The sequence below is a fragment of the Spermophilus citellus genome, assembly GCF_964194105.1.
Source record: "Spermophilus citellus genome assembly, chromosome: 1".
In the NCBI taxonomy this organism is placed as follows: domain Eukaryota; kingdom Metazoa; phylum Chordata; class Mammalia; order Rodentia; family Sciuridae; genus Spermophilus; species Spermophilus citellus.
Genome location: NC_138182.1, coordinates 33,682,211 through 33,753,959, shown reverse-complemented (window position 1 = coordinate 33,753,959; position 71,749 = coordinate 33,682,211). Strand labels below are relative to the sequence as shown.

The 71,749-nt window shown below is 33.4% G+C and overlaps 1 protein-coding gene and 1 pseudogene across 2 annotated transcripts; one reads left to right on the top strand and one right to left on the bottom strand.

The window, feature by feature from the left end:
- Nucleotides 1–11,537: 11,537 nt before the first annotated feature.
- On the top strand, nt 11,538–44,358 carry POSTN (periostin; the record flags this gene model as incomplete). The annotated part of the gene is given in 24 exon segments (XM_081307859.1): nt 11,538–11,615; nt 11,617–11,732; nt 13,021–13,119; nt 17,758–17,822; nt 19,630–19,787; nt 21,566–21,730; nt 22,606–22,752; nt 23,264–23,405; nt 24,560–24,772; nt 25,550–25,684; nt 27,010–27,158; nt 28,336–28,472; nt 29,265–29,395; nt 29,871–30,001; nt 30,109–30,211; nt 30,297–30,364; nt 31,072–31,117; nt 34,086–34,166; nt 37,138–37,227; nt 37,858–37,947; nt 38,607–38,684; nt 39,048–39,131; nt 42,414–42,455; nt 43,551–44,358. Coding segments are annotated over 24 exon segments (2,586 nt in total). The 3' UTR covers nt 43,589–44,358.
- Nucleotides 44,359–58,448: 14,090 nt separating this feature from the next.
- LOC308643012 (elongation factor 1-gamma-like) lies at nt 58,449–59,783 on the bottom strand (annotated as a pseudogene). Its single transcript has one exon. The product of its transcript is annotated as an elongation factor 1-gamma-like (transcript).
- Between the last annotated feature and the right edge of the window lie 11,966 nt (nt 59,784–71,749).

The following is a 71,749-nucleotide window of genomic DNA, read 5'->3' as shown; positions in this document are numbered from 1 at the left end:
CCATTCACCTGCCCTTTCTCCTCTACAACTGGCTCTTACTATCTCCCAGAGCTGATTTCTCATATAGTTTGAGCAGATACCTCTATGTGCTTTCTTCCTCTCTGAGGTGTCTTAATATAATAAAACCAATTTTTCCTTTATTTTATACACAGCCTACTTTGTCTTTCAATAAACAATAGCTCTGGATGCTTTCACTGTTATTTTTGGTGCCTTTACATGAAAGTTGCTTAGGGTCAACCACTGTGCCTGTCAGGGATGAAATAATGATATTATTTAATGACTGCTGAAGGGCTCACCAGACATTAATACAGAGTTGGAGATTTTGAGAGTGATTTTCACTTCTGTCAACTTCAACAAGATATGGGATTTATTACATTTGGAAATTTACTTAAATTTCTCTCCAACTTCAGAAATAACTCTTAAAATATCTCTGAGGAGTGGAAAGGACAGATATTATTAGCTGATTCTTCAGCTAAAAAAATTGAGGCACAGGGATGTTAAGCTATTTTCCAATGATCTCACAGCTGATAGCTGGAAATCAGAGGGTTCAGCCCAGGCCGTCTGACCTCCAAAGTAGCAGCCTTTTCAAAATATATAGTGTCATCTCTCTTGGTCTTAAGTTTTTCATTTTAGTTTATTTATTCTATCTTTATTCTTTTATTAATATTCAAATATCCCTTTAAATTTTAATAGAAATGTGTAACTTGTTGTGAATCATCTGACACAAGATTATAGAGGGAATGAAAGAAGAGAATGTTGAGACACTGACCTTTGCTAAAGGATGGATGTGGTGCCAATCTGACAGGTTGGCTTAACTTTTCCTAGCAGAATATGATCTCAAACAAAAATATCATGAATTCATTTTAGCCTTTAAAATTATATGAGGCCCTGGGTTCAACCCCCCAGCTATCTATATTTTTAGAAGCTGTTAGAAGAGGGAAAAAAAAGGAAAGAGCAGAAACAGCTGACACAGATTAAAGTGTTATTCCTGCTTCTCAGAGAAGGTGTGTGTATTAGTCAGCTTTTCATCACTATAACAAAACACTTGAGATATAAAGAAAAAAGGTTTATTTTGGCTCATGGCTTTAGAAGTTTCAGCCCATGATCAGTCAAATGAATTACTTTTAGGAATCTGGTGGGCTCTAGATAGCAAGGATAGGGAGCACATAGTGAAGCAATCTTCTCGTTGGATGGCCAGGGAACAAAAGGGGAAGAGGAAGGGGCTGGAGTTCCATAGTCCCCTTTGAGGGTGCACACCCCATCACCTAAGGACCTCATACTAGGCCTTACCTCTTGAAGGTTCCACCACATCCCAATAGCACCACCCTGAGGCCAAGCCTTTAAAACATGGGCCATTAGGGGACATTCTAATCTAAAGTAGTGTGCCTTAGATGAAATCATTTAGGAAAAAAAATTACTCCCATATAGTAGAATTCAAGCCATCAAAAAGTTGGATGATATTAGAAGGATGAGATTTGAATGAAGAAGGAAAAGTGAGAAGTTTCCTACCTAGCCTTGACTGTTTTCTGTGGTTTGAGACAGATGATTTGGTTCCTTATCATTCTACAGGCTGATCCCATACACAATCTGTCTCACTTTCAGACCTTTCAAGGGATTAAGTTATATAGCATTATACATGTCAAAAGCAATCTTAAGGCTAATCTAATCTAATTGCTTTCTTTGAACTAACTGTAAAGACACAATCTTCATCCTGAATTTCAAATATTGCTTCTAGTCAACAAATTTCTTTACAAGTTAAATAAATGAGTGATAAGGAAAAGACAACAGAATTCAACAGACATGCTTTTTGTCAGTTTTGCATTAGCCAGTGGTTCTGAATCCTGGTCACTTGTTATTGTGTCCTGGGAAAGTACTGATTTTTTTGTTTGTTTGGGTGGTGGCCTGGCTATCTGTATTTTTAGAAGCTGTTCATTTTATTCTTATGTAAAGCTAAGTTTGACAATCACTGATTTAGATATTTGTATAGCACTGTGTTAAAGCCCAAATTATTTGGATGATAGAAATGTCTTCTTCCCCACCCAAGTGTTTTATTCAGCTTTTTATCACTTTGACCCAAATACCCAGTAAGAACAACTTAGAAGAGGGACAGTTTATTTGGCTCACAGTTTCAGAGGTCTCAGTCCACGGTCAGCAGACTCCACTGCTCTGAGCCCGAGGTGAGTCAGGACATCATGGAGGAAGAGCCTCACAGAGGAAAGCTGCTCAGCTCATAGTGGCCAGAAAGCAGAGAGGGCGGGAATAAAGGGCTGCAGAGAAGAGGAACCCTCCCAGGACACACCCCAGGTGACTGACCTCCAAGAAAACCCTAACTTCCTACAGTTATTACCCAGTGAGTCCATTCAAACTAAAAATGGACTTATTAGATTTCTGTTCTCATAATTTAATCATTTCACCTCTGAACAAACCTGCCTTAACAGGAAATTTGGGGTAACATATACAGACCATAACAATAATTATAAAGTTCTCATACATTTTAAGGCTTAACACTGTTTTTAAAGAGGAAAGTCAACTTTTAGGGATTTAGTCTCTAAAACTTTTTTTTTCAAAACTATTTTCATATGCTATATCCTGTGTTTTTTATTTTGTCAATAAAAAAATCTCAAAGGAATTAGGTTAGCCACATGTGAATTTTATCTGAAGGAAACACATCTTCTTCAAGCTTTGAAAAGAAAAGCAAATCAATTATTTTGATTTGGTTTTACCAAGATTTACATTAATGAAGAACTATTAAATGAAGACAATAATTTGGAAGAATAGAAGTCAAGAACATCAAATGGCTGGGCTTAGTGACACAAAGACTATAATCCCAGCAAATCAGGAAGCTGAGGCAGGAGGATCACAAGTTCAAGGCCAGCCTTGACATCTTAGCAAGACTCTCTCTCTCAAAAAAGAAAAATCAAATGTTGTTAAAAGCAAATAAAAAACTAATTATTATTCTTTAATTTGGCAGATTTTTGCACTAGTCACATATAAAATAAAATATAGAAGTTCTGAATATATTCCTTATCACTAGTATGAAGTCAATAAAAGGTCAAAAAATTAGGATTGTAATGTTCAGAAAATATTGGCTTTCTATACGGCATAAATATATATTATGCAGTCCAAGATCTCATTTGTATCATAGGCTGGATAATCTCACAATGGTCAGAGAAACAAATAACTGCTCAGTCCAAGAAGCTGAAGCCTTGGAACAAGAGGAACCAATGACACAACCCCAGTTGAAAGTTGAAGACTGAACTCCTGGAAGCTCCCTGGAGAATTTTTGGTGTGAGTCCTCATTGAAAAACTCAAAAAGCTGTGGTCTGAGGTCCATGAGCAATGACAGCAGCAGAAGATGCACCTGCTGAAGAAAAATCAAGCTTGCATATGCTGGAAGGCATACTTCTGATTTCCTTCCATCTGGACCCCCAGCCTACTAGAGCGTGACACCCACATTCAGGGAAGGTCATCCCCCTTCAGTTTGCTGACCCACATACCAATCATCTCCATAAACATCTCCATCTCCTCACAGACACACATGGAAGTGTGTTTTACCAATTTCCTAGTTATTCCTCAATTTAATCAAGTTGACAGTCAAGATCAATCTTCACGTTCTGGCATGAAAATGATCTGGCAGACTGAAGTTTTGAGAAGACTTGGAGAAAGTGACATTTTTATCTTAAATTCTTTCATCCCTGTAAAAACAGTCAGACAATAATGCAAAATATTTTAAACTATATTTAGTAAATTTCAGAATAAAAGTCAACAATATTTTTCCTTGACCAATGACTTTGAAGGAACACAGTTCAAGTAAAGAACTCTCAACATATAATTTCAATGGTAAATTATATAATATTTCAATAAAGCAAAAAGGAAAAAACCATAAAGCAACTAGAATATTTCCTAGACAGCTCTTGATTTAGAGAATACAATTATGAAAAAAAAAAATTAGAAGGTATAAAGAAGGCCAAAATCCAACATGAATCAAGGATGGTGGAAAACTGCCTATATAGCCAAAGAAGGTTTTCTCTGTCACTGAAAGAAGAAAAGTGGGAAAGGAAAAGATCTGTCCCTAGTGACTGAAGGTTCCCATAGTTAAATATCTTCTCAGCAGCTTTGTTTCCATTTACTGTGGAGAAAAGAATTACCTTTAGTCCCCCTATAGGGAAACAAACTACATTTATTTTAAAAGATGAGCATATAAGCTAAGTGCCAAAAAATCAAGAGAGTACTTAATTGCTTTAAAAAAGTGTACAGCCATTCACCAGGGTGACTTCTATATCTTATTACTAAAGTGGATGCAAACAAGGCCACTGGATGAACAGTATTGATCTGAAATGATGAGTGAGAGACAGGCTGAACCATGGCACACAGACACATAAAATTCATATCTTAAAAAGACAGTAGTTTCTATAACTTGCTATTGACATTGATGCAACTCTAAAGCTCATGATTATTTTTAAAATAACGTTTGAGCTCATAAAGAAGGAAGCAATGATTATCAAGATCCAATGATTGCATACTCACAATAAATTCCTTATTAGACAATTATACCTGCCTCTGTGTGGGCTGATAAGAACAGATTTCAACACTCCTCTTTTAAGAAATAATTTTTCAAATAATTAATCACATAATTGATAAGGATATTGAGTATTTAAATAAAGTAATCCACCAATACAACTTCAGTGATATTTATATACATTTGACCCCCCAAAAAGCAGAATACACATTCTTTAACACACGGATAACACATAGGACCATAAAAAGCAAAATTTAAAAGTCACAATAATATCAAAGGACTTAAATATATACAGTATGTTCTATGACCAAAATGTAATTAGGTAGGAACCAATAACAATAAGGTTGATAGAAGATACCTAAAGCTGCACAATACAAGATAAACATACAACATCAATTTTATTGCTTTATGTTTGCATTTAAAATTGAAAATCAAATTTAAAATTTGCCATTTGTGATAGCATCAAGTAGCATAAACTATTTCCTGAACAAGCACCTCTGAAAAGAATATATTAATTTAGAGTTGCAAAAAATATTTGCAACCACTAGAGGTCAGACATTTAAATCTGCAATTTGATTCTCAAATTCCCCAAATCATGCAATTTACAATTCTGTCTCCCAATTTTCAAAATCTTTTCTAAATTTTCTTTCATTATTACAATTACTCTTCCTTTCAAAGAATCTTGCCTCAGTGGATAGCTTTTATTTGTTCGTTTTTACACTGTATTTAATTCAAACTTTAATATTCCAAAGAGAATCGTAATCCAGGAATAGAGAAAGTAGGAGCACCATCAGCAGGGTGATTTTCTGATAACTTTTTAAAAATAAAGTAAAAATAAGATGTGTTGCAGTTGGCAGATTTCAGTGTACTTGTACATTCTATTTGGTTATCCACCATGAAAGATGGGGGAAGAAACGTGGACAAATCTGCCACAGGGTAAAAATATGTCCTGATAAATGTTAAAATGCAATAGAAAAAACTGACAAGATCCACTTCAAAACTGAAGTTCCAAAATAATGTCTAGTGTTGAGCAATGATTAATTTACAACTTTAATGGTTCTTTATAGCTTGGCTATGGACGTCAGTTTTTTATTTTACCAGCACTACCATCAACTCTCATCCAAAATAAACATTTTCAACCATATTTTACTCTGTGTAAGAATTCCAGGGAATAATAACATATATTTAAGCCACTATAAATAGTTTATTGTTGTTAGTATTTTCACCAATCTCTACACACTTAGCTTATCTTACTTGAAGTAAAAATGATTTACTAAAGTCAAAAATATACAACTCTCTGCACATATATTTCTATGGAACTTAAAAACCGAATGTTAATGATCTTCTCTCTCATTTAAAATGTCAAAGTTACTACTCCAGGCCTTTTCTTTCAGTAAGAACCACTGGAATATTCTCTATGTCCACTTAAAGAGTTTTCTCTCCACCCTGAACTTTGTTTTTTGAGGTCACCTTCTTTTTTGATGTACATTGTCTAGGAGGAAGCTAAACATCTAATCCTCTGTGAGGTCATAGATACAAACAAGGCCTGAGGTCCTGTAAATGATCTAATTCCACTTTTTCTACAAGCCCTGTGTCTCTCTGAGAGGAGGAATGAAAATAACAGTGTTGCACATTTGTTCTCCTAAAAAGAAGAGCAAGTCCTTCCCACCCATAGTATTATCACAATACCCCAAGATTGGTTTGCCTATAAGATAATAGTAGTGAATAAAAACTTTAATCAGGGCAATACACCTTGGAGAAAAAGTAACATTTTTTGAGTAAGATTAAGTGAAGAAATAGAACCCTTCTGATATTAAAAACAAGAAAGAGGAATCTTGACTGGGGATGCCTCATCTCTGATTTGGAAATTCATCACTGAAGATCTGCATCTGGAGTAGTAGGGAAACAGTTTATTTAGAAAAGAATACATTTAAAAATTATTTTTAGGACAACAGATATATTATGACTGATAAGTGAAAAATAACATTGGCTGTCTCTTTTCTTATAATGAAGCATAAAAAAACTTCTCCAATGCAGAAAGAAAGCATATAGACCATGTACCACACCTCTAAAAATGGATGGAGAGATTTCTGAGGACAGTGTTGGACATGAACAGATCAGTTAAAAGAAAACATCAGCAAAGAGGTAGATGTCTAAGCATGGGCCTGAGAGTATTCCTATTTCAAAGGGAAAGAGTTTGGTGAAAATGATAAATTGATGATTGCAAATTATAGAATAATTCTATTTTCAGCAGACCAAATGTGCCAGATGGGACGTTGAAATTCTAGTACTATACAAGAGAGATGGATAACTACAGATTTCCTTAATTGCAGCAATTATCCATCCCTTCATCTTTCAGTCTGATCTGAAGAAATATTAGAAGTTATTTGTGGACGGCAGACAGATGATGACGAGGGTCTTAATCATTCTGAAACAAAGTTATCTAGATCCAAGAAAAAGAGAAGATGAAAGGCATACTGTCAACAGTATCCAGAGTGAGAGAGATGAGAAGCAGCGTGTATAAATGTGAGAGGAAACCAACGCCTGAAATAAGGCTGTGGAAGTGATTACGTCCAAATGTAAATTAAAAGTTTTTAAAAAAATCAGTTATAGTTTTTTATTCATGTGTCACTACTCCATGACAATATAGAAAAAAATATGTATATCAGGTTAAAAAGTGAAGCAGTTCATTTTTTGGCCACATACATGCATAAACAGGAATTGTCTTTTCAACTGTTATTCAGATTTGACATTACTTAATGTGGGCAATCTGCATCAGCATTAAAAGATTTCATGTAAGAGCCAGGTCCATGGGGCATGCCTGTAATCTCAGCAACTCAGGAGAGTGAGGCGGCGGAAGGACTGCAGGTCAAAGGTTGGTCTAGGCATCATGGTAGGGAACTTGATTTAAAAAAAAAAAAAAGATGTGGGGCTGGGGGTAGGAGGCGAGCTGGTGGGGGAGGGAGCCGGGGGTATAGCTCAGTGGTAGAGTGCCCCCAGATTCAATTCTCAGGACCAGAGACAGAGAGAGAGAGAGTTCATAAAAAAGAATGCTATTAATTTTCAGATGTTCAGCATTTTCAAATTAGTAAAATATTTAAAAGTTTTAGAATTCCAAATTAATTATGATTTTAATCAAGATGTAATAGGTGCTGTGCTTCAAGAAACATTGTAAACTGTGCTTTCTCCACTAGATGTCCCCAGAGAAATGCAAGTAAATACGGCTAATAGAAAATACTGCTAATAAGCTCCGGGTTTTAAAATTGCAAAAGTACCTCGCTCAGTTAGGGTCAAGTAGCTCTAACAATTTATTATTTAATATGGCAGTCTGTCACTTCATAGGCTTTTAAATGAAATGAGAGTCTAAAGATACACAGAGAGGATTGCATACCCAAAATGCTCTCCTGCTTCTAAATGAATTAACGTTCAAGAAACATCACTTAATGTTTATATTGGGATAAAGTTAATCATCTCTTTCTCTAATTAATATGATTTCACTACCTTAGATATATTAGGCTTGGAAGATTAATGAGAGTAGACAGAGGATATCCATTGCAAATATCATACTGGAAAATGCCCTGGGACATCTCACTTCTTGATCTTACAAGGCGTCAGCACAAATATCCAAACTTACACATTGCCTTTTGACCTCTTTAATTTGGTCATTCATGTTCAATTTTATTCTAGTTGTGTGCATATTAAAAAATGAAATAAAATTTACTTAATTTAAATTCTGTTCAACTTTTGAATTCCTTCAACCTAAAACGTTTTGTTGTTGTTGTTGGAATGGCCTTTATTTTACTGTCACAAGGGACATCAGCCTAAAACTTCTAAGAAAATATTTTCCCTCCCTCACAGAAGAACAAAGATCATTGGATCTTTTCCAGAATTTTAGTTTACAGCTTCTAACCCAGGTACTGGGGAAGATTGGGACCCTCAATGTCCAAGGAGCTTGAAAATAAGAATGCTCCCCACAAGAAGGTGTAGCAACAACATTAAGGCTTTATTGTATTTTATAAGCAAATTCTATTATGTGTAACTTACACATAAGGCAATTAGAATGAAAGTGATACTCAAGAAATGCTGTCAAGATCCCATAGATTTTATTAAGAAGCAGGGGTTCTTAAGAATATGGTGCAAATAACTACTCTGGATCATTCAAAACCAAAGAAGTACTGGTTTAAAAACATTCTGCTCTTGGTTTTTGAGTCTACAGGTTTGTTGAATCTATTGTTCACGTCTAATCCTAGACAGTTGCGGGCAAGTTTAAGGTTGGTTATGTGCTAGGGACAGTAAGCACAATGTTACGATGACTTTATAGGCTCCAGAGGCCACAAGATATGTTTCAAAATTCTAGTAGATAATTGGCCAATTGCCAGGAAATTAGCATCCTGGTATCCAGAGACAAATGGCTCTGTCTTTCAGACATATTATTATTCTTCAGTTACATAATAAGTCATTTCTTTTTTGTTAATGACTTATATTTCTGGGTCAGACTATGCAACCCTGGAAAGTCAGACTTAATTGTCATGATTTCAATCTTCCTCCCAACTGCTAGGAAAAATTGTGTGGCCAATCCAGGGTCAGGATCCTTTCATGAAGCAGAAGAGAAAGAGTCCTGTGTAGAGAGAAACAAAGACAGAAAGAGACAGTTGAGTTGTGATGGGTTCTTTGAAAGGGCAGAATTGTGTCCTTCCCTAGATTTTTCAATGTCTTTGCTGGAACTTGGACTGTCTTCTCTCCCCATTTCCTGAAACTGTTTCCATCCCTCACCCTCCTCAAACTGTCAGCTGTGGATTAGGATTTAATCATTAGCTTTGGACTTTCCTTGCTATTTGGCATATAATAGCTCACTTCTGGATTGGCCTCGGCTTTTTAAGTTTAGTACTATAATAAATTCATATTTACCTTAAAATTCTCCTTCTCTTGGATCTTTCTTCAGGCCTAAACTGCTCTAAATTTGTGAGTTTATGTGCGCAATCTGGCTCTCATTTTCAAGACCTCTTTGAAGTCATTACTAAACCTAAATGTAAATATTTGAGTCCTGGCATTTGTTGACTTCCATGAGACTTTTACAAGTTCCAAACAAAATGCTCAGAATGGATAGATTGAAGATCTTTATTGTTTGAAACTCTGAAAAGAAAAATTTAAAAGCCTCTTTTTGTTGGATGAGAGTGTCATGCTTTTTACAAAAAAAAAAAAAAAAAAAAAAGTAAACCTGTCAGAAAAGAACAGTAATCTTTTACATAACTATATTATCAAGAATTTCATAATAGTTGACTTACTGATAGTCAGTAGAAATTATTTTCGTAAAACAGTTCTTCTGTCCTACTCAATAATCAGTTACTGGCCACCTATCATTTGTACAACATAAGAATAATGGAAAACTATTCTATGAAGCAAACCAGAGAATTACAGATAAAGTTAGAATAACTCCATTCAAAGAAATATAAATGATAGACTAATATTATTTTTTCTATAATAGACTAGGGAAAGAATATAATTTAACTTCTACTCTTTCTTCTCTCCAATTGCCCTTTTGAAGTACTCCTTCACTTTCTATACTTTTATAACATGATTCTCAAATTGAAAAAGAGACCTCTGAAATATATTTCAGAATTTGGTTCATGCATGCTTTCTTTAATAAACTTGCAGCATATTGCAGTACTACTTTAATCCTCAAAGGCAAAATCTCATAGGAAGCTTAACTCTTCTGATATTTGGAAACCTTTCTGGCCTACTCCAGCCTCCCTAAAAACTTTTCTAAGTTTTGGACAATATCAAGAGTCCAGGCAAAATTTCTCTATCTCGCATGTGTGAGTGTGTGTGTGTGTGTGTGTGTGTGTGTGTGTGTGTGTGTGAGAGAGAGAGAGAGAGAGAGAGAGAGAGAGAGGTGAGGGGTCAATCAATGTGCTATTACAGAGGGACCATTTACTAACAAAATGTATAGAAATTATTCTTTTATTCTAGGATGCATGTATCTTGTTTGAAATGGTCATTTTCAGCCTAATGTTGACCTTTGATATTCATATTTCCTTTATCCAGAGCATTCTGAAGATTTGCCATATCATGTGTGCAGCCATAAAAATGCATGTTCCCTTGGCTGGGAATCACATAGTGTAATGTTAAGAGACTTTAGTGACTCTTGTTAAAATCAGAGGAAAAATAATCTTGGCAGTGTCCCTATTTCCTAATATGTATTTAATTATTCCATTACTTTTGGATTAGTAATACTTGTTTCCAAGAGGGGAAGCTTTTGTCCAGTAATTATCAGAAGATGTGCTGCCTGGAGATCTTCAACATCATGTGAGGCATATAATAAAAAAGCCATACAGTACAAATGTTTCTCCCCCTTTCTGTTCATTTCAAAAAGTTTAGGGAAACTTGCCAAAAGTAAATTTATATTAAGTCTATATATTCTTTGATATTTGAAAAAAAGAAAGGAAATGGGAATCACCTCCCTTGGTTAGTAAGACTGCAAAGAAAATGTGGCTTCTCCAAACATGCTTTGTCAGCAAGTTAGAATTCTGATTTCATATTTTATGTAAGTCATAAATCTATCCAGAATTTGTTTTTAATTCCACGCCCATTACCCCTCGGCAATGATCAAAATTACTATCATTTTTCTGATGAAAACTAATAACTTTATAGTTCTGATGTGGACTAAAGGTGACAACTGTGATAAGATCAAATAATCACTTCATTGAGTACATGGACATATGCTCTGAATGGGATAGATGGCAGAGTAGTCCTTAAAACTACAGACAAAATCATTTTCAATAAAAATCCCTCTAAAGTACAAAAGAACAAAACTGAAATATGAACATTCAATGAGTCAGTTCTTCATGTAATTAAAGTAAATATCTTCCTTATTATGAGAAGATAAAGGAGTTCACTGTACTCAGTAAATATAACTAACCCAAACAGATTTTTTTGCTGGCAACTTGAAGTTGCTGATGCTTCTTGGAGAGAGTTCAGATTCTCAGGTTGATACACTGCTCCCTCCCACAACCCTGACATGTATATAAACTCTGAGCTCTCCAAAGCCCACTGCCAGTTCTCTTCGTGGACTAACTGCAATGGAGAGACTAAAAATGATTCTTTCCTTACCCATATTTTCTCTCTTCCTGCTCTTTGTTGTTAACCCTGCAGACACCAACGGTTATTATGACAAAGTTTTGGCTCACAGCCGAATCAGGGGCCGGGATCAGGGGTAAGTCAGTGGTTTGGTTTTATGAACTTTTTTTTTTTCCTTTAGCTTGTTATATGTGCAAGTATACATAAAGTGTGCATATATGTTTAAACTTTGGAGTGTTTTCTTTCTATTTATAAAGTGATAAGAAAAGGGAAATTTGAGTATTCTGTGATTTATGTATGCATTCTAAACTTTTAAAAGAATTACTGTCAAAATAAGAATGTAATTACTTCTTAAGAGACATTATGTAATTTGAGTCTAATGAACAAAGTTTAACAGGACATTCCTTTAGTATTTCATTTGTGTTTTTATTTCCTTTCAAAATTAAAGTCTCTGTTTGTAGAGGCTACCATTATGTGAAGAGCTTTGAAATATCGCATGCGATGTTAGAGCAAATTTCATTTAAATTATGTATGAAAATTAAGTACTGAGTAATGTAACTAGTTCTCTGAACTCCTTGAAGTATTTTTATTTGATAGGATGGATGCAACTATAAAATAGGATTTTAAAACTTATTAACTTATTAAACATAATAGTAGACATAATTTAGTAACTTAACTGTTTATCTTTTTTTTTCTTATTTTAATGTGGATCTTGGCCCTGCTTCCTGTGCATCACAGGGATTTTTTTTCATAATGTTCCAAAGCTTCCTTGCCTTACAGTGGAATACAAATTACATTTCTATGAGAGGTTAAACAAATAAAATAAAATTGTGGCTGAGAAGATTTAAATCTATTACTTCCACACAAAATAAATACATTTTCCTTTACTCAACCACATTGTTTAAAAGTTATTTTTTAGTACTAATTTACTTCTGTAATTACCTAGAAAATTACAGAGTAAAATGTCTTTGTACAAAGGAAAACTTAGCCCCTTTTATTCTCTGATCTCTCATTGTCCCAGAGAGTCTTAAACATACCCTCATCCCCCAAATCAACACTTTGGGTCTAAAGCTGTCAGTGGATTATCCATTGTTGAAAATAATAAGACACATAATAACAGAATTATGTTACACTTAATTCTGTTTGAGTATCCTATTAGGTTGACTTTTTAAAATAGTGGTATTTTACTCTGAGACTCTGAGATGTCTCTCTCTCTCTCTCTCTCTCTCTCTCTCTCCCCGCCCCCCTACTGGCTTCAGTTTTTCCAGTGATTTGGTAGAATTGGATCAAGAGTTGGACTTGCACAAGGCTTAAGTCATATCTTTGACTATCAAATCCATGTCTTGACCTTTTTTTTAAACCATCTGACCTACATGTAACTATGAAATACCATTAAACTCTTTTTCCTTTTCTCTATCTTCCAGCCCAAATGTCTGCGCCCTTCAACAGATTTTAGGCACAAAAAAGAAATATTTCAGCTCTTGTAAGAACTGGTATCAAGGTGCCATCTGTGGAAAGAAAACGTGAGTCTCTTCTTTTTCACCATTTGCCCCTTTTAAAGACAACATGGCAGTGAGCATACCTTCTCTTGGGTATGCACACCATTCTTGAAAAAAACTATCCAAATTTTGAGTTTTTTAAAGACATGGCAAGATATATATATATATATATATATATATATATATATATATATATATATATATAAACTTTTTCTGCATCCATCTCCACTATTACACATGGAACTCAGATTTCTCCCTGAATTCACGTGTCCTAGAGGCCAAGAGGAGGAGAAAAGCACAGCAATGTCATTTGTTATAGAAATCAGCATGAGAAACTAACCATTGTTTCTACTCCTTTTTAATTCTCTTTGTTATTTTGACCTCTTTTATCTTAGGCAAGTAAGTTAGTCTCCATGCCTCAGTTTCCATATCTTATCAAAGTAAGTAGATCATAGCCAGGTGTGACAGTGCACACTTGTAATCCCTCAGGAGGCTAAGGCAGGAGAATACCATCTCAAGGTCAGTCGCTGCAACCAGGAGAGACCTTGTCTCAAAATAAAAAATGAAAAAAAAAAAAGATTAGAACCATTCGGTATGTATCTCACTGGTAGAGCACCCCTGGGTTCAATCCTCATTACTGCAAAATAAATCAATAAATAAAATACAAGAACAAAGTGATTGAAATCATAAGAGTTTTGAAGCAAAAAATTAATGTATGTCTCCAGTTATTTATAAATTATCTAAAGAGCTCCAGTTTACCTGAGTTTTTAATGAAGGCTTAAAGTTGGAAAGGACTTAAGTCTAATTTCTTCATTTAATCTATGGATTCCTAGCTCAAGCTGCCAGATCCTCAAGGTCTACAAAGCTGTGAGGGAAGTGCATTACTACATTTAATCCTTCAACAGTAAAAGATTACTCTCTTATGTATATATTTCACTGATTAAGTTAATTAAAAAAACATTATTTATCGCTTAGTAGACATGTTTCTTGGTTTATTATATCATAAATAGTGATAGGAAGAAAATTCTTGATGTATAAAGTTTAAGAACTACTTGTGTGGTCCCAAGTCATCATTTTACAATTAAGAAGCAGGTTAATGGGTAGGATAAATTACTAAGTTAAAAAAAAAAAAACGGCTTTGATGCTGTCCTTAGTCAAGAAAATACTGGAAATAGCTCTTCTGTGTTTCCTGTAAATGTAGAACCCACCTTTAGTGAGAACCAAAATACCTAAAGAACCTGCTTAGCACATCATATTAAAATTCAGTTACCCTAAATAGAGTGGAAAATTTGGTTAAAACTTATTTACAACCCAACAATATTGGTTCAAATATTAATGTGCAATCACTTAACTTTCTGAATCTTTTTCTTGTGGAACATTGGTTTCTACCTTTATTATAGAGTTTCTGAGATGATAAGATGATGAAATGTGTAACAATAACTCCTAATGTAAGTTGTTCTTAAACTATCTTAAATAAATGTGTGCGTGTGGATGGGAAAAACAGTTGTGACAAGATGTCCACTTGAAATGGAAATGGTTATCTTTATGTCCAAGCAAAATTCCTTTATGCAAGGATCTGACCTTAACTGTACTATATCATCTCCCCATGGTGATCAAGTCTAGAACACCACAGGATTTGGCTGCTAGTTTCCTGTTCATTGTCTTAGCAGAGTCTCAACTGGATGTTATTTTTTGACCTAGACATTATTGCTCTTAGGTTGGAGACATCTGTTAGATGTGTGAGTCATTCACACAATTATAATGGAAGTTAGTGTTTACAGTGATCTTCCTCACCCAGGCTGCAACCCAGACCCTCCTTGGGAACTCTAAAGCTCTGAATTTTCTTTGTTTTTTGTGTTCTTGGACATCATAAGACATTTTTAGAATGCACACTAACTAGGAAAGAAAGGAAAATCTGTATATTTAAGGAAAATCTTTATTACATCTTTCCTGGAAGTTGAGGAAGTGTACTTATAGCCTTACTTTAATCATGTAAATATATTAAAGATGCCAAAATTTATAAAGAACAAAAGCCAAGACTCTTTCTTGCTTTCCATTGAGAAGAATCTTGCTTTGAAGCCTGACCTTTCACCAGAAATGTAACAGTGTCTCCTTTGTCCAAATACATTAGCTAATTTCCCTCAAGAAGCTTCATTTGCACAAACACATTTACATCTGTGCACTGAAATAAATGCAAATGCTAGTTTCATATAACCTGAGAAATCAATAAGATTGACAAGAAGAATGACTGGTTTGCCATCTGCTTGTTTGGCTCCAATTTCCAGAGACATCTTTAAGACTTTATGTATCATTTGAAAAAAATGTTTACCTTCTGATTGAACAGTTGTTTGGGGAATTTGGGGGGAGTTAACTGACAAGTCTAATGAAGAGCATAAACTTCCTGGGTTTAAGATACTGGCCACAGTATATATTGGTTCTGTAATAAATTATTCTCTAGACACTATTTATAGAATGTCAGTGACAATTTAAGTTGGCATTCCATGACATTTTAAATACTATTCAGTCTAGGAAGATAAATTTCCTGTGTTCCAAGTTGTGCATAGTAATATTTTCTTTTCTCCTCCCTTGTCCCACTGACCATATGGGAACATTGAGTTTTATGTAGTATAAATGTTCTTTTGGGAAAAAAAAACACATATTTGTATTAAAAATATCTACTCAGATAATCATGTTGTCAAACTATCAACTAAAATTAAATTCACTGTTTTTGAAAAATTTTCCCATCTGGTTCATTAATTTTCTACACTAGGGCAGATCTTTGGGTTTTATTAGCATGTGTTGTAGAAATTTTTGTTATGTTGATTTTCTTTTCTATTCACTATTTACTTCAAGCCTCTAGACTAAGCACATCTGTATCTCATTATTTTACTCTATACAATATGAGTTAAATATAATATATAAGCAAATTTAATCAAACCCTTGACATCCCAATATTTACATTTATTTATACAGAGACCCATGTAAATAAATCATTTCATAGACCATATTAAGATTTTCATAAGATTACCAGACAGTTCACATATTTTCCCCATACCACTTATTCTTGAAAGAATATTAAAATTAGTAATTTGAAATAAGCATTTTCCATTTTATTTTTTCATCTTCTTATCTATTAATTTTCCTCAAGTCAATATTCTATACTAGAAAATTTTTTTTTTCCTTTGGTGGTGCTGGGGTTTGAACCAAGGGCCTTGTGCATGCGAAGCAAGCACTCTACCATCTGAGCTATATCCCAGACCCCTTAGAAACATTTAATTAACAAAATAGAGAAATAGGAACCCAAGTTCACAAATAATACAAATAATGGGTAATTAATTAGTGAACTTTTCTTCAATTTATGTTTATATTTTTTCAGTTGTATAAGACGGTCTCTTCTGTTATTAAAAGTTGACTTCATGAAAATTTCCTTTGATGATTTTTATCATACTGTTTTTTATTCTTACAGTTGCTAAAAATTCTACTATGTATGTCCAAATTCTATCAGTCCTTTTTACTTACTTAGTACAATGTTCATACTAGATGAAAATAAATAATTAGTGTCTGAATTAGCTAATTTATATTTAATCATTAGGCTGCAAAATAATCTTCAAATAATTTTCTTAATCCATATGATAAATAATTTCCAATTAAAAATTATAAAATGGTATTTATTTCCCCTTCACTTGTCATAGTCTATTTTAAATTGCTCTTTGATACATTCCTCTTTACATTGCTACTAGAAGAAAATATAAGACATTAGGTAAAATTTTAATCAAAAAATACCATCTTGGCTAACATGAAAAAGTCCAGAAAATGCCCTAAATAAGACGAAAATCAGGATTAGACATTAACAAAGTGAAAATAATGAAAATAATTAGATAACTTTAATTTATTATTTTATCTCAAAGTATAGAAAATTAGATAAAGTTATTTGGGGTATATTTTTGGTTGAAATTTCTGTATTTTGCCTTAATTATTACTATAGAAAGTAGCACACTTTGTAAACTTTGAACAGGGAAACATTTTCATGAATATTATATTCTAGCAACTTAAAAAATATTTATATTGTGTTTTCAAATTTGACAAAAATAAAAATAAATAAAATATTTTAAAGACTATGTTTGCCATGATCAGATTAATAACTCTACTGACAATTCAAACCAAACAGTAGCATTATTTATTCTAGTTAGAAAAGAGGTGGACTTTTATGGATCAGAATGGGTTAATATATAGTTTTTCTATTGTTTCTATGAACCTTATACTAATGAACATTTTTAGTTGGTTGTAGTATACAAAATTATTCCAAAATCACTTTTATTTGAGATTCACAACTACCTTGTGAGTAAGTATTGTTGCTACCATGTCCATGTTAAATATCTGGGGAAACCACAGTGCTAATTTATCCAATGATTTGCCTGAGGTCATATATCTACCAAGTAGTAAAACCGGGTCACAAATTTTGTTCTTTTGAATCAAGATTGCAGACTTTTCCACAGTGCAATGAGACTGTAGAGAACAGTCATACTAATATACATATATTGGTGCAGGGGTTGTGGTTTCTAGACTCAATAAATTGTGACAGTGACACATTTTGCCAAGATTACATCTCAATATATCCTATGCAGTTCTCTATTTTAATATTAATTTTCTTCCAATGCACAGGACAGTGTTATATGAATGTTGCCCTGGTTACATGAGAATGGAAGGAATGAAAGGCTGCCCAGCAGGTAAATTCTAAATTAATTGTAATGAATTAAATGAGGAATCTGCCTTCTGCAAGAAAGAAACATTTGAGAAACCTTTTGGAGAAGTGGTACATTGGGCTGGAGATATAACTCAGTTGGAAAACTACATGCTTCACATCCCCAAAGTCTCAGATTCAAATCTAGCACCAGAAAATAAAAAAAAGAAAGAGAGAGAGAGAGAGAGAGAGAGAGAGAAATGATGTGTGTTTACTTAGCACCATTGTTAAACCAACATATGTTATCCATATCTTTGTGCTAATGATGAATTTATCATAGAAATATAATAGTAGAATATTCTTCTCATGGACTGGATACTGGACAATATAATAGAAGCTAGTCATTAATTTAAATTAATTAAACATCCCCTGAAGTACAAATATCCCCTTTTGGAACTTGTTTAGAAACATGACACTCATTGCTTAGCAAGGCAACATCTTTTGTAGTTGAAAATCTTTGACTTCATAATGTTCTTTAAAGGGAAAATTAGTTTCTAATAACTGCCAACTAGAGTAAACATAGTTCATCTATTTTTTCTTTGAAATGTCTGACAGTCAGATATTTACTTACAATCATTACATTATTCCTCTAGAAGTCCTCTCTTTCTCAAAAAAAAAAATGTTCTCTGAGTTAATAATACTCATCCTTTAATGTACATAAACTCTGCACTATAGATTGTCTATAGGTGATATACATGAGGGTGAGAGCTCCAAAGTTTCATGTTACCTTAAAGAACTGGGACCCATGGACTGCAGGATACTACTTTGGAACTGCATTCAGTCTATGTGGATCTCAATGTGGGGAGAATACCAAGACAAGCACCTCATCTTCCAAGACCCTGCATGTCAGCTCAAGTCATCGGTGACTCATAGCATATGATTAGCACAGAATGAATATGTGATCAATTAAGAATAATTCCAGGTTATTTTACATGAGTATCATCAAGACAAGTCTCCCTAGGGTTTATTTTTTCAGTTTAGGCATAGGACTAACATAGAACCCTGTTAAATGTAACTTTATTCATTTTGACTCAGTTCTTCCACTTTGCTTGAGATCTTTTTAGATCCCGGTTTTATGCTTTAATTTATTAATTTTGTCACCTCTTCTTGGGATCTTCACAAATGTAATAACAATTTTTCTATGATAATATCTAAATTATAATAATTTTCAAATCCCATAGTGTCAGAAAAGTAAGTTGACTACATATTACTAAACAAATCTTGTTGGGTTTATGTTTATACATGAATCTTTCTTCTGAAATTCAGGAAAGCATTAGTTACTTTGTTCTGTCCCCTAACTAAAATTATCATGAAGACATGTGGGTCTTTTAGTGGCCCTAAACCATAAAAATTGTAGATTTAAATAACAATATCATAGTGTTTAGGACTTCAAACCAACATTTTAGAAATTATTATCTTTTCCATTCTTAGTAGAAAGTGAAGAGAATCTTTTTTCAATAAAATCATCAGATATGTTCTGATAATTATGATTGAGCTATTACTGATATAGCATAGCAAGAATGAAACCCAAATAGACTAAATGTTAATCCAAGATAATAGTTTAAAAACCATTTTCCATCAACACAATGGATACATGAAATAATAATTTCAAATAATATTTTATTATTTAGCATGAAAAAGATAACATTCATGTAAAATTGAGAATTCATGGAACTTATTCCTAAAATTATTCATTAAATACATTGGGGAACTTAGTGAAAAGATTAATTGATTGTGAAACAATGTTCTGCAAATGTTAACCTGAGTACTTACTCATTTCTTGACTATTTCAGTTATGCCTGTTGACCATGTTTATGGCACACTGGGCATAGTAGGAGCCACCACCACCCAGCGTTATTCTGATGTCTCAAAACTAAGAGAAGAGATCGAAGGAAAAGGATCATTCACTTACTTCGCACCGAGTAATGAGGCTTGGGACAACTTGGATCCTGTAATTCATTTTTTTAAATTTTTTGCTGTTATTATTTCATTTTAACTAACTTGAATATTAATAAAATATATATTTTCTATTGGACATATATGAGGATATAGAAAAGAGTGAGTCACTGAGAGAAGGTATTTATTTTCATACATTAATAAATGGAATTGATTTCCCAGCAGACTTACAGATTGATCCATACAAAGAGAAAACAAGAATGAACTGAGAGGGCACTTTGTACACAGTCTAATTTACAACTTTTGGGTTATGATTCCGTTTTTAAATTTGTAAAATTGGAATAGAAGTATACCCTTACCTTCTATTTGATAGGAAAATGAGTTGATAATTCCTATTATAGTCAAATATACTTAACTAAAATGGAGGTATGTACTCATAGCTGTTGTCTTGCTACAAGACCTGAGGCTGTTTGGATTATAGAAGGCTCTCTTGTGGTCCTTCTCCATGTCTCAACCACCTCTTTATTTCCTGTTGATGATTCCTTTTCTTCCTTGCCTTAAGAATGGAACTGATAAAAACCTTTTCTAGGAACTGAACTCTGCCCTTTATCTGAACTTCTGATGACTCCAACTCACTATAGATCATTGCCAAGAAATCTGTGTTTCCAGTGTTATTTTCTCCTTGGAACACCAGTAGAGTATTTCTAATATTACTCTTAATATTTTTTCTTGGTTATACCATTTGCATATTTAAACAGAAAATATCCAAAACATATGCCATTTTTTTCCTCTCTATCATAAATAATTGCTTTCTGGCTGCCTATTCCCCATAACGGACAGTACCAATCTCAAGGTTCAGACTTGAAAATCATAAGTCATCTTTACCTCTCCTCCTTCCAATTCTACTATCAATCAACCACATCTTATTTTCCATCTGAAGTAATCCTCATAACTAATACTGTAATTTCTGCTGTGCCTTCCCTCTAGATTGACCTTCCTAAAGCCTACTTCTAATTCCAAAGTCAAAATTTTTCAGTAGTTCCGCATTGCCAGTTTAAAAAATGGCATGGTTACCCCTTTAATGTCCTTATTCAGACATTAAAATCCTTTTTATTATCATACCACATGCATTTCTAAATGTCTTAATATTATCTGGGAAACAAAAGTATGTTAACGAAACTGGACCTTGCTCTCAATATTCACCTTCTGTTAGCTGCTGAACTCAGAATGACCAACAAGTCTCATCTTTTCTTCCATGTCTCTCTCCAAATCACTTTAAGAACAGTGGCATTTCTCACTGGACCCCTGAAAACATTTTTTCCTTATATACTAAATATAGCTATAATTATCTTTACCTATTGTCCCATTGAGGTTGAGATTTTACGTTATTGTATTTCCTTTAACAGATTAAATGGTAGAGGAGGGTCAAATTCTTGAATTTGTTATATAAGAAATAAAATCCTTATTAAAAATCAAGTATTGAATACAAATATAATGTCATTTTGAGTTTTACCCACCTAAAGTATTTTAAATATCTGATAATTCCCATTAGGTCTTCAATTTATATCATGATTGTTTCTTCATTAGCATATTCACTTAAAATTTGTGTTTTGTCTCTAAAAATACACAAGCACTCTATCAGAATCAGGATCCTTAACTGAATATTTGTACCTATAAAATTTCTTAATAAGATTGTAATGTTAAGTTACTTATTTCACTTTTGTGTAACCAATTGATAATGCAATAAGAAAGTAATGAGAGTAAAAAGTGATCATAAGAATTTCAATAATGAACCACAATAAAATAAATTTCTATCATTTCAATCTTTCCTAGGATATCCGTAGAGGTTTGGAGAGCAATGTAAATGTTGAATTGCTGAATGCTTTGCATAGCCACATGGTTAATAAGAGGATGTTGACCAAGGACTTAAAAAATGGCATGGTTATCCCTTCAATGTACAACAACTTGGGGCTTTTCATTAACCATTATCCTAATGGGGTAAGTTTCAATTATAAATAAAGTGGATTTCTGGGCCATGTCTCTCTTAATCTTGTCTGTACATTTTATATAAAATTAAAAGAAATAGTAAAATGTTAGTGAGAATAATACAAATGCATGCATCACAACTTTCCTCAGATCTATGGCATGTAAATTTTCAATCCAGTTACTGTTTTCTACTAATGATAATGAAACATAAAATACATTGGCAGTTCATTAACCAGTCAACTTATATTTCATAAAATAGAAGAATTTAGTAGTTGATATGTTTAAACTATTTTTATAGATAGCAAAAAGGATACCAGAGAATGGGTGTTCTTTTATTACTCTCTGGCTATGATGCCATTGAGATCCTTGTGTGTTTGGATAGACTTTAGGGGAAGCTGCCAACAGGGCTATATAATTTTCCTATGGTTACATTCCCAGGGACAAAATGAGTTAGTGATAAACAAATCTTAGGTAGTCATTATAATAGAAATGGCTATATTTTTGCAATAATGATTTGTTTCATTTTCTCAGAACTTATTTTAAGACTAATTAGATTTCTTTATATAATTCATTGACCTCCATTAGAAATAATTTAGCTATATGTATGAAAGAGAAAATAAGCAATAATTCAAATTTTAAAAAATGTTTTACTTTGCCTTATGTTTCCAGATACAAGATGTGTAACTAACCCCGGTTCTGAACTGGTTCTATTTTCTCTTTCAGTTTGATTTTTAAATATTTTGTTCTTCCACAGCATTTACATTCAGAGTATAGGCCCGTTCATCTTCCATATAATAGAATAAATGAAACCTATAAGTGGGCTTGTGGTCTCAGTGGTCAGTGGATGACTCTGATTTCAGTTTTCTGATATTCCCAAATAATTATAGGTTGTCACCGTTAACTGTGCTCGAATCATTCATGGGAACCAGATTGCCACAAATGGTGTTGTACACGTCATTGACCGTGTCCTTACACAAATTGGTACTTCAATTCAAGACTTCATTGAAGCGGAAGATGACCTTTCATCTTTTAGAGTAAGTACAAGAGCAGATTATTTTGGATCATTGAAATCCCTCCTCTTTCCCTGTCAAAATTCAGCAACAGTAAAAAAAAGCTATTAAACAAATCTGGCAGAAATGTAACTGTATTTCATGAAATTAAACTGTTTTCATTTTATGCAGGAGAAATCATCTCATATGAAGTAACATTAATGTGGACATGATTGATAAAGAATGATTAGTTCTGTGACTGTATTGTATTAAGTGCATTTAGACTGTGTCCATCTCAGTTATTGTATGTACTTCTGGATATTGCTATAGTCACACAAACACTGGCAGAATTCCATTCTGGCAGACACTGTTTGAAGAAAGTTGGAATAGATATAACTGGTAGTGCCAAAAGTAATGTTCTAAAGGTCTACCAAGAACAAACTTCTTAAGTGAAGAAATCAACTCCCTCATGTCAGCCTAGTCTAAGTGTGTTGTAATTTTCCTCTGGTAGATCTTTGCAATGTGTAATCCTCCGAAAAACACATTTATGTTTCAGGCAGCTGCCATTACATCTGACTTACTGGAGGCCCTTGGAAGAGATGGTCACTTCACCCTCTTTGCACCTACCAATGAGGCTTTTGAGAAACTCCCACGAGGTGTCCTAGAAAGGATCATGGGAGACAAAGTGGCTTTTGAAGGTACCATATTCCTCTCTGAAAAGTCCCCCAGAACTCTGGGAAGGCAACAAAATAAAAAGTAAAAATAAATTGTTCTTGCCAGTAATATAAAGTTTGATAAGAAAAGACAAAGAAACATTTTATTCTGAGGTGCACTATATAATATTTTTTAAAAGTTCCTGAAAGCATAGGCAGAATAAAATTCTTTAATAATAAAAAGTGTCTTTAAGGTTACATCCTCTTGTGCTGCTTTCAAGAAGGTTATAGCCTCTTGTGCTGCTTTCAAGTAAATAATTAGCAGACAAAAAGAAAGTTTGGCCAGTGTTGAAAAGAAATATTAGATCATCAACTTTCATTTATTTATATATATTATATATATATATATATATATATATATATATATATATATATTATACACACACACACACATTGTGTTGTGCTTTTAATTCTAAATGTATGCTAAAGGGTATATTTGAGCTGAGAAAATTACTGGGTCACTACGTATTGACACCCAGAAGAATTTGATTTCTTTCCAGTTGTCCTTTCTGTGGTCAAAAAGAGTATACATTGTGCTAGCATATTCCATACACCCAGCTTATCCCAAAATACATTTAATGGATTTAAGATGAGGAATTTTGAGGTCAACATAGTTGAAGTATAGATTGCTCTAGATATCCTTCAGGAAATCATTTTTATTTTGGAACTTCCTGGATGTTGTCTTTAGGGAATTATTTGTCTTCTCCTCAGCCCCCATCAACCTCATAACAAATTAAGGAAAGACATTCTACTGGGAGCAGCTCATACCAGATGCTGCCTGGGTATTTCAGCAAAGATATCACTAACAAATAACTTCACAAGTCTTCCAAAAGGGCTGATTTTTTTTTCTCGCCTTCACATCAAGAATTACTTTCTTATGACAGTTGGAACTAAATCTACCACACTTTCTAGTACCACAAAAATCATTTCTGAAGCTGATTTTCTCTTCTTCCTACTGTGTATGTTTATTTTCCTAAAAACATAAACAGTTAAGATTTTAAAATCTGCAGTCAATCCTTAGGGCTTACATTTGTGTTCTATTTCTTAGGCATATTTAATTACACTCTGAAGCACATATTTTAAGGGTCAAATGCTATTTCCTTTGATATGAGCGCTTGCTTTTTTATTTTGCCCTCCAGCTCTCATGAAGTACCACATTTTGAATACCCTCCAATGTTCTGAGGCTATTACGGGAGGAGCTGTGTTTGAGACCATGGAAGGAAATACAATTGAGATAGGATGTGAAGGAGACAGCATAACAATAAACGGAGTCAAAATGGTGAACAAAAAAGATATTGTAACAAATAATGGTGTGATTCATTTGATCGATGAGGTCCTCATTCCTGATTCTGGTAAGCATCGGTTTCATAATTTTTTTTAACTTAGTATTATTCCTCAAGAAAAATGAGTAAGACCAGCAGCTTGGGAAGCTGAGGTAGGAGGATCACAAGTTCAAAGCCAGCCTCAGCAAGATCGAGGTGCTAAGCAAATCAGTGAAACCCTGTCTCTAAATAAAATACAAAATAGGGAATAGGGATGTGGCTCAGTGGTTGAGTGCCCCTGGGTTCAATCCATGGTACAAAAAAAAAAAGTAAGAGTAAGTTCATGAAAAATAAACATGCAGCATAAAGAATGGCATAAGAAGCACAAACAAAATGAAGAGCAGCTAGCCAAGTACCAAGTAAGTAGATGAGTAGTCGTGGGCATTCCATGAACAGGACTTTGCCATTCCAGGGTGTCTGACATCCAATATTTGTAAGGGCCCTTCACTGAGCCAGGTTTTTCTTTGAAACAAAAGGAAAGGTATAACTAAATGGTCAGCTTTGGATAAACAGAAAAACTGTTGAACTTTCAAGGGGAGAACAAGATGAGCGTTGAGCAATAGAGAATCAAAGAAACTGTTGTAGGAAGTCAGGAAGAAAATTCACTTCTGAAATTCTTTGTGGTTATCAACCCCCAAAATGGAAACTAGAACCTTCTTACTAGGAAAGGGCTGGATGTCTTACTAGATTGACATTGCAGTAAATAGCTTGCAATATTAGAAAAGAGCCAAGAATTGATTTACTAATCTCGTTACAACGATAATAACAATGATGACATTGTTGGGATGCTGATGGTTTATTTTACAGCCAAACAAGTTATTGAGCTGGCTGGAAAACAGCAAACCACTTTCACAGACCTTGTGGCCCAATTAGGCTTGGCATCCTCTCTGAAGCCAGATGGAGAGTACACTTTGTTGGCACCTGTGAACAATGCCTTTTCTGGTATGTACTGGACACTGTTGTTCTTGCTCTTCTCCCTCCCCCATAGACCTTTCTACTGCTTCACCATGATTTGCAATAACAAATAATACATGTTTTATGAGATGCTGATTAGTTTTTGTATTGGTTACACATACAACATGTTAGCTCTACTCTGTCTAAAGTAAAAAATTATTCACTTCAAAACATTTCATTATGATAGATAACAGCATGCAGGGAATGGAAGCTTTGATATAAAGTATTCAGTTAATCTGTGAATCTAATAACATTCTCAGTACACATAAGGATGCATTAATAGATTAAAGAAAACTACACATTATTTGTTTATTTGACACCAACATAAAAATATTTAGAGATAAATTGATGTCTTTTGCATCCCAGAATTTGGAAAGCATGGCTGTCAGATTATGAATAAACACAAATAAGAGACTATTATGCACTTCTATATCATGGTGTGAAATATTATACGTTTTTCACCTAGTGGTTGTTATTTAACAACAATGTTTAGATTAATGGAAACGGCCACTTTTTTCAGAAAAATGATTTCATGAAGAAATATTTAAATTGTTAGGCAAAATTTAGTAATTTAAAAGTTGCACTTTTGATATTTTTTCAACTAGTAAATTATAATATAGAAAATTATTAATTAAAAAAAATATAATTCCTAGATATATTACTTTTCCACTTCCTTTGTAATAATGATGCCCATATGTTTTGACATTGACACATTTTTATAAGAGTTTATATTCTGTGATTTTTCTTCCCAAAATAAATATCAATTTACAATCAGGTGCAGTGATGCATTCCTAAAATCCCAGCCACTCAGGAGGCAGAGGCAGAAGTATGACAAGTTCAAGGCTAGCTTCAGCAACTTAGCAACCCTGTCTCAAAGTTAAAAAAAAAAAAAAAAGGACTGGTAATGTAGTTCAGTGGTGAACTGCCCTAGTACAAAATAATTTTTTTAAAAACAATGGATTTACAAATAATTCATTAATAATCATTCATATGACTAATGGATATCTAACTGTCAGAAAAACTTTGGCCACTATAAGGGTTTAGCTTTGTACAATGACCACCAAAAATGTATGCAGCCTTTGCAGCCACGAAGCTCATTGTCTGAACTGCTTAGAACCACATTAATAATCTTTTGATGCAATAGGCCATAGAGTCTCGACTTGGTAATTGAATTGCTTGCTTTGCACATTTAGTCAACTCAAATAGTGACTATATAGGATCCACATTAATAGTATTATAAGTTATCCATTTCAGGAGAAACATAAATGTTTTCCACATAAAATAATGATTTTTCTTAATGAATTTATTTATAGATGACACTCTGAGCATGGATCAGCGCCTTCTTAAATTAATTCTGCAGAATCACATCTTGAAAGTAAAAGTTGGCCTTAATGAGCTTTACAATGGACAGATACTTGAGACCATTGGAGGCAAACAACTCAGAGTCTTTGTGTATCGCACAGTAAGTGAATCAGAACAAGATCAAAATCTACATTGGCCTAAACATCAAATGACTTGCATGTGGTCAAAAGGATGTAGTTATAACAAATGTTTCCCAGAATTTTATGAAATCAATTTTAATAGTAAATATTCATAGGAAAATCAGGAAATGGGATCTGGGTAGCATGGGTAAAAAAAATTGTAATGAAAATATACCAAAAGACCTATGTATTAATAACTCTGACAATTTCCATTTGTTTCATTAAATAAATGACTTTATGTTCTAAAAATCAAATTATTTTAAATACTAAGAAAGCACCAAAAGCCACCCTTAAATAATGTAGAGTACTTTATAATTTACAAGGATCTTTGTATATAGAATAAAAAAATATGAAATAATGTTTTATAGTAAACATCATTCAAGAATGAAATCTTTTTTTAACAATTGTCAAGATAAATTTTTATAGATACATAGAAATTTCTGGACTCTATAAAAAAGATTCTAATATGCATTTACCAACAGGAAAATTTCTAGAAATAATTCTTATCAAAATTACAGTGCAACCAGTGGAACTGTTCTCTTTCCAACCAGGGAGTGTTTGCAGCTACAACAAAAAGGTCTCAAAGGAAATCAAGCATTACCTAGAACTGAGTTAGACACAGCAGCTGCTTACCTTAGATCCATAATTTAAGGCACACTTTTTAAATTACACAGTAAACACACTTCACTTATTGAATGACACATATACACAAATCACATTTATTCAATAAACTATAAATGAATCAATGATTTGACTTGTAATTCATTGAATCTTATAGTCAAGAATATATAGTAAATACCTGTGAAGATAACAAGAGGCATTAAAGTCAAAAAACTGTATGGTTAATATTGACCTAAAGAGGGTCTAGGGAAATAGAAATTGGAAAGTAGGAGTGAAATTGTATGGAATTTTTGCAATTCACTGACAAAATTGTCTGCCTGATGTTTAGGATAATTTGACTAGTATAGAAAACTTTACAGCATTAGAAGTCATGAATTGAAAGACATTGAAAACAGAGGAGAGAAACTGTTTTCTCTGGCTTCATGGGTCAAGGGACCTCTCAGAAGAGCCAGTCCAAAAATGTAAGCACATAGCTATATCAAATGGAAAATTTCAAGCAATGGAAAGGACATTGTGTATCTTTCTTTGCTCTGTTAGTCTGTCTGCATTGAAAATTCATGCATGGTGAGAGGAAGCAAGCAAGGAAGAAATGGTGCCATTCACATATTCCGAGAGATCATCCAGCCTGCAGAGAAATCCCTCCATGAAAAACTAAAGCAAGATAAACGCTTTAGGTAAGCTTATTAGTTGTACCTCCAAAAAAGAATGAGAGCTACCAGCATATTTTTATTTGACAATCTCCAAAAGAAGTCAGTTTCCTGTATTTCCAAGAATATAATTTAGAATAACAAGTCCATATAAACATTTTCAAAATTAATGTTTTTCCACATTTATATTTGTACAATACAGTTGTACATATTGATGGGACTTGTTGTTATATATTTGTACATGCACACAATTTAACAATATAATTTGGCCAATATTTTAAATGCTATTTAATGTGGTACACTATATGATTGATGAATTAAAAAAAATCAAATATACTGAACAACTCCTTGGAAGTTTTCTTATGATTAAGTTTATTAAAAATAATAATATAGGGCTCAGTGGCAGAGCTCTTGCCTCAAACCTCACATGTATAAAATTCTGGGTTCAATCCCCAACAGTGCGCGCGTGCACACACACACACACACACACACACACACACACACAAATGAAAGTATACACTAGCAAATAGAATTTTATAGAATACTAAATGAAAAAAATTATTCTATTTCATTATAAAACGTGATGTTGACAAGTTTCATAAGATAAAAACAGTTGAGGAAATTCAAAAGTAATGCTGTACATTTTAATTATTTCTCTGTGATAAAGCTTTATTCATAGCTAAAGTTGTCTTTGAAACTCAAAAATGTAAGATGTTTCTCTTTCTTTCTACAATATAAATTAAATTCTAGTCTTTGTATTGTGGATGAACCTACCTAAAGCTAAGTCTAGCTTAACAAATATACTTGCTTCCTGCTTAGCATCTTCCTCAGCCTACTTGAAGCTGCAGACTTGAGAGATCTCCTGACACAACCTGGAGATTGGACCTTATTTGCTCCAACCAACGAAGCCTTCAAAGGAATGACTAATGAAGAAAAGGAAATTCTGATCAGTGAGTAGAAGTCGATGCCAGATATTTATCCTTTCATTTCTGGATCTCAGTTGTTCTTCAAGCTTTTCTTCCTTACTACTTAAGAAGATGTCTCTTCTTTGGTATTCATGGCAAGCTCTAGTTTTCTCTAATTCAGCTTGGGAAGTACAGAGGATCATTCATTAATGTTCTTAAACTTCTTACTTTTGTGTTGCTATTAAAGGACACACAAATACATGGCAGAGAAGAAAATAGTTCTAATTTCAGGACTAATTTGATTTTGATTCCTCCATTCATTTGGGTAATATTTGGGTTGAAGTGAATGAAATGACTGAACATTTTGACATAGCATTGATACTATTTTGAGAGAACAATGACATAATGAGAAAAAAAACACAGGAAAAGAAAGACAACTGTTTTGTTTCTCTTTCTCAGTACTATTGAAACGTCAGAAAATATGACATATTATTAAGCAAATATATATCTTGACCCGTAGGGGACAAAAATGCTCTTCAAAACATCATCCTTTACCACTTGACCCCAGGAGTTTTCATTGGCAAGGGATTTGAACCTGGCGTTACTAACATTCTGAAGACCACGCAAGGAAGCAAAATCTATGTGAAAGGAGTAAGTTGTCCAGAATGAATCTGTTAAAGTATCCATCTGTTATTAAATGATCTAGATGTCCATTCTTTGTTAAATTTCTCATTGACCTTACCTCCTTGTTTTGATAGGTAAATGATACCCTTCTGGTGAATGAACTGAAATCCAAAGAATCTGACATCATGACAACAAATGGTGTCATTCATGTTGTAGATAAACTCCTCTACCCAGCAGGTTGGTAGTTATTGAACTCATTGATGGACTTTTTTCACATTTTTTATTTTACATACCGACATTCATTTAATGTTACCTTTCACAGACACACCTGTTGGAAATGATCAGCTTCTGGAACTCCTTAATAAACTGATCAAATACATCCAAATTAAGGTACAGAAATCCTATTGTATTTATCTCTCATATGTTGAACAGATATTGCAGGTTGAACATGAGAGACTAGAAATGTAGGCATTAATAAGTAAGCATACACTGGGCTTGGATTGCTCTTTGTTGCTTATGTACCACAAGCCATCCTATAAAAAAGCAACAATCTCTTCATAGTTTGGATCAATAAATATCTATTCAAAGCTATTTGGGAAAAAATTAGTGTCTTAAATGTCCTGAAAAATACTAAGTTGAATCATATGCTGTTAATTCAAAAAGTTTACAGTCTAATTGGGAAGATAAGACATATACATATAAATGAAATGTTTATATATCAAATATTCTTGCTACTAAATATAATGAAAAAATAAAGAAATTACTTATAAAACATTGTCAGTAATCACAGATCAAAGGCAAAAGAGTATTTTGCCCCTTTGTTTTTCTGGGCTTAAAGTAGCAGAAAGCATCTAATAATATTTAATAAACATATTTAACTTTGGACTAATTATTCTATAATTTTAAAACTCTGAGTGACAAACCCAATTATTTTTTATGTCTCTGACATGACAACAAGGAACTATGAAAGGATTTCCTTTCTATTAAGTGTAGGGACAGCTTCACTATTTTTCTTGAGCAAGAATTAAAGTGGTACAATGTTTTTTTTAATGCAACTACCATATTTTATGTTACTGAATATAATCGTTTATTTTCAGTTTGTTCGTGGCAGTACCTTCAAAGAAATCCCCATGACTGTCTATAGTAAGTATGTGATGAGTATTGACTGCATATAAGTTCCAAGATGAAAAAAATTGTCTCTTTGTATTTATAAAGACTATTGATAATCTGGTATTTTGAATTCTAAACAATGACAACTCTCATTCTACTTGAAACAGGGCTTGAAGTCTGGGAGAGGCCTCTCAGGCTTACCTTTTTAATGTCAATGAAGCACTTTCCCATTTATGGGGAAAACAGGAATGATAGGAGATGAGAAAGACTGTAAAATAAAATACTAGCATGGCAGAGACTGAATTCCTTAGAAAGAAAGAAAGAAAGAAAGAAAGAAAGAAAGAAAGAAAGAAAGAAAGAAAGAAAGAAAGAAAGAAAGAAAGAAAGAAAAGAAAAGAAAAGAAAAGAAAAGAAAGATATTCAAAAGAAAAAGATAGCCAGTAAGAGCTCTGGTGCTATTTGAAAATTCAGCTGTGTGGACAGAGAAACAGGATTGCTAAAGGACATGCTCATTCCACCCTTTAGCCCTGAGTTACCTACAGACAGAGTGGAAGCATGCCAAAGAATCCTAAAGCTCATGAGATGATGGTTCAAAATCTCTCCCCATCCAAAACTGGGCGAAGGTACACAAAATCTGAATCTCAGGTTTCGAGATTCCAGGTTCATTTATCCCTGACACTACCAGATTATCAAAATTAAGCCTCTACTACTTAAAAATGGCAAAGGATATTTCAATTTCATAAATGATGTCCATTGAATATTAACTTCTTGTAACTTTTTCTTCCATTGTCTTTTTTCTTTCTTTCCTTATAGCTTTCAAAGCAGAGACTCTTTTTCATTTTGTTTTGGCTCTACCACTGAATACTCAAAAGTATAAACATAGTTAAAACTTTATTTCAGTTCCCACATTTATTCTGGCTAGAACATCTGTTTCATATCATGAACATCCATTTATTTAAAGAAGTACTTTTCTCTTCAGATGTACAGTAACGTAATCACAAAGCCAAAGTAAGGAGCAAAACAAAATGTCTGCTGTTCTTACTGGTTTAAATTCTGTGATGATAACATGCAATCCCAGCATCAGACCAGCTCAGCACTGTCTTAAGGATTTAATTAGCACAGTCATCATTCAGCATGGTAGAAATTCCATACTGGAAGTATACAATTTCATTAAAAAATATTTTATAACAAACAAGAATCCTTATGAGCTCTATTCATCAGACATGTTTTATTTCTCCACCAAAGACATGTACCTGTATGATGGTCCTGTATCTTTTCTACTTTGTCCATGTCTGTTCCACCACTTTCCATATGTCAGGGCAATATTTTGTTTATAATGAACCAAAATTACTAGCTACTGCACTGTGTTCTCACTCATAGTGTATAAACCACATATTACAAAATTAAACAAGTTTAATGACTCTTGACAGTCTACTTAGAAGGCTTGAAAAAACTGAGATTTACCTTTCAATATTGGATTTTTGCTCTTTCTTGTTATTAAGAAGCATTTTCAAATAGAAGTAAAACTAATTAAACCAAAGGTCTTACTTTTATGTTCATCTGTTGACTTGTCTCTGAAATTTCTTTAATCTCCTTCCTGTTTACTATTCTTGACCCCAAAATATAGTACATTTTTAATTGTATGGGGGAAATGTTATTTGTTATAAGTTGTCAAATATAGAACATTTGAAGTGGAGAAGACAAAAATCAGTAAATCCTTAGCCAAATCTGTCAAAACTATTTAAGTCTTAAGAAAGCAAAATTGAAACAAAAATATGAACAAAATCTTCAAACTAAACCTCAAACTCCCTACTATGATATTAAAGATTTAAGGTAAAAGTAATTAATCCACTTTGATAGTAGCAGCAGAAATCTGTGCATATTTGGCCTTCATGGAAAGGTTCCTCTATAGCAGGACAACTTGTGGAATCAGTAATTGAGCACAAATTTGATATACCTTAGAGCTTATAATTTGGTATGTCAAGACAGAATATGATTAAACATACACTGTTCCTATTGAGGTGGCTTACATTGATATAAATGTTGACACAAAAAAACATTTCAGAAATAGCAGATGAGATTGTAATAGAAACTCAAATTTTGCTAACATCTCCACTCTAATATGTCAACACCATGTTATGATTGTTACCTTTAGAACAGTCCATTACCCTATGCAATCATCTTTTAAGCCTTCTAAGTAAAAATGAAAAAGGCCAATAGCTCTGGTTGTATAACTCCAGAGACACATTTCCAGTTAACTTGAATAGCCAAAGTCAACCAAATTGTTGACTGAGATTTTAAATTAACTTTATACATTCTTATCTCACTTGGGTAGATAATATATTTAAAATGTATACCTTTAAATTAAAAAAAAATAATGGTTATGATGAAATAAAAAATTAAAGGCATTTTCTCCTCTGATTTCATGCTGACCATATCATATTTGTTGCATAGACCTCTGTCTGGCTGGCTGAAATGTGTTCTTATCTTAAATATTCTAAACTATTTTTTTGTATTTTTCTTTAAATGTTGCTGTTATCAAATGCATGAAAAACACTTTAAGATATTTCTCCTCTCAATTTTTCTTCTGTTTATTGAGAAAAAAATCCAACAATGCAATTTAAGGTATTATGAGTTGCATGAAATTAATTATGTTTATTTGTCTTCTGTTGCTATGCAGCCAATATTTTCAAGAAGTACAAAAGAAGGTAAAGAGCATTAGTGGTGCAGTTCAAAATTATAGATTTCTAGATAGAGTTCCTCATTTAGTGAGCATTTATTTCACTGGAACACATCCAAGTCACTGGACTTCAGAGTTCAACATCTGGACATGAGAAGATATTAATTATGAACCATGAATATTACCTGTATTTGACTGCCTGAACACATTACCATATCTAATTATCACCATATAAACTGATTACCCCAAAAGGAAAAGAACAACTTCATTCAGGTTGTTTTTATGTAAACATCATTCATATTCCACTTTCTATACTTTCAGCAACTAAAATTATAACCAAAGTTGTGGAACCAAAAATTAAAGTGATTCAAGGCAGTCTTCAGCCTATTATCAAAACTGAAGGTAAAAAATAAATGCTATATGTGGTTCCTTTTATTTCAAAAAATCATAATATACTGATTTCTATGAATGTATCTACATTCTTTTTTGAAACTAACATGCTAAATATTTCTATACCAATGGCTTGCTCATGTAATTGCAGAATGTGGAGTGCAAATTATTTAGCAAAGTAGATGGAGCATTCCTAAAACTTTCAGTACATTTGCTTGTATTTGATTTAGTTTTAATTTAATTGGTGTTGCATTAGCACGAGTACCCAGAAACTTACTATAAACAAATAAATCTTGAGACTTCTAATCTGTAGGTAGACTCTTTCAGAGATGAACTCTTTTTGAAGTTCTTTCTCCAGTCTCTCCACATGATCTTTTTTGTACCATTACAGGAAGCTTGTCCAAAAACTTACAGTAATTTCATTCAGCAACCTGAACATAAAGGTGTGCATTAATGAAAGCTTTTAAAGTTACAACTAGGCAGGTAGTACATCACACCTGAAACAGATGAGTAGCATATTGACACAGTCAAATCTTAGAATCCTAAATTCCAGTCTTGAACTTAAAAATATAGATAGATAGATAGATAGATAGATAGATAGATAGATAGATAGATTCTATTCTTATGTTTTAGGCTTAAAAAAAAAACAGTCACTTTTCTTTTTATCCTTACTGTCTATGTAAGTGAACTTCAACATCTTAGAGATTACCTTCATTTCATATATTTTAATTATCTCCAAGGATCAAATTTAAAGAATTTATTCCCCTGCTTTTACATCTTAATATGGTTACTTGTCACAAAGAATAGACCTGCCTATCTTCTTTTCTGTAAGAAAGATACAGTCTTCAATAAAGGAACCAATTATATCTAATTGAGTATCAGGAAAATTTTTATTTTAGTTATCTTTGATTTTGGTATTTATTTTCATTCTGTGGATTGAGATGGTGACTTTGAAAATACATTTGCCTGTTCCTTTCAAAATGACCCATGACTGAAAACATAGCCATTGAGAAGATATGTAAAGACTTGATTTCTCAGCCGAATAGTAGTCTACATTAGTATTCATTCTTGAGACCCAAAGTTAACTTATGCTCTGAAATCTGTGCTGATATTTTTCTTTTAAATATTATGCTTATCATTGTTTTCTTGTTTTTTTATGTTGATGAAGATTTAAAGTCTTAACAAGAAATTAAGTCACAGGAATTTTGTGGAAAAATATTTCTTGATCATTTAAATGGAAGATGACCAAATGATGCTAGATAATACCACTGTTTTTAAAAATTAGAATCCCTAAACTTTTTTTAGAACTTTACATACAGATTCTGTAACTGAAATGGATCACATGTGCCATTGTTCTTATTTCAAGGATTCCTTTGTGTTCTTTCAGGCTTCTTCATTCAACCCATTTACCCTCCCATTCTTTGTTCTCTGTATTCTATCCCATTATTCTTTCTCCAGCTAGAGATAGAGAGGTGTGTCAATTCTACCAGGGTTCTTCCTTTAAAAAGGATATGGATGAAAGAGGGTCATGTAGCCTATTCATTAATAACTCTTCAATTCAAAGATTTGGAAGTTGTACTTCTTACATAGCACAATGAAGGGAACATTCATCTTAGCTGCCATTTCTAATTGTCCAGTTTCTAAGAGTGCTACTGTCATCTGTTTCCTATCTTTTATTGATTCACTGATGAATTTTGAGTTCTTATTAAATACATTAGACTCAGGACAAAATTTCAAGATTTTTTTTAAAAGTAACAAGCCAAATTTTAGAATTAAGAATAAGTCAACTGAAATTCAATTTGACAGACAGTTATTAAATATCCAGTGTACTGGGTAATCTCCTAGATGCTATGAATAACTTAAAAAAAATTTTTTGGTCAAATTTCTGCCATCATGGAGCTTAACAATAGAGGATATTCCTGAAATTTCACTTTGGCTTTTCTAAAAAAAATCAATTTAGATATTTTATTAACTCATTTGTTTTTCTTAAACTTCTTAGGCATATTTTCTTTTTGAAGTTATTACACCTTAAAAATCTGATCTTATGTGTTAAATTCAATATTCATTGCCCTCACAGATAAAATATCATGGCTTGAATATTTACTTTTGAAAGACCTATACTTCTGTTTTCATTATTTTAGATTATTCTGTTTAATTCTGGGTTTTGATATACATTGACAATTTCCAAACAAGCAAATCCACTAAAAGATATGCAAATATAGCCTCATCTGACTATTGAAGGGTGTTACAGTATGAGTTAAATGTACTGAACTTGAGTTTCTTATGCCTCTTAAATAATCTTGATTAACTAATATAGTAATAAGCTTTCTAACATTCAAAATGATTTTCTCTGGGAGCAAAATCATTTTGCAAGTCAAATGCAACACTTTAACTTTTGCATTTGAAGGACTATTTAATTATTAATTATTAATTAGTTAATTTTTTATTAGTCTAATATACAAATTGAGTACTCAAATCCATTTTTCCATAAAGCCTGAAACTCACCACTTTAAAGGTAAGTATAGGCAATTTTCTTATGCTCAGTCCTATGCTCAAAAGATCAAAAAATTAAGGTCTTCAGTGATTAGAGACTTAAATAAAATATTTTAGTAAGTAAAGATAATGTCAGTATGGTAATGTCAGATCTAAACTAGGCATCATTACAGAGATTCAAATTTTTACATTCTGTATGATTCACGAAGTATAGACACATATATACAGCTATAATTGAATCAGATTTATACATCACTTTAAATACTAAAGCAGATGAAAGTAATTGTAGTAGCACACCCGTAGAATGTGCCATCTGTTTTCATAAATATTGTCTGATCTGAAGACAATGGGAAATGTTTAGAACTGATTTCACAAAGCCTGAAACACTTTGATGTCTGAGTAACACCAAATGTTGGAATACTTTTCCTGTTCTGGGAAATCTAAAGGACTGTTTTAACATAATAATTTGTCTCCTAAAATGATGTCTCAGGACCTGCAATGACAAAGATCCACGTTGAAGGTGAACCTGAATTCAGAGTGCTTAAAGAAGGTGAAACCATAACTGAAGTCATCCATGGAGGTGTGTTGCTATGTGTTTTTCCTAGTGTGTGGGTAGCATCCTTGTGTTTATTTGGAAATAGTGTTGGTTTAGAAATGTTGAACCCATAAAGTTTTCTTTTTAGTGTTTATTTTATATAAATTGGGGGAACCATTTTCAAAGCTACAATTTAGTCAACAGTTTACCTTTGAGTGGATCCTATTGAAATTAATTCAACTATTAAGTTACTAGGCCCACTGAAAACTACTATTACTTCTGCATTTGTAAGTGATGATTATGAAATGTAATGCGATCTAATGACTACAATAGTGTCAATTCAAAAAGACATGTTGGACTTAGAAATGGAAGAAAATGGTCATTGTTTAAGACTCTGCTAATAAACCATTACTAGGATTTATCATAGGGTTACCATTTCCGTGATGGCAAGGTTGCCTGCCAGTTGGTCCTCCGCCTAATCCAAGACTCAGGACAATTATTGCCTTTTAGACTTACATTGATTTTAATTTACTATTGAGATGCTCTAACAATGACTAGGATTAAAACTTAAATGGTAATTTTCAGAGAAATACATTACATTATTAAAATGTCAACCTTATGAAAGTATAGACACCATATAAAGATAAATGAAATGTATTTTCCCTCTATGTTCAGAGCCAGTTATTAAAACGTACACCAAAATAATTGATGGAGTGCCTGTGGAAATAACTGAAAAACAGACCCGTGAAGAAAGAATAATTACAGGTAATTTTAAATTGCATACATAGAACTATGCTGATATTATAAAGATCAAAATGATAGTTAATCCTAAAATCTCCACAAGAATCATTATAAAAACAAAGTGACTAAGTCAACTTTCCTGATAACTACTGAAGTACTTTATTTCACTTTTAGGAAAAATAACATTATTCTAAATGTATGATACATGTATTACTCTGAATTGGTAATTTGTGGACAAGTGTATAAGATGTGCTATGATGTGCATTGCACATATGTTATATAGCATATTATCTCTGTTTTTCTGTTTGTTAACGAGGTATTGAATATTAGAATCAAAAACTTTCCTCTTTGAGTTTACATTAATCTTATTATCTATACATCTAATACCAAAATCTATGCAATTTTATATAAAAATTTGATTGATAACGTTAGTAAACCTTTGTATCAGCCTCCCACTTATGAATTAACCTAAAATTCTAAAATCAGATATTCTAATAGTATTTATTCATACAAATAAGCAGCAAGTAAGGATTATCTATTGTTTTTGTAAATAAGGTTTCTTTATATAATGTTTATGTCTTTTTCACACTTTAATGACAGAACAGAACAATTACAACACAGACCCACAAACTCTTAAGTTCTTTACAGAAGTTTTTCTACCCTGTCTATTGTCTTTCCTTTAGGTCCTGAAATAAAATACACTAGGATTTCTACTGGAGGTGGAGAAACAGTGGGAGCTCTGAATAAATTGTTGCAAGAAGGTCAGTTATAGCTAAAAAATAAGGATGTTGTGCTCAGCTGTTTGTTCCACATCTAAAATCGTCTTTAAGGCCTTGTACATTTTTTCAACTCTTCCTCATTCTGTTGTTCAACTTCCATACCAACATAAGGAAAACGTCCAGAAATATGAAAGGAAGCATAAATAGTAATCATATTGATTGTTACCTATTGTTTAACAGCTTTATAAAATAATTTGCATACCAAAAATCAGCACTAAAAACTGAGAAGGAACCAGGTGTTGGTCTGGAATTCTTTATTGAGTTGATGCCAGTATTTATCATAGCAAACCTTCTATTTTTTTCATTATATAAACCAATTTCTGCTATAAACATGTATCCTCTCAGAGGTCACCAAGGTCACCAAATTCATTGAAGGTGGTGATGATCATTTATTTGAAGATGAAGAAATTAAAAGGCTGCTTCAGGGAGGTTAGTAAAAGGATGACAACTAACCCCTGTAACAGGTTCTGGTTTGAGTTCTTTAGCTTTTTAAAGACTGAGCATGCTGGATTTTCTTTTAATTAGGTAAAAGAGACAACATCAACTGTTGTCCAACAAATCAAGTGTTTTGTTGAAGTAATCATTGTAAAGAAATAATTACAGTTTATACAGTCTTTAAAAAGTTCTGTGGTATTAAGCTTGGGGAGCAATGAATATTTTTTTTAACTTTAATTCAGATAATTGTGAGGATATTCTGAGTGTGCAAAAGAGGAAGAGTTATTAAATTCTAGCTCTTACTCCAAAATTTGACTTTTATATTTTCAAAAAATGTATTCACTGCCCCCATAACATAAAATAAATAAAAGGCATGTTATATATTAATTTTTAAATGCATAGATATAGCAAAAAAATGAGCTCATTTAGCAACTATCTTTTCCAAAACTACATTTTTGTGAATGAATATCTGTTTCTTCTAACATTTGAATGATAATCTTTACCTTGGAAATGTGAATTATTTTGCCTGTGAAATTAATCCTTAGAGTATGTAATGTTTTCCATCCATGATATTAAATGGACTTACTTTCAAAAGAAAAAGAAAAAAAGAATTCAAAATATCACAGAAACTCTAAATAGTAATTATTCAAGCAAGTAGTAAATGTTAACAAAATATAATCTGGATCATTAGTATTTGAATAAATTAACTTATAGTTCAATTGCTAACAGTAAAAAATATTACACCAAAAATTGTTTTAGAGAAATAAGTAGTAGAAATAAGTAGTCAGAAAAAAGGAAAAAAAGAAACATAATATTTGTAATAGTCTATGAATTTTGAAATGTAACTGAAGTTTGATATTTATCTAAAATGTATCTAGATGGCTGGTTATTTTAATTTTTTGCTTATAATTTTAAAAATTATGTCACTATGGCCAGAATAATATAAATTCTCTTGTTATCCCATATATTTTTGGCCGTTATTTTTTCTATATTTTACACTTTAACATATCTCTTGAAACCTGCTTCCAGATTTGTGGTAGTAAAAATAAATATTTATGCAACCAATGATTGCATCTCCCCTTAATAGAAATATATGTGTCTGAAAAAACAAGATCTCCTTTCCTAACACAGGGAGTATTATGTTATATCCTAAGCATAATTAAACCAAAATTTCCTATAAGATGAAATTCAGCGATCTATTCCTAAACACACAACTCTCTATTATGAAAACATACAAGGATTTGAAGGTAAACAAATTATAAAGACTAAATTGAATTCTTTTTTTTTTATTATTCATGACATAGTTAACAGCTTTGTAGAATGGCAGTGCTTTTTAGAGAATGAATTCATTAGTAGCTGCCTTGTTTATATTGCTTTTATTCATTTAGGTTAAACTGTAGGTAAGTATGATTTTCCCCTTTTAATAAGGCTTTCTTATTATGTCCATTAAAAACAAGTATATTATAAATACATTATAAAATGTTGATCCATCTGGGAGAGATAACTGCTACAAGTCAAAAAAAGTGATGTTCTATTTTTAATTAATGGATTTTTTTCTTATTTCTGTTTCTATTTACCCCAGAAGTTGATTCTTTCAGTTCTCAGTATACAAACTATCCTTATATCAGAAACACATGTTTCCATAATGCCACATAATAAGTCTTATCAAAATATTTCTAAGGTTTGTCTTCCCATAGAAAGAGTATATGCAGTACAGTTACTAGTATGTGGACATTAATGGGATATGCTAGTTTTCTTTTCTAACCCTCAGGTCATTATGGAGTCACAACTGCCCCTGTGGTTAGATTCTAAGAGGCACTGATTTACAAAACATTGGTAGGAATGCAGATGGCATGATGCAAGATTGGCTTTTCTTTTTCAGAGTCTATCTAATTGATCCATATCCCAACCATGGTCTCATTTTAAAACTTGGAGTTTTCTATGTGAACATTTTGGAACATATCGTATATACTGATGAATTAAATGAACTTGCAAATCAGTTAAGTCATAACTGTTAACATGGCTAAGCGATACTTTTGGTACTCACAGTGTGATTTGTCTCTTAAATATATCAAAGCCCTGAACTAAAAAATATTCTCACAAAAAGGCATAAAATTTTTGATGCTTAATTTTGGTAGAAGTCTGTATACTGAGAATACTCAAGCAATGAAAGGAGAATATCAGACTATGGAGAAATGCGAATCTGTCAACGTAATGTGTAAATATTTATGACATTTGTAGAGAATGTGAATCATGTTGTGGGACTGGCTTCAATCTGAGCTACAATTCAAACCTAAATTAATTGACTCTTTTCTGCTTTCTTTATTTACAAAGTTTTTGTAAATATTTTTTTTATTTTCTTTCTTTATAAATGAGTATAGTAATGTTACCTACATTTAAATGAGTGAATATGAAAGCTCTTAGAATAATACTCAGCACAGAGTTTTGTAAACTCCAGAAAATGTTACTTTCAAAATTAATGTCCATGAACAGTTACATGATCAATAAGATAATATTTTTCACCTTACTTTAAATTTCCAAAGTCACAGCAATGTAACTATGCAAATAATAATAATAACAACAACAAATTATTATTATTAATTTCATAGCTTCAATTATTATAAATTGCCATTATTTAATATGAAAGCTTTTATTATTTTCAATTAGTTAATTTTTTGAGAGTCTCTATGATTATATACCTACAGTTCTGTGGATTGACGTTGCATTGAGGAGGGGAGGATGTTAGCATATTCTTCCTGAATTATTTATTATTATATGTCTAGAGTGATCAGGTCAATGTTGTTTTACTGTGGTCATTCACAATAATTAATTCATAAGTTGATCTATAAAAAGAATTTTTCAAAGACATTTGTTATACGTAGGAATGACTTTAAAGAAAGATGGCAATCATTGGGAAGATAATGGTGCTAAACTTTATATATTATTTCATCATTGTGTAATACAAATGGTTAAAACATTTATGCAAGTCATTTACTCTAGGCAAAAAAAAAGGCACATTATGTGGCCTCAAAAGGCATAAAATGAAACAATTTGTTTTGCAGTTAGTGAATACTCATTACGATACATGGAAAACTAATGACTCCTTGTTCGTTGTTAATGTGAAATTCTAAGGATCATTAAAATTTACTACTCCAAAGATTGATGTATTTAAGTGATATTCATTTAAAACTTTATACTTTTCTATTTAACCATGGTCTCCTGTCTGATTTAACCCATAATTGCAAATTATTTCTAAATACAAATCTTTAATTTTAGATACACCTGTGAGAAAGTTACAAGCCAACAAAAGAGTTCAAGGTCAGTATATTAACTATTGTAATGTGTGTATATGGCATGTTTTGAATGAGAGATATCAAAGGATTGTTGATGTACTTCATTAAACTTTATTTTCTGTTAAGGGGAAAAGTTCGAAAGTTTTGATCCCAAGTATTTATATGATAAGTATAAGGAAATGAACTGCTCAAGTCCTGCACTATTAATCGAATCTAAGTGTATCAAGTATTAAAAGAAAGGCAACTATATTCACATAAACTGTTTAGACATTGAACCTTTGAGGTAAACTCAAGTAGAGTTAAGTAAAGAAAAAATGTTTGAATACCAGAGCCAAGTTCAGGTAGATCTAAGCTGTTAAAAAATATCATCTAAGACAAAGCTGTGGTTTGAGACATAAGTAAATTAGAATAGAAAACTGTTAATGTAACTATTTATAAAATTTTGATATAAATGTATAAATTATTTATGTATCTGAATATATCATAACACTATAACTTTCAATTCTACATTTATGTGCATATTTTAATTCCTCCTCTTAGGTTATCTTACATCACAATACATTGAAGAAGCAAAGATTTCCCTTGTGGAACTTAAATGACAAGCTTGGAATTACAAGTTTAGAATTCCCGAGATAATTACTTCCTAATAATCAAAACAAGTTACACTAGTTAAAATGTTATGCTAATGCAATTTTAAGCCTTCCCAATGTTTAAAGTTTTGGAATTAAAGGGTTGATTGCACAAATGTTTTTTAAAGAAATATTTATAAGAAATTTCTTTGAAACACCCCAAATCATCCAAATTTTCTAAAGAATTAAAAGAATCAAGTTTCAGATTATTATTCTTTACACCTTTGATCAAAATACAATCTTGGTTCCATCACTATAAACTGAGGATATTATTAAAAGAAAATAATATAAGTGAAATTTGGTACAATGAGAAAGAGTACCTTAACTAGATATGTTATGCACAGAATATCATTCTTTTTTTAAAATTTTTCATGTTCTTTCTATTTATTTGTTTGTTTGTTTATTTATTTATTTATTTATTTTTATTGATTTTATTTTTCTGTGAAGTTTCATCATCTTTACATCTGTATGTTCCTCTTCCTCCTAATCAGGGTCTAGAAGACGATCGAGAGAAGATCGTTCTCAATGAAAATCTAAAAGCTAATCAACACATATAGAACCCTAAGTCAACAACCTGACCTTAAAAGGAAGACTATGAGAGCCAATTTAACTTCGGGAACTAAAACATCAGCACAAGACAAATCATGGAACAATTCTGAACACACGTTGAATTCTTTTATTGTTTTGTTTTGTTTTCTAAATGAAAAACTTGAGAAAAATGGTGGGATTAGCCTCCTGTGGGATAGGAACTGAAGGAATATAGTACCTTATAGGCTTTTTTATCCTGAAATTAAGAGTTCTGACTAAAGTGGGAATCCATCAAAGAAAATCATTGTCACTAGATTCATTGTGACTCAAATCTAAGAGTGGTGAGCTGTTATCTCATTGAGAAGATTGATCATTGAATGTACGTAATGGTTAAATCAAAAGCATGCAAACAGTTACCTCTCCATGGGAAGCTAAGTTATAAAAATGGGTGCTTAGATATCACAAACAAACAACGAAAATACTTTTACTTCCAAAAGCTTTACACATTTCTAACAATGTAGGTTTACTGGTAAATTATGTTATTTTTACAACTAATTTTGTACTCTTGAAATGTTGTCATATGCTTCTTGCAATACATATTTTTTATCTCAAACATTTCAATAAAACAATTTTTTTTCAGGTATAAAGAGAATTACTTCAGATTGGGTAATTCAGAAAACTCAAGGTATAAGTTAAAAATCAGTTTGGACTTGGGAACAAAACTTTATACCTCTTTTATTGTTAACAATTACTCAATAAAGGAAATTGAATGAAATGAGTGTTTCTTGAATTTCTTAAGCTTATTACATTACATAAAGAATTGTTAGACAATGAAACAATAAATAAGTATAAACAGAGCATTTGAGCACCAGAGCACCCAAGACTGTATTAAGTTGTAAGATTCAAAAGATGAATTTTGCAACTCAAAAGATAAAGAACAAATAATTCATAATGCATCATAGGCTCTAACTGAAGAATGAATAGAACTACACAAGCAGGAGACTTTCAATTATTTATTCCTGGGCTAGGCCTGGCAGGAGTAAAGAGATGCCCTAAACTGAGTTAAAGTAACAGAAGAGTGTATTGTTAACAAAGGAAAGGAAGAAAAAAAATTGTTTTCTGAGAATGATAAGGACATTGGCTTGATTCTCAGTGAATGTCATCTTTATCTTGGACTGGTTGAAATAAAAAAGAAAAACTCACTTAAAGAATGGACTCCTGGGCTAGGGATGTGGCTCAAGCGGTAGTGCGCTCGCCTGGCATGCGTGCGGCCCGGGTTCGATCCTCAGCACCACATACAAACAAAGATGTTGTGTCCGCGCCGAGAACTAAAAATAAATATTAAAAATTCTCAAAAAAAAAAAAAACAAAAACAAAGAATGGAATCCTTACTGATAAGCGACTGAGTAGTAATGGTGTAACAGAATTATACCATCCCTTGGAGAGTAGTAACTGAGAGACTGTAAAATTGAGTAAGGTCAGACTGAAGATGTATGATGTGATCCAAGATGTTCAGCTTAGATAGGAGAAAGCTGGGCTCAGCACTGATGTATTAAGAAAGGACCTAGGAAGCTCCTTAGGTCAAGAGGCTTTGAGGAGTGATTGGTTTGATGTATTGTGATAAAAATTCGGAGAGTGCTATTGACTGAAGAAATGCTCAGTAGCTTTGGTTTTCCACAATTTTTTCTAGTCTAGGAGAGTGATGAGATCTATGTCAATCATTTAGAGACCCTGCCAGAAAAGAAAACATTCTACCTTCTCAGTCCTCAAGTACAGATCTCAGTGAGAAGGATTGTGGCTGCCATCTTTCCAAAATGATTAAAAAAGAGGTAGTTATACACAGTGGTTTTGGTAGAATGGATTAAAATGTCACCAATGTGAATGGTTGCTCCAAACAGCTAGCATGTTGCTCAGGATGCTCCAGAAGATCACCAACTAACTGCACAGAATAAGTAACAAATAGGTTCCCTACTTTAACCCCCTTTAGTATTTTTGTTTGAAAATGAGCCAGATCTTACAAAGTGGACTTCAAACATTGTAGTCCAGGACAAAAAGATGGATGTTGAACTTGGCTTAAAGACCACTGACTTAAAGACACTGTTTTTTAACTATAGAAGAAAAAAGAAACCAGTGTCAGCTCATATACATGCACACGTCTAGCATACCATTATGGTAAAAGAGTCTTTCAAGTGATATATGTAAATAAATTTGCCATCAAATTTAAAGAGGAGTTATTAATAACATGAATTAAATTAGTAATAATATGAACAAAAAGGAACTAAAAATCTTTAAAAGAACAATAATTTAGAACCTTAAAATAAGGAGTTTAAAAGATTTTAAAAATCCACTGATATGTTTAACTATAGAAAGGTAGGATGTGGTTTGAGGAAGTAGTTCACTGTGGGTTGAATTTGAGGTTTACATTTTGTCCCTGTGTAGTGGACCTCACTCTCTTTTCCTGGTGGTCAAGTCCTGAGCTTCTTTTCTCTGCCACAACCTTCTGCCATGATGTTCTGCCTCACTTCGGGCCCAGAGCTATTGAGCCAGCCAACTATACACTGAACCTCTGAAACCATCAGGCCAAACAAACTTTTTCTGTTCTATATTTTTCTTGTCAGGTCTTTTGGTCACAGCCATGTGCAAAGATAACTAAAACACGGATTTTGGCTTTTTCTCTGCACAAGTGGCCTATGAACTTTTGGATCAGGCATGTTAAACATAGGACTATGATTTTTACAGAAATCTATATAAAATATTATTTCTCAAGGTTAGAAATGTCGTGACATCCTGCATCAGGATTTATTAGAAAGTCTTATGTTAAAATGCAGATTTGGAAAGTCATCTAAGATTTAGATAGAGTCTTTCCATGGAAACAACTGGTGAATATATATATATAAAGAAGATGTGCAAAAAACACAGATGAAACTAGAGATCATTGTGTGATGTGAAATCACATAATATAATGTGATAATATAATGTGGCACAAGAAGAAAGTACTGCTTGATTTCACTTGTATGTGGGACATAAAAATCTTCATCTCATAGAAGCAAAGAGTAGAGGGTATGAAGGAAGGTGAAAGTTTGATCAGTGGATGCCAAGTTACAGTTAGTTCCTAACTGTAAGAAGTTCTGATGTGCAATTGCACAATAAGATAACTATGAATAATCATAATTTTCTGGATATCTCAAAAAGCTTAAGAAGGGAATTTGAAAGTTTTCATTATAAAAAATGATAACTCTTGAGGCAATAGATGTGTTTAACTTGATTTAAACATTACACAATGTGTTACATGTTGAAACACCACATATGCCCCATCAATATATAAATTTTTATATTTTTTACCCAATTAAAAATTAATTTTAGAAAGAATATTTTGAGCAAACTTCCCTGTGATTCTTTTTTTTAAAGAGAGAGTGAGAGAGGAGAGAGAGAGAGAGAGAGAGAATTTTTTAATATTTATTTTTTAGTTCTCGGTGGACACAACATCTTTGTTGGTATGTGGTGCTAAGGATCGAACCCGGGCCGCACGCATGCCAGGCGAGCGCACTACCGCTTGAGCCACATCCCCAGGCCCCCTATGATTCTTTAAACACTGTTTTTTAAGGTTTTGTTTCCTAAAGTTTCTCTGTCTTTTTTTAAATTATAGATGGACACAATATCTTTATTTTGTTTAATTATGTTTATGTAGCACTGAGGATCAAAGCCAGTGCCTCACATATGCAAGGCAAGCATTCTGCCACTGAGCTATAACCCAGCCCTGTTTTCTAAATATAATTGTATTTTTCAAAATATAATTGTTTTAAAATTAATTGCAACCATGGCTTGGTTTGTGACACAGTAGTAGAGCACTTATCTAAGCACACGTGAGGCACTTGGTTCAATCCCTGGCACCACATAAAAATTAACAAATAAAAAAAGGTATTGTGTCCACCTACAGCTAAAAAAATATTTTTAAAAAATCAACTGCAACTATTTAAGTAGGCAAAATGGTAAGATTTGGCACATACTGAATCTGTGAAAACTATTACTACCCTCAAGATTATGAATACATCTATCAGCCCAGAGATTTCTGCAGGCCCCATTTAATTCCCACCTTCCTGTCTCTCCATTCCCTGGCTCCTAGACAACCACTGATCCACTTTCTATCACTACAGGTAACGACATTTTCTAACTTTCATACAAATTGAGTCACAAAGTGTACAAGGCCTCTTATTTGTCTAACTTTTCCTTTCTTTAGATTAATATGTAGACTTAGAAGGATTGAATCATATGAAAGGTATATGATTAACATTTAGAAAAATCACCACCTGTACTGCAGAGTAGTTATAATTTTTCACTCCCACCAAAATGGTATAGAGTCCCAGTTCCTCTTGCGAACACCTAATGTAGTCAGTGTTTAATAAAAGGATTCTGAAAGGTATGTAATGCTATCTCATTGTGATTTTAATTGCATTTCAGAATGTATGCTTTTTATACATGAATTTCACATTTGCATATCTTCCTTGGTGAAGTGTCTATTTAAATCTTTTGCAAATATCAATTGTTGTTTAATTATTCAGCTTTGAGATTTCTTTATATGTTACAAATACAAATTCTTTATCAAATATACAATGTGAAAACATATTCTCTGTTCTGTCTTTTCACTCTTAGCAGTGTTTTGAAGACATAAAAGATAATTTTTTTCTTCTAGGGCTGTGTTTTTGTGTCATCTCAGAAATATTTAATTTACCAAATACCACAAAAATGTTATCTAAGGTTTATTAGATTCATGTTATAAAAATTAAGTGTATGATCTATTTTAAACTAATTTTTGTCCATGGTTAAGATATGAATCAACTTACTGGCAAATGTCATGAAGTCATTCTTCTTTATAGCTTGGAAATATTCTGTTGTGTATATAAACCATGATTTCTTTATCTATTCATCTGTTGATAGACTTGTAGGTCAGTTACATAGCTTAGCAATTATTATTTAGTTACAAACATTGATATGGCTGCATCACTGCATGCTGATTTTAAATCATGTGAATATGAAGAGTGGGATAACTGTGACAAATGGTGGTTCCATTTCTAGTTTTTTGAGGCATTCCATACTGCTTTCCTCATTGTTACACCAATTTGTAGTCCCACCATCAAAGTATGAGTATACCCTTTCCCCCACATCCTGCCAACATTTATTGTTACCTGTATTCCTGATAGTTGCCATTCTAACTGGAATGAGATGAACTCTCAGTGTAGTTTGAATTTGCATTTTGCTAGAGTTTTTAATATATATTTGTTGACCGTTTGTATTCTTTTGAAAAGTGTCTGTCTAGTTCCTTTGCCCAATTATTGATGGGGTTATTTATTCATTTATTTTGGGTGTTTAGTTTTTTGAGTTATTTGTATATTCTGGATATTAAAGCCCTGAGAAGCAGGTGGCAAAGATTTTTCTCCCATTTACTAGGTTCTATCTTCACTCACTTGATTGTTTTTTTTGCTGTGAAGAAGTTTTTTAGTTTGATGGCATCCTATTGATTGATTTTTAATTTTATTACTTGTGCTTTAGGATTCTTATTAAGGAAGTCAGTTCCTAAGCCAATATGTTGAAGTGTTAGGCCTACATTTTCTTTTAGTATATGCAACATTTTCCACTGGAGACTATTATGCTTAATGAAATAAGCCAATTCCAAAAAATCAAAGGTCGAAGGTCCTTACTTATATGGAAACTAAATCACAATAAAGGGTGGAGAGGAGAAGAAGTTCAGTAGATTAGACAAAAGGGAAGGGAGTGAGGATAGGAATATGAAAGACAGTAGAATAAATATAACATAATTTTCTTAAGTAAACATATGAAAATACCTAAGTGAATCCCATCATCATGCCCACCCACAAGATTAATTGGTTCTAGTTAGAATAAGATATATTTCATAATTTTATCAAAATGGATTCTATTGTCATGTATAACTAAGAAAAACCAATAAAAAGTAAATAAAATAAAGTGATCACAAATTTATTTTCAAAATAAATGTCTATATCTCAGCTACTAAAAGAGAAGGATCCCAAACTGATGATCTGCAACAACTATGGAATTTTCTTGCTGATTTTCATGAAAATAAACTTTTAAGAAAGATTTAATTTTCCTCGTTCATTTTTTCTTAGCTTAGCCCAATTTGCTTCATGTTATCTTTTTGTCTAATTTGTCAAGTCAACCAGAGGCTTTTTCAATGGTAACAGCAGAAAGCTGAAACCTGTAATTTTATAAACTAAAAACAGATTGCCAGAACAAGTAGAACATTAGGGTATACTCTGGTGCTTAATTTTATTATGAAAAATAAAGATAAAATTGTTGGTCACTAAAAAAAATACATGGATCGACCAGTTTTTGCCTATAACTAACGAATAATTAACCATTTCCAGTACCATTTTAAAAAAAAATCTTTTCTCTAAGAATTTGTCTTTGTATCTTTGTAAAAAGAGACAAGGCATATATTTGTTGGTTTACTTTTGTACCTTCTTTTTTATTCTGTCCTATTATTGATCTATTTTCTACTTTAAAACTACATGCTTACTTGTTTGCTGTAGTTTTAAAGTAAATCTTAAATCAGGTGGAGTAGGTCTTCTAGTTTTGCTGATTATTTGGGCTACTTTCAGTTATTTGCATTTCCACATGAATTTTTACATTAGCTTAGTGATTTCAACAAAAAAATAAAAATACTGGGCTGGGGATGTGGCTCAAATGGTAGTGCGCTCGCCTGGCATGCGTGCGGCCCGGGTTCGATCGATCCTCAGCACCACATACAAACAAAGATGTTGTGTCCATCGAAAACTAAAAAAAAAAAAAAAAAATAAAAAAATAAAAAATTCTCTCTCTCTCTCTCTCTCTCTCTCTCTCTCTCTCTCTCTCTCATTCACTCTCTCTTTAAAAAAATAAAAAATAAAATAAAAATACTTGCTGTGTTTATGATCAAATCTGTGTTGAATCTATATAGGTTCAACTGTGGATAATGGTAATCTTAATAATGTTGAGTTGCTAATCCATGAACAAAATATAAGTCTCAGTGTAGGTAGTACTTTCTTATTTTCTTCACCCATGTTTTCTAGTTTTAAGTACACAGGTCCTGAACACATTTGTCAGATTTTCCCATAAGTAGTTAATATTATTACTCCAAAATACTCATATGTTATGAATGGCATTGTTGTATTTCCATTGCTGATTATTTTCTGTTTATTCCATTGTATTCTGCCACCTTGAAAAATTCACTAGTTAGTTTAAGAAACTGTTTTGTAACTTCCTGATATTTCCTTCCAAGGACAATTATGCTATCTGCAAATAAGGACAATTTTACTCCTTTCTTTACAATCTGGATGTTTATATTTTCTTGTCTTATTTCATGGGTTGATGTAGAATACTAAGTACACTATTGAATAGAAGTGCTAAGAGTGGTGAAAAAAAGATCATTCAGTTTGTAAGCATTAAGTATGATGCTTAGTTTGGTGTCGGCATCACTAACTTTTCATAGATGTCCTTTATCAAGTTGAGAAAAGTGCCTTCTATTCCAAGTTTGTTAAGAGTTTTTATCAGGAAAGAATATTAAATTTTACTATTTTTCCCCTGTAGCTATTATGATTTTAACTTGGTTTTTCTTTTTCAGCTTGTGAATATGGTATGTTAGTTAGGTTTTCATTACAGTGAACAAAATATTTTACAAGAACTACTTAGTGAAGAAAAACTTTGTTTTGGTTGCAAAATTTCAGAGGTTCAGTCCATGATCACCTGACTCCATTGCTCTGGGTACAAGAGGAGGCAGAACATCTTGTCAGAAGGGCATGGTAGATAAATGCTGCTCCATTCACAGCAAGTAGAAAACAAAGAGAGGGGAAAGGGCAAAAGTCTTTTAAAGATAAGCTCTTTTAGTGCACCCTTCCAGTGAATCACCTCCTCTAGCCATGCCCAACCTGCCACAATTATGATCCAGTTAGTCCATTCAAACTAGGATGAACTGATCAGGTTACAGCTCTGAACATTTCTGCATTTAGGGGACACTTTCTATCTAAACCATAACATTCTTCCTCTAGCCACCAAGTTAGTGTCCATCTCACAAAACAAAATTATTTAGTTCAGCTCAAAGATACTCCATATTTTTTTAAACACAATACCTTTATTTTATTTATTTGTTTTTATGTGGTGCTGAGGATCCAACCTAGTGCTTCACACATGCAAGGTAAATGTTCTACCAATTGAGCTACAACCTCAGCCCAATTTTATTTACTTTTGTGTTGCTGGGGATTGAACCCAAGGCCTTGTGCATGAGAGGGAAGCACTCTACCAAATGGTCTATATCCCCAGCCCCATATTCTTAACTGTTTCAACACTGCCCCAAATCCCAAGTCCAAAGTCTCCTCTGAGACTCAAGACCAACTCTTTGCTGTGATTCCCTATAAAGATTCAAAGCAAGTTTCATATATTGAAAATACAATGGCACACAGTAAACATTCCCATTTCAAAAGGAAGGAATAGGAGCACTGAAAGAAAGGATGGGACCAAACAAGAATGAAACCCACCTGGACAAACAAGTCCTACAGTACCACAGCAAGCATCTGGGGCAAATGGTAGAGAGATGTGGTCTCCTAAGGACTTGTGCAGCACCCCCTGTTTGGCCTTGCCAGTTTCAGTGCTGATGACCTATTGCTTAGAATGACTTTCTCCAGAGACAACAGCTTTCCTTGGCAGATGGTCCAGGTTACCAGTATCTCTTAATTCCTGTGGTCTCCATTCCCGCTTCAGCTTCACCCTCACAACTTCACACTTCACCCTCTTGGGGACAGCCTGCAGGAATTATGACTCTGTTACACTTTTTCTGACCTCCATAGCCTTCCTCTGAAAACTTGGTAGAAACCTGCATGTACCCCTAACTCCATCATCCTGCAGAACCAGTAGCACATGGATGATGCCTAGGTCCAATACCAGCTCAACAGTAGCTGGGACCCGTGGGACCATGCTTTCTGTGACTTCTTTGAATAGGTGGTAGACTATGATGAAAAGCCTTCCTAGCCCCTCCTTTGCAAACAGCATCCCCCAAGGATCTCTTCCTAAAGGGTTTTCCCTTTGACACCCTGAGCCTACAATGGTTGTGATATTGCAAATTCCTGAGATGCTCTCAAGGCACTTTTCTATTATTTCTCAGCAAAGCACTTAATTTCTGTTTAGCAGCAGTAATCTCTTTATTGACTACATCTTCCATGGCCCTAGACTTACACACATTTTTCCTGGCTAGGTGGCAAGTTTTAAAATCCTTCACCTCTGCTTTCTGCCACTGATTCACTTGGATAAAAATTGCCAGCACAATCCTTGCCACTTCCTGAATGCTGTGCTGCCTTGAAATTTCTTCCACCAGATTAATTAGTTTATCACTCGTGAATTTAATCTAATACAATGTCTGAGAACATGAACAAAATGTAGACAAGTTTTTTGTCAGGACGTAATATGCGTGGCCTCTAGTTGACTTCCCAAAGAATCCTCATTCCCCTCTGAAACAACTTGAGCACAGTTTTCACTATTCCCATTCCTATCCGCACTATGGTCCTCCACTGACAACATTCTAAGCTTCTCTAGCCTGCATGTGCAAACTTTTCTAAACTCTCCCTAAAAATCAACTTCAAAAGCTTCTGAATGACATAGTTAGGTTAGTCACAGTAACAACCCCATGTCTTGGTTAGATTTTTATTTCTGTGGTCAAAATACCTTTTAAGAACAACTAAGAAAAAGTTTATTTGGACTCAGGCTTTCGGAGGTTGAGTCTATGGTCAGCTGACTCCATACTCTGGCCCATGATGAAGTAGAATATCATGGCACAAAGACTTGGTGGAGGAGTAATGCTCTTGTCATGGCACTCAGGAAGCAGAGAGAGTGTGGTGAGGTGCCACAGGGAAGAGGAACCCTTCCAGGACATTCTCCCAGTGACCCACTTCCTCCTCTAGCCATGCCTCATCTGCCAACAATTACCACCCATTAAATCCATTAAATCCATTAAAATCCATTAAAACTAGAGTGGATTGATTAGGTTACAACTCTCACAATCTTATTGTACCTCTGAACATTTCTGAATTAACCCAGGAACTTTAAGACAACCTCTCATACCCAGACTATAACATATGATGGATTTAATTATGTATTTTAAACCCTGTATTCCATTCATTCTGGGATGAATTCTTCTTGGTCATGATATATTCAATTTGTAAAAGTTTTGTTAAAAATCTTTATGTGTACGCTCATGAAGGACATTTGTCTATATTGTTATTTTGTTGTAATCTTATGTTTCCTGCTATTATATTTGTCCCAAGTGTTCTAGATCCTCTGCCATATAATTTAGTTGTATTAACTATAGTCAAGAATTGTGCCTTAGAATAGGAGCAGTCAATTGGGAAATTCTAACCATAAGATGAACCAGATGGGAAAATGTTGATGGGATACACAAGGATCCATCATAAATAACCACAAAAGAAGGAATTTAGGTTGTGATATAGCTGATATCATATCTACACAATGTACACACCCAGTCACACCTATATCAATAAAAAATTATCCATAGGAAAATAAAATCTGAATTTAACTTATTGAGATTTCTTTTCCTAACCAACTGAGCAGTGATTTCATTTATAAGTATTGGGAACAGATTTCTTGACATTTTAAGCACTTATTCACTTTTCTTAGAAATAGGGTTGCTTGCCTTCACTTCTGTGAGGTCTGTGTAAGGCCTTACATAACCAGTGATAAATATTCATTGGTAAGATTTCTACAATATGATGAGAAAAGACTGATGATTTTCTAGCCAACCTAGGTTCCAAAAACAACCCTTAGAAAACTAGACCATATGTGGAAAAGACTGCTAGCTGGCTTTTATGTTTAGCAATAAAGCAATTAACTACTTCGATTCCTAAACTTTGATGATGCTTCCCAAAGAGTCACAAAAACAAACATCTGAAGGATCTAATTTAAAAATTTCATGAAAGATAAATCAAACAATTCCATATTTACATCTTTCAAGTGCCTGGTGGTTGACATCAATGATAAAAGGCTTGAAATTATAAGAAAAAAAATCAATGAAAATGAAAAATAAATACTGAAAAAGATGTAGGATCTATGGATATTATGTAAATGAAGGATACAGCTCAGTGGGAAGCGCTTCCTAAATTACTGATTCCTTTAGATAATCCCCACTTATCTAAACTTTAGAAACTTCATTAGGTTAATTTTTACTATAAAAATTAATTCAGATTTTTTCCTTCATATATCAAAATGATACACAATTTGATTTTAAAAATCAAAGTTATTAATTTATTCTGTTCTAACAGAATGCAAATTTTCTTTAAGTTCAAGTATTGGTAAATACTTGAGCTTCAAGAATTTGAACAACAATTTGTTTCACTTTTGCCTTTTGCCACAATAAAATGGTAGCCCTTTATTGATAGTATCCATATGCTTTACCTGTAGAAAAAAATGGGAAAGAGCCTTCCAGAGTTTTTAAATTCCAGCTGGCATGTGCAGTAATTTTAATTTTAATGGATGTAGGAAAGAGAAGGAATGGATTTGTGTATGTAGGGAAATTGTAGTCAGCTGCTGTTTTGATCTAACTGGACATTTGTGCTGTGTGGCTGTCATCAGTCCCGTGTTGGTGTGCCCTGAGGTACCCACATTCCCACCTCATCTCTGGCCATGTGGCCCACGTCACTTCTGCTGTAATATCTACTGGGTCATCCTTGGCAAGAGATATATATTCCTGTCCATAGCTCTCCGTGGCTGCAGGAAACTCAGCTCATTCTAAACACACACACACACACACACACACACACACACACACACACGAAAAACAATATCACAACAAAAACCCACAATCATCCCCAAAGGCCAAATATTCAAAATTTAGTATGTAATTTGGGCAAATTCTAAAAATCAGTATTACTCAATTTTGGTACAAGAAAAGAAGCATTTCAGAGTGCTGTTGGTACATCTCTTGGAATTTTCATCAACTGCTTAAAATTAGGTATACAATGACCAATTAACTCTTACACTGTAATGTTGTTTGTGTTCAAAAATTTAGGGGTATGAATGATTGTCACACACAATAACAAAAACATTTTTAATGGATTAATTTTAAAATGACCTTAGATGCAGAAAAGTTTCAAAGACAGTGCAGAGAGTTCCTGTTTACCCCTCATCCAGTTTCTCCTCCTACAGGTGAAAGGCCCTGCGTTTGATTACCAGCACCAAAATTATTTATTTATTTATTTATTTATTTATGTCCCTTAATATTAACATATTATATAACCATAAAAATATGTTTTTAAAGAGTCTGAATCTGAGTATTCAAATTAAATTTGACAGTTTTGTTGTAAAAAATTCTTTAAAGACAGAAAAATCTGTATTATATAACTTTTTACAGTATATAAACCCATTTCTACAAAACATTATATAATATGTATATCACACAACATAATAATTTATAATGTATACAATAGAATATTACTCAATTTCTTCAAGAAATTGTCCAAATATCTCTCAATGATGCTCTCCTAAATGCTTTTCCTAAAATTGCAAATTGGCTCTCTCTTGATATTCAAAATTCCTTTTCCTATATATTTGCTTTTTTGCATAGCCTTATCATCATCGAACATAGTACCAAATTTTTTATTGACAATGTTTGGTAGGTATCTTTTATTTTCCCTCAATATTTCCTTTCACAAATTGCTTGATATCCATGGTTGTCAATTTTCTGTTCATGGCTATATCTCCAATGTCTACAGCTAATTTTTTTCACATACTAATTCTCAGTATTGTATTTGTGAGTAAATATATGAAAATATATCTAAATGAGAATAAAATTTATAGAGAGTTATTATCCAAAATATTGGTAAGAGTAATTTACAGGTGTTTCATAAAAATATAATTTAATATAATTTCATGTACCTTATAAATTCTTAACATTAATATTTACAATCAGAAAAAATATTTTTGAAATCAATATTTGTGCATGTATTGTTAAAAAGCTATTGTTAGGGGTTCAGTTGATATAGTGCTTGCCCCACATGCATAGGGCCCTGTTCAATCCCCAGCACCATCAAAAAAAGAAAAATATTGTTAATGAAAAAAATATGTAAATGGCAGGGAATCTGTAAATCCTTACATATAACAACCTCCAGGTCCTTTTCAGACTACAGGGGACTTCCAAATGGCCTAATTTATCCATCATTAATTCCAGCCTCAGTGATTTCAGTTATTCTCTCTTTTTTCCTCCACTTCTCACATCTGTTAGACTTAAAACACCTCTGCTGATGAGTCCCTCTGATGTTCACTTCTTCTTCCTTGTTCTCTTCTCCTTCTCCCATCTTCGCTCACCCATACTCCCCAGCCAGCCATCTCCTGGAGTTCATTCCTTTTCCCTGTCTCACATATCCCACAGAGGGCCTTGCATAGAACACTGGCTTCTTATCACCTCATCAAGACAGGAATATATGATTTTTTTCACCCATTGCCCTCCATGGTGTCTGGAATGAAAAGTACAATTACAAAATAAAGCATGCATTAGGAGTAAAAATCTGAGTTTTTTTTTTACTCACAGTGCAGTCCACTCTGAAGAAGACAGCCATGCCTTAGCCCCAAAGACAAACTTCAGGAAGGGGAAATTCAGCGCCTCCCTCTACTCCTCAGAATTAGTTTCCTAATTCTGGTCTGCCCTAAGCACATCCTTTGTTTTCTCCTCTGGTGTCCTTGGGCATTTCTTCACTGTGTCCTCCCCTTTTTATATAATCATCCTGCTTATTTGATTTAATGTGTCTCCAGCCTTCCTGTATATCACTTGAGGTTCGTTTTCTAGTTTTTGTTTGTTTGTTTGGTCTTGTTTGTTTGACTGATTTTCTCAATGAACTCATACTAGGACATCTTCCCTATCACTATACTTTTCACATTTGCAATCAATCTCCACCCACTGTCCGTCATTTCCAGTGGAACCAGACACCACAGCCATAAGAAGAATGTTCAAATGATTAGACAACATTTATTGGATACTTGTTATACGACAAAACCTGCTGAGCACCTTGTGTGAATCTCTGTGACAATTCTGTGAGGCGGATAAGTATTTTATCTAAATTTTTAGAGACTAGGAAACTGTCACAGAGAGTTTGTCCAGAATAGTGAGGGGAAGAAACAGGATTTGAATTCACATTGTAGAGCTGCAGAATCTGAACTCTTTATCATATGCAAGATTACTGAAAATTAACACTTTGAGCAAAAGGAACAGAAGTTATCTCAGGGGTGAGAGGAGAGTTCTCAGGCATCAGGGGATGTCACTGCTTATGTGATAAGAGGATAGACACTGACTCTAAGGGAAGGACACTTTACTGGACTTTGCCTACTTTTACTTAGAAGACATTACTTTCAAAATGATATCACAAGGTAAATATGCAGATAAAAACTTGATAAGAATTTATTTTTCCTTCAGATATATATGAGTTTTATTTTTATTTAATGCAAAAATTGTTAGAAGTCAGAGACTGCTGTAATACTGATGGTATCAAACATAACAGTATGAATTTATATAAAATCTCACTATAAAGATAACATACTAATGTATGGCATCTAATGAGAAGCAGTCTCAGGGAAACTGGGGAAAGGCAACTCCTTCATAAACACTGAGGATTTTAAGTATTTTGAGTGAATAAGATAAGCTCCTTAATGTGTTAAGATTGTTCAACGTCTGCTTAAGGAAAAATAAAACCAAGAGCACATAATCTTGAGGAGTTTCATGACTTCAAATATACCTATGCCTTTTAATCCTATGTAAATAATATATATTTTTTTCAATGTTCTGTTTCTTTTAATGACCTTCATCTTCCTGAAGGGCAGGTGCAGGAAGCTAGGCGACGGCAAGAGAATTTGAAGATCTTGCCCTCGTTGAAAGCTTTGCCCATATGCTGGAAGTCCTCCTCCCAAGAAAAGAACTCAGGAACTAGCGTCTGGGTATCCTCACTGCCAGGCTTCAGCTTCCACCATGTATATGACTCCTAGTCCACCTGCCAATCTGGAAAGACAAGCTCCTGGCCACTGGAGACCCACACTCCAGAAATGGAGCTGCTATTGTTGGTTCCAAAGAGGATGACACTGGCAAAGGTGTTCTTCCTCAACTGGTCCAATCACTGAAACAATCCAGGGATGAAGTTGCAACTCATGAAGGTCTGATTGAGCTCTTCAGGAAAGTAGTACTCAGTGTATCACAAAGACCAGCCATTCTTTTCAAAGTACTCCCCAAAATACGGCAGAGCCACAAACAGCATGTCCTCATTGGTGTACTTGTGTTTAAATTCATCCAATACAAAGGAACTCTTAGGCAGTGAGCAAAGGGGGTCCTAGGCCTTGGGCTCAGCAGCCAGCATCTGCTCGCATCTATCCATCCTCTTCTCTGGAGCTGGGGCAGCTGCCTTTATCTCCTCTTTCAGCTCCACCTGGGACTTCTGCTTCTCTTCCCACAAATGCTCTCTTATCACGGGGGTGTCCTTTTTAGGCTGGCTCTCTGCAAACTAAGGCATCTTCTCACACAGTTTACCTCCCCCAAGACAGCCCAGAAATGGGGCTTATTAATGTAGGTAAGGAACCAGCAGGTGGTAATGGGAAAGGCTTGGCAGAAAGAAGGCCTTTCTTTCTTAGAAGACCGGTTTATAGAGCCACAACAGGGTGCACACAACTGTGATATCAGCCACTGTCAGTCTTTCACTCACCAGGAAAGTTCTTGTCTTCAGCTGAGCATCCAGAAGCCCCAGAATTTGCCTTACCTCCTCCATTGCATTTTCAGTGGCCTGTTCGCTGTGGTGTGTGATGCCCAAGGTAGGGGACACCCAAATAAAGGCTGGGGGCAGTATGTCAGTATCAGCAAAGCTCACTTTCACTATCACCCACTGCACCACCTGGGCTGCCGCCTCTGGAGCACTTCCCCGCAGTTCCTTATTGCACACATAGTGGACAATGGCATTGCTCTCAAACACACAGAATCCATCATCACCCTCAAGTGCTGGAACCTGGCCAGCAGAAAATTTATGGAGAAACTCAGGGATGTGGTTGTTTTGGCCAAAATGGAAATGCAGTAGTGTGGAGAGCACTTGGACATGAACCCCGCTGTATGGAGCAGAGATGAGGTCCTTGAAGGCCTTCCTGTTTTCAGCCACCATGGTGATTCTGCAGAGAAAGGGGCTGTACTAACATATTAAAGTGAATATCTTCATTGGTGATTTCATGATTCCCTGTATGTTGTCTTTTTTCCTGAAGAGTTCAAGCTTTACCTTCAGGTTCCTTATGACACACTTTGACATACAATGGGGAAACTACTGGCATCAAAGAATGGAAATGTATCTCCACTTGGCCTTACTTTAGTTTATAAATGTTGGTTTTCATGGCTAGTGTATTTTTTGTTTTAAAACTACTGCCTTCCCGGTGTTACTTTTTAGTAGAAGCATGACTGTTATGGTTTACATATGAGGTGTCCCCCAAGAGCTCATTTTTTGAGACAGTGCAACAAAGTTTAGAGGTACAATAATTGTGTGATGAAAGCCTTAACCTAGTCAGTAGATGAACCTAGTCAGAGTCTTAACCACTAATGGTGGGTTAACTGGCTGTTAACTATAGGCAGGTTAGGGTGTGGCTAGAGGAGATATATCACTGGGGGTGTGCCTTTGGGGTTTATATTTTGTCCCTGGTGAGCAGAGCTCTTTCTCTACTTCCTAACTGCTATGCCCTGACTTGCTTTCCTTCTCTAACCCTTCTGCCATGTTTTTCTGCCTCACCTTGGGCCCTGAGCTATGGAGCTGGCTATCTTTGGACTGAGACCTCCAAAATCATGAGCCAAAAATATCTTTTACTCCTTTATATTATTCTTGTCAGGGATTTTGGTCACAATAATAAAAAAAATCTGATAAAACAGTGGCTGAGAAATCTGAGAGTATTAACACAGGGTCAAGCCTTTCAGGCTGTCTTCGTGTTCAGTTTCATTTCTAGCCCTGTCCTTCCACTCACTGAATCTCTTTCCTCAATTTTCTCTGAGCACTTCCATCACACTCATTATTATCCTTTAGATCCTTCTAACTTATTTTGGGGTCTATACTGTTTCCCTACTAAGCTTCCTACTTTCAGTATCTCTTTGTCATTTCATTTGTAAAAATTCAAAGCATTCTTTTACTCCTAAAACCCAGTTCTGGTAATGCCACTCTGTTGCTCAGTGACTTTGAACGCCCAACTGTAGAAGGAAGTCTAAACTTCTATTCAGGCATACAAAATACCCTTTGAAAATTGACATTAACGTAGTCTCACAGACACTGTATACACAATCCTGAATTGTTTTACTCCTAATTTCCCAGACATGTGGGGCAATATTGACCACATTTCTTTCATCATCACATTGAGGTCTCAGCTCAGATCTCACACTGTCTACATTGCCATCTTGATCTGCCCTGCCAACGATTCACTTGTCTTCTGATCTCACACTCTGCTAAGGTGGAAACCCTCCTTTGTCACATATTACAGAAAATCCTTCACCCCTCCTGAATTAGTTCATTCAGCAAACATAAAGCTGCATATTCATACCATTTTTTTCTACAAAATTTCAAGCTTTAAAAAAGTGCTGCATTGTTTCATCTTTGAAGACATTTCATTCAGATTATATTTAATGAATGATGATCGAAATAAATTCATTCATTTGTTCAAAAATATTTTGAATGCTTTTCAACTAATTATCTTGAATCAAAGTTGTACTGCCTCCAGTTGTGAGTCAATACAATTGTTTTCCATCTTTAACAGTTATTTCTAAACAATAAAGCTGTAAACAACACATTGGGAGGGAAAAAATAGCCTCAAAATATTCTCAAGCTGTTGCTCATCTGTGCACATCTGTTGGTGGTTATTAGTCACAGAAAAATATCTAAGAGTTTACGCGTTTTATTTAAATTCTCCTTCAAAGTTGCTTCGTGTTGGCCAACCATTATGAGATACTGACTACACTAGCCTTTCCATGAGAAAACATTGCTTCCTGCTCTGACTCTTCCTGCTTGTTTTTCATATTGGTAATGTAAGAAAGCCCATAATCAATATCAGATTGAATACAATTCCAAGAACTCCAGATGTCCTTCTTTCTTTCCTTCAGACAGAAATATTTCTTCGAATTACTACAGTTTGTTTTCCATCTTGTGATTCTGAGGGATTATAAACTTTTTATAGTGTGTTGTTAATGAGCAATTGCATTTGGCCAAATGATGGCCCTACTATAAAATTGATCCCACTAATGAAGACTCAGTTGCAAATACGAGCTACTGATAATTCATAAACCTGTTAAATTTTATTCTTTGAATTCTGCAATTGTTATTTATTCTTAGGCATGTTAATAAATATTTGCCAGGTCTGTGCAGAGTACATGCAAATGAATGGGCACAGAATGTAGAATGATACTAAATTTAATGTGGTATGCCATTTCTCTCAATTTCATGAGTCATTACAAATAGGTAGAAAAAGGGCTTAATTTAACCCTCACAACGAATTGAATATGACACTATTTTGCCTACATTTGTCAGCTGCATATTCTCATATATTTGTTAGTTAAGATTCATTATCTTGCAAACCTCCCCCCTCACAAAAACCAACAATAAATTGAGCAAAACACTAATTTTCTATTTATATACTAATAAATGTATTCTAATAACTCACAAATTTCAAGAGCTAGCTGTAGACCACAAAAGTAGGAACTGGGACTGGAGTCTCAATGCAAAAAAGCTCTATCTCTGTTGATTTTTCTAATTGCTTTTGTTTTATATTTGAAATTTTTTTGTTTTTATTTTTTAGGGAGAGGCTATTGTTATTGTTTCTATGTATTTCCATAGTGTGGAACATGGCTACGGATAATCTCATTCCAGAAACCCAAGAAGAAAGGAAGGCTTTATATTTCATTACCAATGTGGGAGGTCAATTGGTTGTCTGTGAGTTAAATATTCACTCTTTGGACCAGTAAATTGTTCCGAATTTACTCATAATGCTCCATCTTCCTAAAGTATAACTGTGTATTCAATATATTCTACTTCATATTTCTGCATATGCTTAAAAACCATATTTGCTTAGAATGTTCTCTGCAATAATCCCCAAACTCAAACCACACTCTTAAATACACATTCTTTCATATAAAAATATCTTTTATATGAAAGAGTGTGTATTTCTCTTTTATATGAAAGAGTGTGTACATCTAACTACCCTTCAGCACTCAATTCAAATGTTATCTACTCCAGTATGTTTTCCTTAACCCATCAGTATATTTTAGATTATGATTCCACAAAGTAATTTGCCAGTAATAGCACTCATTTAATGCATCATATAACATAATGCACTGATTTTCCTGTGAGAGTGAAATTAGAAGGTCCTCCCATGAAAGGATACTTCATGGTCCTTATAGTTCCAGAGCATAAGATACCACCTAGAAATCCTTCTGAACATAAAAGATAGAAAAAATATCTGGAAGGAAGCCTACTGGAGAGAGAAAGGAAGGATGCTGAAATTGTGGTAATTCTCCAAGTAAATATAAGTCCTAATATACCAACCTATTTGAGAACTACTTGTTAGAGTGAATGTCCATTCCTGGGGAGCAAAAGGGAAAAAAAATTCATTATTTTGTTTATGGGTCTGAAATCATACCTAATTAAAAGAACACTTTGTTTTTCTTAACATAGCATATACTAAGAATTGCAGATGTCAGATTTTGGCACATTTGCAATACACTTACCAAACAAAAATTTTAAATTCAGGACTTGAACCAGATAGAAGATTGGAGAAAAATAAAAAGTAACATTAATGATAACCATATTTTCTTCAAAATAAGCTGCACATTTTTTGAAGAAAACTGTTACTCCATATGGTCTGCTCATCCAAGTGAAATAAACACTGCAAGTTTTGATGTAAATTTTTTAATCTGAGTATTAAAACTACAAGAAAAAAGTCTGAAGGCTTTGCTTATCAAAGAAGACAGCAAAATAACAACAAAAAAATTTTGGCACAGTCTTATACAGGTATTTTCAAAATGAATTAAGCTTTAAAAGGTGGCAATCTATTCCCCTCTGCTAGGCAAAGTGTTTTCCTACTCACATTTTCTAATTATAACATCTACTGTTCTCTCTTCAAATAAATAACAGATAACAGAACCATCTATCCACCACAAATAAACAGACTTCATTCTTCAAACTCAGATTGCCATGTAGGGGAAAGGGAAAAGAAGACTATCATCCATCTCTCATTCAGTTGATCTTTTGATTGGTTTACAGTTCTCAAATTTATAGAACTTGTCATTTTCTGAATTATTTTCAAATTATATGTTTACTGAAAGGTTAGTTTCTGAGAGGACACGCCATCTTGCTAAAGGAAAACTTGAAGAGACTCTCACACAATATAATTCTACAGCTACAATTTTTGAAATGAAACAAACTAATTTCTATTTCTCCTGTTTTCCTACTTTTGAAATGTCTGAATAAATTTATTGTAATCCTCTGCTCCCCTTGAGGCCACTTCATTTTTTTGCTCAAACCCATGCTGTGTCCCTCTCCCTTTAAGATAGCAAAACTCTCCTGCATCTCACCCATGCTCATATCACCTACTCAGTTCTCACCCTTTTCTTAAACCAGGCTCAGATCAAAGAGAGAAATGAACTGTGGACCTAACGCGTGATTCTTCTCAAAACAGTCCTGTCATATTGGTCACATCCAAGATGCAGAAATATCAAGTGTCACTACCATGAGATTTCATTATTTTATAAACAGCAACAAATGAACGCTTCCTCCTAGAGTGTAATTTGCATGTATAGAAAAATGTAAACACATTGATAGTAGTTTATTATTACGGAAAGGAAATTAAGAGAAATGAATAATTATTAAAATTAAATTCATAAAATAATTTCCCCAAATAATTTCCTCTGATCATAAATGCACTTTTAAAATTTTTAGATGTGTGATGTTCTTTTCTTTCTTCATTTACATGCTTGATTTTTTTTGCGGGTTGGTGGGTACTGGGGATTGAGCTCAGGGGCACTAAACCATTGAACCACATCCCCAGCCCTATGCTGTGTTTTATTTAGAGACAGGGTCTCACTGAGTTGCTTAGCAGCTTGCTTTTGATGAGGTTGGCTTTGAATTTGCTATCCTCCTGCCTCAGCCTCCCAAGCCTCTGGGATCACAGGCATTCACCACTGTGCCTAACTTGATATTATATTTAATATCACTTTATTTATTGTCAGAATATTTTAAAGCAGACAAGATTCTCATTTGGATAACTCCAACAAACAAAATTTAATCTAAGTTATCCAAACACCTGATTTAGAAAAAAAAAACTATTGTTTTTTGATCAAACTTATACTAAATCTGTATCTGTGATATTTAATGTAATATAGTAAAATGGATAACTGGAGTAATTATATTTAAATGTCAAGACTAAATTCACTTCTAATAAAAGTGCAAGAGGGGGGCTGGGGTTATGGCTCAGTGACAGAGCGCTCATCTAGCACGTTCAAGGCGCTGGGTTCGATCCTCAGTATCACATAAAAATTTTTAAAAAAAAGGTTAAAAAAAGTGCAAGAGGAAAGACTGACAGGGGAAGAAGAGTAAAATGCAGAAAAGAATAGTATTTTGATCTCTGTATGACCCATTATAAGCTCTATTAAGTGTTTGAAAACTGATTTATTTCCATGCATAGGGGAAACATCAAATCCTTTGGTTTGGATCTGCTTTTTAGTTTTCTAAAAAAGTAACCATATTACTTTTGAGCAGCCACAAAGTTTCACAAACCATTATCAGAAAAGTCTGAGAAGTTCTTTGGGGTGATAAAGACAATCTAAACATTACCATTACCTGAAACCATCTGTGCAGAGTTATTATATACGAACCACTTTCAAGTTTCAGAAGCTATAGAGTAGAATCCTCAAGTCAAACACTGAGAACATGTGAAAGACTATATCAACAGCCATCAAGGTTTGTATAATACACAGGTAAGGAAAACAAACAAAAAGTGCAAAGTCTAGAGACCACATCAAGAAAATCAACATCATTGGGGTCATTTCTGACTTTAGCGCAATACATAAAGAAACAGAACCTACCATGAGTTTACAATACAAGGACACATCATCAATCACTTCACGATAAAGAATGCATCTCGTCTGTATTCCATCCCTAAAGAAAAACAAATACTCTTGTCATAGTCTACAATTTTACAGTAAATGCCAAGATGAAAAAGACAGCATATATATTATAAATAGAGCAAGTTCATCTATTGGCATGTGTGAAGTAGAAGAAAACAGTAAAAGTTTAGAAGAATCACAGGGATAATAGGAAAGGAGGATTCCAGTTCCTCAAAACTGCTAAAACTCTTGGCTATTAACTCTTTCATATTACCTATTGACTTATTCTTTCTCTTAGAACCTTTAATCTCCTTTCCCCTGCATTCACTTGGCCTTACAGCCATCAGGCATTGTAATTCTACACATAATTTAGTCATAACAGTAATTGTTTTATAGAGTCAATATTCATTTGTGTTTGCCAACATATTTACTTCATTTTGTTTTTTATTCTCCCCTGCTTTTCCATGTATTTAACTTTTGTCCTGTCTGCCTGAAAAAAGAAAAGAATCTTCTTAGTTAATTCCTTTGATTCAGGCTGGATGATGATATATATTCTCTTAATTTGTGTCTGTCTGAAATGCTTTATTTCATTTTCATTTTTAGAATTTCTCTTGACAGTGTACAGAATTCTAATTTAGTAATTATTTTCTTCAGCAACTAAAGAGTTCATTATATGGTCTTCTGATTTCCAACATTTATTTGAAAAGTTAGCAGTTTTGTTCCTTTGATGATAGTGTAGTTTTTTTTTTTTTTCTTTTCTGATTGCTTTTAAGATTTTTCTCTGGTTTGGGTTTTCAGAAATTTGGTTACTCAATATCTAGATGTAGTTATCTTTTTATTTAGCCAACTCTAGATTTATTAAGCTTTTTGCATATGTAGGTTGATACCTTTCAACAGTTTTGAAAAATTTTGGCTATTAACTCTTTCATATTTTCTATTGTCTTATTCTTTCTCTTATTTTTCTGACACTTAAATTAAGTATATGTTACACGATTCCAACACGTCTAATAATTTTGCTCTGTTCAATGCATCTTAAGGATTTTACACTTTGTGCTTGAGTTTAGATTTGTCTTAAGAAGGAGACTGGCAGTGAGACTCAGGATATCCTTCCCTTGACCTCCACAAGGTTGGCTTCCTAAAATTGTTCAAGTTGCACTCTGCCTCTTTAGAAGGCTAGTTCCAACCCTGTGGTCCAGAGCCAGCACACACCCTTGGATAACAGCCTCACGATTCTAAGTTGTCATTCTAGACTGATACAACCACTAAAATTGTTACTTTAGCTTACTTTGCCCCCACAGGAACTTTCTGTTAGGAAAGCTCAATTATTAGCATGCCCACAGAATCAGCAAATCTCCCTGGGTACTGGGAACCGTTGGTTCCTTGGAAATTACTGGAACACAAGATTCTCCATTCTCTGAAACATTAGTTCAGCTCATGCTCATTCCTTCTAAAGCTGTCTGTGCAATAGGATTGGAATAATTTATCCAATTTCTTCTTGTTTTAATGGAAATATTGGTCTGCCATTATTAGTTATGTCTCTCCTAAAAATAAAATTCTCACTCAGTGAGCAAAGTAATTAACTATATTTTACTTGTGATAGCCTGCCTTCCTCCATTTCTCTCTTCCTCCCTTCAATTAAAAATAAAATAAATACATACACACATACTAGGTATATATGAACCTATTATCCATTCCATATAACAATGATAACATTAAAATAATTTCCTATGCCAATCTTTTTTTAATAGTAGGAAAGTGATCTTTCATATTAGTATATTTGATACTTCATTTTAAAGCTTCTTACATTCTATAGAGGCTCTCTTTTTTGGCACAAAATATGTATCCATATCCAACTTGTCTATTGGAACAAACTTTTATTAAAGAAGGAAATTTAGCTATTGATCAGTATCTTAAGTAGTCCCACAATTGACTTTTTTCTAATTTATCATGTTATCATTTAATTTATTTTCAAAATTGCCATAATTATCTTTAGTTGTCCTTTATTAACCCAAAGTTTGAGAATCGTGATTTCAAATAATGTATGGCTGCCTTCCACTTTTGAAAAGACTCTGCTTTTGGAGGGATTGGGAGAAACCCGGAGAAGTGATTACTGGGTTACAACTGAAATCTATTCCATTCTGAAGGCTAGTTCCCCAGCTGTGAGGCTGTTGGATTTCACATTCATTAACTCTGAGAGCCTTTACAAATATCATTCGCATGTGTGCACAGTCTCATGAGGATTTGGTCTCTGACTTGACCAGTTTGAAAAGCTGACAAGCACAGATTCTTTAATAAAGAGCATCCAAACTAAACTATATCCTTCCAAGCCAGTCAGTGACTTGAACAAAAATGGCCAAATCCAGTCACTTGGGTTTTAAATAGGGAAAAAACCATGATATGAGGAGATTTGACTCACATTCTATCAGATTCTGTGAGCTAAACCAACAGTTAGATTATGTGGGATTTTGTGAAATATATGTTACTTAATTTAAAAAAAAAGAGGAAATGGAAGAAAAAGAGAGGGGAAGTAAGTACGTAAATAAATAAACAAATCATAAGTCACAGATAATTATGGTCTTTGCTTAGGTTAAATATTTTAAAATAATAATTAATAGAAGTTACATTTCACAATATATTTTAATCTTACAAAGTGCACCTACAAATAATTAAATATTTGGAATTTGAATACTTCATATGTATGAGAATAACCACAAAGGGAATTTAGTGATTTGTATGTTAATATTATACCCATGTGTTCACATAAGACCTCTAACCATGACTGATATTATAACATGTTCTTTTATTTATTTTTTGGATGTAGTTGGACACAATACCTTTATTTTATTTATTTTTATGTGATGCTGAAGATCAAACCCAGGGCCTCACACATGCTAGGCAAACGCTCTACCACTGAGCCACAACCTCAGTCCCTGATATTACAACATTTAATAAAATAATTGCTGAGTGGTGAATGACAACAACTTTGGAGAAGATTGCTTCTGGGTTATTGATAATGTCTGATTTTTATTTTGGTTTTGAGTACTTTGATATATTCAAGTCATCAAAATCGAAGAACTTACACATCTAATGATTATTGTATTTTTCTCTATCTTATACTTCAGTTAAAACATTTAAATAGAACAAAATTATAGTAATAATATATGCTCCAAAAATTTGAAAAAATTTTTAAAATATCAACCATACTTTCATCCAAAAGTTCAAGGCTAACACACATTTTTACTGTATATATTTCCAAAAGTTTTCTATTTACATATATGTAATTATATAATATACATATGTATATCTATAAGTTCTGTTATAATGAATGGATGGATAATTGGATGAGTAAATGCACCAATGAACTAATGAATAAATAACTCACCCTTTAAGAAATTTTCAGTACCTTCTCTATCATAATGTGATACTAAGGGAAAGATAATAACTTTTTCCCTATACTAGCATTTTGTATGAAGTCAATTCAAACCCAAAGTCATAATTCCAAATACATTACAATATTTTCTTTTAATATCATGGGAGGTAGCAGTTTGCACAGGTCACCACTGATGTTTCTTTTGGAAAGTTAAACTGCCTGCTTACCACTTTTTTATTCAGTCCATATGCCTTACTCATCCCTTGTGCTCTTTCAATGAAACTCCCCTTTGAAGGCAGAAGCAGCATTTTAGTATTAATCTTAATGTGCCACTCCCTAGTTTCTAACACAGTGGCTTGCAAATCCTGGCTTTTTATACAATGTGTGACATGTACCTGACAAGAGCACTTGATATTATTTAGTACTTGGATATGACTGAAGAGCTCTCATCAATGAAACTCAGTGCACCAAGTCAATCAATTTGTTGGTTGCCAGTTTCGACACATGGTCTATACCTTTATGATTGAAAATAGGGAGAAAAAGTAGCCTCTGTTCTCAAGTATTATCTAACTTGAAAAGCAAAGGCACATAGATATGATTTTCCAGCTTTAAGAATATCTAGAGCAAAACAATATAAAAAATGTTTATGTACTGCTATGATAGAACAATCAAGAAATGTTTATGGAGGTTGGGAATGATTGGAGAAAATTAATTCTATAGATAAAGTGTATACTGTAAGAACAGAAAAATAATAGTTTTAATAATACACTGTAATTATAATCAGTAAATGGCAAAACTATCATTAATACTATATACTTCTCTTTCATTAGCCACATATGTGATTCATGGTTTCAATGTAAAGTAGTAACTTCATTGGCCTTGAAAGTCTTTAATTAGTTACTCTGGTGGGAAACAATTGTTTTTAAAAGAGGTATTTAGATAAGCTTACACACTGAGGCAGGATTCTGTGCTGTGTGGCAGTTTAGAATCTTTTAAACTAAAGTTTAGGGGACAAATGTGCGTACTTGTTTATACATCTCCAGAGAGATGTGAAAGGAATATCTGGTTGTGATTTGGGATCTTTACTGTAATTATAACTCTCTTTCTTTATTTCTGTAATTTAAAAAATTAATTTCAATATTGTTTTTAAAGATTTGGGTCTATAGTTTTCTTAACTCCAAATATTTCATATTATCTCTTCTACAATGTTAACATCAATCTCTAAATCATTGTCTTTTAATTGTTTTTAAAATGGGCTTCATGTTGAGCTCAATTTCATGTAAATATCTGTATGGTATATAAATATTTGAATTTTATTTTTAGGTATCTTTCTGATTCATAATATTTATTTCTTCTTCCTTTGGCAAATAATAAATTTAATAATATAATATAAACATAATGCATTATTATTGGTCAATAATAAAACAAACATTACAATTACATAGCTAAACATAAATTAAATTTACACTAAATATCAATATATAATTAAATATAACTAATAAAATATAAAATTCACAAAATTGATAATTTTGGCTATAAGCACTATAGAAAGAATTCCATTATATTCACTTTTACAATATAGAGAAGCACAGTAAATAGTTGAGCAATTATTCTGATAGTTTATTTAAAATGAATAAATAAAACCTAAGGCATTCAAAAAATTCATTTATTTAAATATCAAAAGCAAAATTACTAACTTAAATTTTAGAACAATTTCACTACACTTTTAAAAGCTAATAATTTTTCTTCATATAACACAATGACACACATGGTGGTTGACAGTTAATAACTTGTTTGCAACAAGATAAGCATCATATTGGAAAGATTTTCCTATTTCTACTCCCTTCTGTCTCTCCTCAGTCTTCCACTGTCTTGTTAAAGTTCTTCCAAAGAAGTTTTGTTTTGTTTTTGTTTTTTTTGTACCAGGGATTGAACTCAGGGACACTCAACCACTAAGCCACATCCTCAGCCCTATTTTGTGTTTTATTTAGAGACAGGGTCTCACTAAGATGCTCAGCACCTCGCTTTCTTCTGAGGCTGGCTTTGAACTTGCAATCCTCCTGCCTCAGCCTCCCAAGCCACTGGGATTAAGGCATGCACCAGCAGGCCTGGCAGAAGGAAGCTGTTATCCCTATCTCTATCACACACTCATTCTTTTCCCAGAAGAAAAGTACGAAATAAAATTCCATTTCCAGCATGGCAATCAATCAATGAATCAATTTTAAAAGCAGTGGGGAAATGGGTGCTATTAGTGTCCCACCAAAGCCCTTGGTTCTTCAAGGAGCACTCTGCCTTCTCCTTGTGCATCCCCCCTGAATTTGATTAGCTCCCAGTGGCACCAGGAACTCTCTAGTTGTCCTGCCCATGTCAGGATAGATCATATCCTGAAGCCCATTTTCATTACTAGTTCAAGCCACACTCTCCCGTCATGCTTCACCATTATTAAAGCTGAATTTTCAGCTTTATTTCATGTCTATTGTTCAATTTGTTGAATCTAAAGAGGGGACAGGATTAATTGCTCTCCTTCAAACCCAAACCATATGACATGATACAAACACAGCCTAAATATGCTGTATTAGAGTAACTATGTGTTCCTTCAAATGATTTGGAAACACTGGATCTGTAAAGAGATAGTT